General features: G+C 31.3%; 1 protein-coding gene across 4 annotated transcripts; it reads right to left on the bottom strand.

The window, feature by feature from the left end:
* Positions 1 to 5,494: 5,494 nt before the first annotated feature.
* On the bottom strand, positions 5,495 to 55,320 carry LOC143256615 (fragile X messenger ribonucleoprotein 1 homolog A-like). Of its 4 annotated transcripts, none has more exons than XM_076514039.1 (15): positions 55,171 to 55,320; positions 54,101 to 54,265; positions 52,318 to 52,370; positions 48,538 to 48,640; positions 42,430 to 42,584; positions 39,787 to 39,852; positions 35,977 to 36,070; positions 35,135 to 35,251; positions 34,366 to 34,539; positions 30,963 to 31,041; positions 24,728 to 24,837; positions 17,105 to 17,185; positions 14,941 to 15,181; positions 8,322 to 8,459; positions 5,495 to 6,906 (listed from the first exon to the last, which is right to left on the bottom strand). In XM_076514039.1, exons 2-15 carry the CDS (start codon positions 54,149 to 54,151, stop codon positions 6,545 to 6,547), a joined length of 1,824 nt encoding a protein of 607 aa, XP_076370154.1. In that variant the 5' UTR covers positions 54,152 to 54,265; positions 55,171 to 55,320; the 3' UTR covers positions 5,495 to 6,544. The 4 variants fall into 4 exon arrangements, with proteins under 4 accessions (XP_076370154.1, XP_076370155.1, XP_076370156.1 ...); XM_076514040.1 differs by lacking the exon at positions 55,171 to 55,320 and adding an exon at positions 54,383 to 54,518; XM_076514041.1 differs by lacking the exon at positions 55,171 to 55,320 and adding an exon at positions 54,366 to 54,388.
* Between the last annotated feature and the right edge of the window lie 640 nt (positions 55,321 to 55,960).

The following is a 55,960-nucleotide window of genomic DNA, read 5'->3' as shown; positions in this document are numbered from 1 at the left end:
GCTCTGAACTGGGGAAGTGCAGAAAGCCCCAGTGCAAAGCCAAAGTTCTTGATGAATGGGGTCCAGCATCTTTAAGGCCGATGTCCTGGCAGAGACTTAGACCAGTGATCCATAGATGAGTTTCGATCAAATAAGAGCACGACATATCTTTAGATTAGAACATCGATCCACTCCCCAAGTGGTGAAAAAGAGGACATGGAGGATGTTCAGTGCTCTTGTACATTTGACCCATAACTGTTTGATGTGTGGTATAAAGGTAAGCTTATGGTCAAAGATAAGCCCCAAGAACTTTATCTCAGGGACCACAGGCAGCATAACTTCACTGATACGGAGTTCAGGATCAGGGTGAATACCACATTGACAGCAAAAGTGCATGCAAACGGTTTTAGAGAGAGAGAAGTTAAAGCCGTTTGCTGTGGTCCACTTCAGTAAACGATTGAGGACAGTCTGTAGCTGCCACTCAATATACCTTATGTTCGATGACTGACATGAGATGTGAAAGTCATCGACATAGAGCCCCGTTTGCAACAGTAAGAGGGAATTGTTCAGTGATGGTATTAATCTTTATACTGAAAAGTGTGACACTCAAAACACAGCCCTGAGGGACTCCAAGTTCCTGTAGAAAAGAACGGGAAAGTGTCGAACATGAAATCTCCTGTCCATTTAATTTTTTTAATAAAAATGGGCAAATGGCCACGTAACCCATATATATGGAGGTCTTGCAAAATGCCATTCCTCCACATTGTATCATAAGCCTTCTCAATGTCAAAGAATATTGATACAAGATGTCGTTTGAAAATGGCTTCTCTGCTGATGTTTCAAGACAAATCAGGTGGTCCATGGTGGAGTGCTGTCTTCAGAACTCACATTGGGTGGGTGAGAGGAGGTTGTGTGATTCAAGGAACCAAAGAAGGCGAGCATTAACCATCCTCTCCAAGGTCTTATAGAGACAGCTCGTTAAAGCAATTGGACAGTAGTTTGAAGGAATCTTGGGATCCTTTCCAGGCTTAGAGAAAGGTAGGAAGAAACCTGGCACCAGGCATCAGTAAAAACAATCTCCTGCCAGACCTAATTAAAAACAATCAGAAGAATAGCAAGAGAAGCAGGAGATAGATGGTGCAGGATTTCATAGTGTATATGATCAGGCCCAACTGATGTACTGCCAAACCAATGAAGAGCCAGTTTGAGTTCCACCAATGTAAATGGACGATTATAATCAGCTCTAAAGGAAAAATGAGATTGCTCTGCCCTGAGTCTTGATGGCCAAGAAGGTGGAGGAAGAAGCAGAAATGCTAGATACCCGGCAAAAATTTTCACCTAGTGTGTCAACGATGTTCCGTGTATCAGCTACTTCCTGGCCATCAGTGAGCAAGATTAAGAAGGGTCAGAATGATATTGCCCACTGACATTTTGAATCTTGTCCCATAAGACTTTGGAACTGGTTATAAAAGATATGCTGGTTGTGAATTAATCCAAGATTCCTTCTGGCTTTGACGTCTTACCCACCGAGCATGTACTCAGGCCTGCTGAAAAGCAATGCAGTGTGAGAATGTGGGATACCTGCAAAAAGTATTCCAGGCCCGTTTTTGAGCCTTCTGTGCCACGTGGCAGACAGGATTCCACCATAAACAGGGATATCGCGGAAAATGTGTCGAGGTTTCAGGAATACATTGAGTAGCTGCTTGTATAATAGTCAGTTACTGCTGTCACACAGTCGTCTATTGATGACAGGATCGAGTTCTGCAAGAGCAGTGAAAGAGGGCCAGTTTGCTTAATCCAGCTTCCATCAGGGCACGCGGGTCGGATAGCATCGACCACGACCAGTTTCTCTCAAAATTATATGGGAGAATAGTGAAGGGGAGCAAATTGAGAGATCAATAGCAGTAAAAGAGTGACTAGGTTCATGAAAATAAGTAGAAGAACCAGTACTGAAAAGAGAATGGTTGTGATCAGAGAGCATACGCTCTACGGAGCATCCCCTCCTATCAATATCAGCACTTCCCCAGAGAAGACGATGTCCATTAAAGTACCCCAGGATTAAAACTGTTCAATGAGAGCATCAAGGTGTGATTGAACATATGTCTCTCCAGGCGACAGATAGAAATAAAAGTGATGGTATGACCCAAAGAAACACAGATGGCTATACCCTCCAAGGGTGTGTCGAGTGACAAAGACACGGTGGGCATATGCTGATCAACCAACAGTGCCACCCTTCCATCACACAGTCTGTCATTTCTGTACAAAGAAAGCCGCCAAAAGGTGACTATGTTGACAGGTTTCAGAAATGTGTCCTGTAAGGAAAGACATACAGGATTGTATGAAGCAATCAGTGTTTTGATGTCATCCAGATTTGAACGTAATCCTCGACAGTTCCATTGTATCAAGGTATCCATTTTTATTGATGTATAGGCGAATTGAATGGAGAACCATTCTGTTTACGACCACGTTTTTTTCTTTACAGCCTTTATTTGAATGAGGTCTATCTTCTTCCATGGATCCTGCCCTGGATTTGGCAGGTCTTTGTTGCTAGAAAATGATTCCAGCGACTGAGGACGTGAATGAATGATCGTTTTGCATATTCGGGTGGAAGATGAAGGTGTACCTGAGGAAATGCCTGTATTCAGAACCAAAGAAAGTGGATCTTTGGATTTGCTGGAATGTATGTAAGGGACAGAGATGGATATTGAAGTTGATTCATACTTTTTTAACCATGGAGGTCAAAAGACTTTATTTGGTCTGAAAACGATTCTTTTGGAAGCACAGATAGATCCGTCTGCGCCTCCCACTGTAGTAGTGGAACAAAGTGCAGCAACATGTTTGAGATGAAGTGGTAGACAGCAACTTTTAAACCTCAGAGTAAATAATGTTATGAATCGTTTTCAATTGCTGAACCTCATTTACTCTCAACACTTAGGGCAAGAACGAGAAAGTATAATGGGTGAGAACCATTGCAATTGACACAATGAGGGTCTGTTTCACACTCATAGGCATCGTGGTCCTTGCCACCACAACGAGCATACGTTAAGGAACCACGACATGACGTCTTCGAGTAAACGAACCGCTGACACTGGAAACATCTGAGAGAGTTTGGAATGTATAGCCATACCCTGCAATTAAGATAACATGCCTTGATGGTGGCAGATGGACGTGGTGATGTAAATGTCAGAATGAGGGCATTGGTCAGCATCGTAATTCCATTTTTGCGAGTAGAGTTACGCCTCACTGCAGAAACTCCTTGGGTGGAGAAACCAGCGAGAATCTCTCAACAATAACTCCTCGTGATGAATCCAAGGTAGCATGAGGTGTAACCTCAATAGGTATATCCCCAATCTCCTTTGAATGCAAGAGGAGTTCAGTGTGTTGAGATGTGGATGTTTCCACCAATATGTCACCAAATCAAACGTTCTTTACTGACTTTGGAGAGTCAGCCAGTCCCTCTAGTCCCTTGTGAATGAAAAAGGGAGACATTTGCCCTAAAAGTTTGTCTAAAGGAGAATGTAGTATAAGAAAAAGAGGTACAACAGGTGTTACAGATGTTGAAGATTGCTGCTCAGAATCTTCAATATATGGTCGTTTACCTATGAACTGTTTCTTTCACAATTTTATTTAAGTTTTTATTTAGAGGATCCATAATAAAAAAAAGTAATATTTCAGTGCCCACTTACCCCATCCACCATGAAGCCCTACAAGAGTATGCACGACAATGTCAAACAAGGGCACTGCAGCAACACCAGGGTTTCGTGAACACTATACCCAAACAACAGCATCAGATACAATGTCAACAACACTTGTTGATAACATCCAACACTGGTACTTGGTTGACCCTAGTCCAAGTGGATCAGCCGATTGACACAAGGAAGGACACCCCAAGGCCGCCCGTCTACAGAAATTCAAAGCCAAACTGGTTAGGGCTAGACCCCTCAACCATCAGGATCCTCTCCTCTCCTTCACGGGTCACCACGCACGGCAAACACGTGGGTGGGTGTTTAGATCCCAGAGGAGGTAAATTGAAAGAACAGAACCTTTTCTGGGAGATCTCCTCACCACGTACAGGAATCTACACAGAAAGGAAGTGGCACTGATATAATATATTACACAAGATGCAAGTTCGGGCAGTTTTTGTTTACCTTCGAAACTTAACACCTTTTGAGTTTTCAAATAAAACTTAAAATGCGTTATTGTACTGTAAAGAAAGATAAATGAGAGGGTTTTGAGAGCGTTACAGAAGATAACGCAGAGAATCAGTATCGGATCTGATTTTTAAAGCTAAGCTTTAAATTTCTATAGTTTCAATAATTATCTATATTGTGAACAGTATTTGGTATGTTATTCCTAAATAGGGCATTATACTACACAATTTCTAAATGGCCCGATCAGATACTACAAGTAAAGCAACCAGATAGCAATATCCAAAAGCTATACCAACCAAAAAGAGCAATTAATTAACAGATAGTAACGTTAGAAATGGTAACTTAATATAACACACACACACAAATAAGAAACAATATATCGCTTTAGAGTTTATCACATATGAACACAATTTTAATCCGATAATGCAGACGAGGCATTTTCTGCATAATTTACCAATGACTGAATGATCAGTAACTACAAACACATTTACATAATGAAAAACATGGGTCTGGTTCGAGCCTTTCACAACAAACACACCAGCTTTGACGCCGAGCCACGCTGATTACTTGCAAGAAGGGTAGTAATTTTCTTATATGGATACATATTTAATGGTGAGTTTCCACATGTGTGAGCCACTTTCTTCTCCAAAACACCATATAGAGAAAGCACTTTTCAGATTCAGGACATGAAACTGCACTAGCGATATATTATTCTGTGGAATGTGACAGTGGCCTAGGTATACTTGTAGGTAAAGTCAATGCTAAATTAGTTTTAATTAATAGATTTTTTTAGCTTTGGACTTAATTTATTTCTTGTTGCTGAGCAAGTGGTACCTGCTAACCAGACAGTTTATTTGTCTAATAGTGTTCTTTCTTGGTGTAGTTGCATTAATTGTTTAACATCAATTATTATTGGGAATTATTTTTACATAGGTAAGTTCTGCATAAATAGAACATTTTGCCACATAAATTCGAGCTGCTGGTCACAAAATGTTTTGTGCACAAATTTGCAATCTCAGCTATAGAATATATTACAATAGATGTAGCAGTTTATTTCTTTTAAATGCTGGAATGTTTCTTAAACATCTCTGACTCCAAATCTCCTCATTTTTACTGAATCAGAATTCTGACAAAGACGAAAAGAGAAATGATCAAAACCAACCTGTTTGTTCGTTAAAGAAGTATTTTATAAAAAAAAAACAAAATTACTCCTTTACTTGTTACACCATCTGAACCCGAAGAACTGAAATAACTAATTTTTACAATTTTTCAGAGTTCTTTATTATTTAGAAGTAAAATTTAAAAAAAAGTCACCATAAAAGTATTATAACATAGACTAAAACAGCATGTTTGATAAAACAACATCAGAATTATCACAATTTTTATTGCTTCCAAAGATATTACAGACACCAGAACTGAGGATTATTAGGTATGTACTTCCTCCTGTGTCTTATCAGGTTGGCTACATGTCAGAACCCATTTGTAAAGTATAAAAATTTATTAGTTTCAAAGGTTTTCCAATATACTAATAGTAATAATGTGACATTTTATCAATGACATATGAAAGACACTGAAGCTATAGAAAAGTGGTCTTTTAAAATCAACCACAGCTTTTAGCTTTATATCCACCACAGAAAAAAAATCTGCAAAAAAGTAAAACTCACACATAAGCAACATTCATATATCATTTTCTGTTTGTTTTAATATTCTGTTACTATGAAGTCTACCTTCTATTATCACTTTGACACTGAACGTTTTTTCTTCCAACTGCTTTTTTTTTGTGTGTACTCTCACACACTGCCCTTTTAAGTTTAAAATATAAATGAAGTTTCAATCCACAATACAGCCAATCAAGTGACTCCATATCTGTTTTAATGTAAAATGAAACATTAAATAATGAATAATGATTTCAAAAACAGTCATCCATCTATTTAGAATACTGTGTTTTTTAGTGTCAAGATGAAAATAATCAATCTATCAGAATTACATAATATCTATGTTAAAACAAATTTTTGTGAATTACCATATAGAAAGGTGCATCCAGCTTAATTGAGCAATTGTAACTTTCAAAACAAACTTTGCATATTGCTTTGGTCAACATTTTGTTTTGTGTAACAATTTTTGGATTTTTCCTTTGGTTTTGCACATGTTTTGTGGAAAAAATTACAACCGATCTATGACAGAATGGCAAGCACTTGTTGAAACCACGTGATATAATAATAGCTGTATCAACTGTTTATCTTGGGGAAAACAATGATATTTTCATTACACTGATTTCAGCAGCAAAACTAGCTAAATAACTCAATCAGAAACATTTTAAGTTGTTCCACTGACCATTTCTTTAACTGTAGATTTAGACCACTTTGGTCCAATAGAATAACTTAAGCCAGAAACTTCCTAAGTTGTTCCATTGATCATTTTATTATCTGTAGATTTAGACATCTTGTTTCAGTTGATTTTTCTGGTCTGTGATAAGCCTGATGAGACTTTCTTTGCTGTTTCTGTTGGATAGAATATCCATTGACTAATCCTGTTGAAAGCTTGTTATTAACTTCACCATTTGTTTTGCTGTTGTCCTCTCTCCTAGCATTTCGAGGAGCAAAGAGCTTATTTGTGTTTTCTCTTTCCCTGTCTCTTCCAACACCTGAAGGTTCTGAACATCTATATTCTACATGGTAGGGCTGTTCACTGTAAAGTGGGCCACCTTCTGGATATTTGCTAACTCTTCTGCACTGCCTTCTTTGCTGCTGGAACCCTTCAATGGATGATACACTTTCTAAAAAAAAAGTTTCAGAAATACAGCAATTAACTTTAAAAATATATAATACTTTAAAGAAGTTAAAAATGAATCATTGGTACATTTATTCAACTATACAACAAGTTTTCATATAAATTTACTCTTCTTCTGACAATCTTCATACAAAAAAAATGTTAAAATCTTTAATGTACATCTGCAGCAGTATATTTTTCACAAAATTTCAATATTTTATCAAGTGAATAAAATGGGAGAGGAAAAGTTAATTTATTTTTGTTTGATCACGTTTCACTTGCTAAAGTATGAAAATGTATGGATAACATCACATGAAACAGCCCAGTGTCCACAATTATTTTTAGACAGTGTAAAATTGTTAAGCAATGTACATAAAAATAAACAGGTGGATAGAAAGATTACCAGAACTAAGTTTTAAAGTATATAACATACTAATATATTCAATAAATACTGTAATTGTGTCATTGCATCTACAAAGTTCTTTATATTAGCCATTACAATCAAATGCATTTTCAAACACAAATACTTCTACAAACAGAATTTTTTATTACTACCTTTAATATGCAGTAGAGATTACATCTGTCAAGAAGTATTCACATCATTGTTATCATAAAGTTTCCTTTATCTTCAGCATCCACAAATAATAAATGGAATACAAATCATATTTACTCATATTCAGTCACTGATCCAGCTTGGGTACGAAGGACTAACACAGCATGAAACAGTGGTAACAGGCTAATCATGGTACTTGTTATCCAATATATCACCAAGCCAGTGCTAAACACAACTGCAAAGTTGTACAGCATCAAACCCAATTTTATTTTGAAATATACCATTACCAGTGACAAAAGTACAAATTATGCACCCCTGAATAAAAAGTTATTGGAATCCTACATTTATTCCTCTTCTCTGCAATTCTGTCAGTTTGTCACACTCTTTAGTCACCTATTAACCCCTTCCCACACAATTATGAGGGCCATAGGAGCTTACTTATGCCATTGACTCTAGCTCTGAATAAGCAATATAAATGTAGAAAATCCCACCAGTGAAGAAAGCACTATTTGATAATAAAACATCTATTATCAAACAAAATATTTCTTATTCTAAATACTAACCAATTATGGAAGCAAACAGACTTCTGGGAAAAACAATTCAATTTCTGTAATATCAAAAAATTCTCACCTTTAAAAAAGAAGTGCTAAACATAGAATATCAAATTAAAAAACATGAAAAGTCAATGTATAATTTCTGTCTCAGAACTGTTGGTATGGGTGTTAACACATTTGGACCTTCCTAGGTAATGTTGTTCTCCCCTTATCAATAAAAGTGTTAATACCCACACCAGCCATTCAGATATACATTTTTATTTCAAATGGGTTTCTCATCATCAAGAATGCATAAATTGTTTTTTATCTTCTCACCTCTGTCAATGCTTGCAATACTAGATACTTCATGGCTCTCTAATAAAGATTCATCTACATCTGTCACACAACAATGTCCACTTTGGTGTGGAGGAAGGTCCAACACTCTGCCATCATTAAGAGTTTCTTGGCATGACCCTGAATACAATACACCATCACTAAAATTCAACAGTAAAATGTATTACATGGAATAATGAAAACCAACAGTTATGAAAGAGAAAAATAACAGGCAACAAAAACAGAATTAAGATGCAAAGCAAATCATTTTTCAAAGTTTAAAACAATATAAAAACTTAAGAATAAAAACATGGAATCACCTTTCAGACAATAGCCAAAAAAAATCATTTCTAGTAGGCCATTATCTCCTTTACTATCTCGAAAACATTCACAAAGTTGAACTGGTCTAAAGTGAAAAATTATTTGTATTGTGGGGAAGGTGTAATAACATTACTTTTTATTTCACACTCTAATGACATTTCAGGTCTATTACTCCTAACATTGGTTCCCATAATGTTATAATGCAATCCAATATATTTTTCAATTTATGAACTCTTAACAGAGAGAGTACAAACTATATGGAGAAAAAACGTTTTACAAATTAGAGTCTCTTCTAATATATTTGAAATAACAAACATACCTGGGTTCCGAACATATATATAATATGAGGGTTAAGAAAGAGATATCCATTAGATGCAATGATACTAAAAACCACCTCTTCAATTATATTTGAAATTCCCATGCATTGTAACAACTGATTGAAAATCAACCTAAACTCTCAAACAATGTAATTTAATTCTGGAATATACCTATGGAGTGTCATGCTACAATGTCAAAAATGAGTTTACTTTTAACGTACTCAAAAAAATTTGACGAGGTTTGGTTAAAAAGAGCAAGAATATGAATTGATTTACAGCTTTCAAATGCAGTCTGCCTTTGTAAAAAACTCCATCATGATAGTTATTCAATTACAGATACCACAAAGTGAGTAATTTATATGTTCTTGGGTCTGTTTTAGAAAGTAAAAATAATAACCTTACCTTATAGTACTAGATAAAAAAAATTTTGAAGTTGATAATATGTGAACCATCATGTCCGAATAAGATTGTTTCTCAATTTATCTCAGACCACTGTGTCACATAAGAATACTTGTATTATGTAGTTAGAAGTACGAAATACCAGCAAAAAGTTATAAGTTTAAGATAAAATTCTGCATAATTATTAAAAACTATTAAGCTAAGCAAACATTAGTTTGTGGTTACAGTATGCAGTCATACAGTATTTTTACTATTTGTTGCACATAAACACTTCTAAACTAAAGATGTTATATTACTTTTGTAATATTTATTGTATCTTAAATTACCCCATAAGGTTGACTTATGTGGAAATATCCTTAATACTTATTATATAAAAAGAAAATTCCTTTTATTATGAAATTTTTATTGTACATTGAGGGTACCCCACTAAAGTACATTGTTATGTGGAAGTGACATCCTTGGCATTTACTGTTCAAGAATATTTTTTTTACTCTATACCAACCCCATAATTCTGTGTAATTTATGTTTTTCACTTATTATTCATTTCAGACATACACACAAACATAACACTTACTGATGATGATAAGGACTGCTTATAGCTATTAAACCATTAGCATATTCTTTCATTCTGATGAATTACACCAATTTAGCTAATAAGAAATTATATTTTAAGTTTAATTTGTTTTACTTTACAGGATATTTAATCTAGAGAAAAATTTGATTCATAAGCTGATCATGTCAACTATGAGGTATGTCAGCTAAATCTCCCAATACTCGTAAATATGAATCACCCGATGCCCATTAAAATGAGAAAAGTGCAATCACAAGTTAAAAAATTTATGAAACTAAAACCTACAGTACTTTAAAATTTGTTCGTTTTGAATTTTGAGCAGACACACAAGAGCTATCTGCACTAGCCATATCTAAGTTAGCAGTTTAAGACTGGTGGGTAGGCAGCTAATCATCACCACCCGCTATCAACGTTCACCACCAAACAGTTAGATTAACAATCACATTGTAATGCCCCCATGGCTGAAAGAGCAAGCATGTTTGGTGTGCAGGGATTAATACCTACAACCCTCACATTACGAGTTGAGCCTCCTAGCCACAGGACCATGCCAGGCCCTGTTTCATAGTTGTGATGAAAAGTGAATGTAAACCTAAATGTCAAGAAAGTGTCTTAAAAACACTGTTGAATAACTATAAAATTCTTATTGTATACACGACGTGTGCAGTTGTTATATCACAAAAACCATTGTAATTCCAATTTATATAGATATGCAACAAAGTCTAAATTTTAGAGTATTTTAAAAAATACCTTTTTGCTTCTCTTGCAAATTAAATTAGCAAAAATTTTAATTATTAGAATAACAATATTAATTTTTACAAAAAAAGTCACTCATGAAAATGCTTTGCAAAAAAAAGGAAAAAAGTTTCAAACCAAGTAGATCATTAGATTCAAATATAAATTTATGTCCATTCTATGCTTCAGGATAAACACCTTCTAGTTTCTGGTTATTAAATACTTAAATTACTCTCAACAGGATTATTTTTTTTTTGTTGATCACTGACCTTACTTTGCAAATTATTATTTACCATTGAAAGCTATGCAGGCACAACATTCCATATTTTTTGTGCCCAATATATTCTAAAAAATTCTTTAAAGAGGTTCATTTCATTGCAAATTTCTTCCAAAGCTACAAGAGGGTCATCTACACTGAAATCCTTAACTGTCAAGTGATAAGCTAAAGAAAAGGCAGCTAGTCAACTCCCCCTAATGCCAAATCTTGTCACACCAATAATGGGATCTGATAGTCATTATTATAACTCCCAAAGAGTCCTAATGCACATCAGTTTTATATGATAGTGGATGAGAGCCAAGAAATCCCAGATCTTTCGTCCAACACTTCAATCACTAAGTTGTTCTCAGTCCTTCCAGTGAGGAATATAAATAGTTCAATATTGTATATAGTTTTGTAAATCTATTTTCGACATTGAGCCTGAGGAAACTAATGTATCTCTGAACAATTTTGATCCAGTTTCTAGCAATTCTGTGTAATAGACAAGCTTATAATTTTCTCCAGAACCAACTTGCAACACACAGCAGCAATTAAGACGTAAACAGTTTCAGAATCTTGTATATACATAGTTTAGTTTTTTTAGTTCCATTGTTCAGTATCCATACTTTTGATATTGCTGAGTTTACTTTACTATTGTTCACTATATAATACTGGAACCACATTATGAAGAGTTATAGCTTTGTTTTCCATAAATGATTAAAGTTCCTACAAAATGTACAACTGTATGACAAGTTATTTATAAACTAGTTTTTAAAACCTGATCATTTTCTACTTTCATTACTTTAGACACTCCTCATGGTGTATTATATTTGTTGCCTGTTTTAGGTATGTTAAATTGAAATAAGGATTCTACAAATCAATGTGAAAAATCCACACGTGTCAAACAGCATCATCTAGTATTAAAAGCACATTGTTCAAAACATCTGCATTCAGAAAAGTTTAAAATTTTCTACAGTGATAAAAATATATACAAGATTGTTTTGCTGAACTTCACACAAAACTACATTGTCTACCTATTGCTCGTTTAGAAAAGAGATTAGAAAAAAAGACAGTGTACAACCCCAATAAACAACCCTGTCAACAAAAAGTGGAATTATAATGCTCTTAAGGTGAAAAGGCAAACAAGTTCAATGACAGGATTTGATCCTGCAACTCAAGCACCTTATCCAACAGGCCATGCCAGACCTTTGTACAAGTGAATGTAATCTTGTGTAATATTGTTAATAATGAATATTCTTGAAACTTGAATACTTGCAACATGCAACATTCTGCCAATGAATAATATTATAATAATTGTTTTTTTTATACAAATCAAAGTAATAAAATTTCTTACCAGTTATTAACATAAAATTGTACTCTGACATATGCTTGCTTTCCAAACATGATTGAAATTTACAGATCACATTTTCTTAATAATTATAAGAAATACAAATGTAACAAGCTTCGATAAGGCCTGGATATGAACCCTTTCAGGCCCTGTTTCCTTCACACATTTACTTGTGCTATTACCAATAACCATTATAAATACAGTACCCTAAAAATCAGGAATTTATGTTGTTTTGGTTTTTTAAAGTAATAAGGGTGAATGAGAAGCAAGCAGGGTAGAAAGGGTCTACACCAGTAGCAGACATTGTTAAAAAAAACAAGCAAGACTCCAACTGCAGATTTTCCAAACTTGGTAGCTTTATTACAACATGAGGAGCATTGCCTCTCGATACAAAAAATGAACTGCATGTGTCTAAATGAGAAGCCATGGGAGAATGTAAAAATAATCAAAATCTTCAGAATCATAAGATACAATGATGTGGCCCAAACTGGTCACAAGACCCTTTCTTGTCTGCTTGACTCACTCAACCAGGAATAAGCAATGGATTGTTCTCAATCTCCAGAATAACAAGTCATTGCTAAATTAACAAACGTCAAAAATTTCTCATAGAACAAGTACCATCAATTTGATACTACATATTAAGTTAGTCAATTGATTTCATCAATATTGGACATGATAAAGCTTTGTTGGTTGAAATGGCACACAAACCCAACAGCAGGCACATTGATGGTACACAAATACTAGACTTAGAATACGGTTAGTGAGCCACACAGATTGTTCATAGTAATACATTTCAAGATCTTGAAAATTTTAGTTGTTAGTGACAAAAATTTCTCATAAGCCTAATAACTTAGAAAACTTTTTAAGGTTACAAAAACATTACCTTCTGTGCCTTTTAAAACCTTTTACAATACAAGTTTTGGCAAAGCTTTATGTTGAATTCAAGAGTTACTTTTACAGATACACATTTCCAGATACTTTAAGTTACCAGCCTTTATCACAGCACTAAACATTTTATATTGAATAATCAAATAGCCCTTCTTATATTGCAACCTGTTTTTTGTGTGATTTTAAAAACAATTCTCATGCCTACAGTGATGTTTAAGTAAGGTTATATTATCAGTTCCAGTTAACTTTAAATGGAGAATTAATTGTAAATCAAACAATATTAGATTAAATTAGTTTCTCATCAACATGTAAGTTGACTAATACTCCAGAAATTCCTAACACATTTATACACACTGTTCAAAAAAGATTATTCATGCAGAAATCATATCTCATGTAATAAAATAACTTGTGACTGTTTTGTAATAGATAAATTCTGATTTCACATTTTCAAGATATATTAATATGCATAATTCTATTTCATTAAACAGGTAACTCATATTCAATAAACTTCTGTTACATTTAATGTCAAAGAAAATTCTTGACACAGAAACTGGTATTGATAAGCTGTGATCTCAAACTATGCATTTATTGAAAAAAGATGGTATTTGTCACATATGTGACAAGTATATCAAATATCAAGCATAATGATCTTAAGTTTCAGGTAAACTTATCTTCACACATTTGTGTAAGAAATGCAATTTAGTATAGGTTTTACAAACATTTCATGATTTTAAACTTTTCTCTTTAGCAGCAATAATTATGGCTTTGCCCATCCTTTGAAAAGACATCCATTCTTTATATGTTTAGATTTTAAGCCATCTGTCCACACAAAATAGCTGCCTAACAAAGTTCTGTAATCTATACAATCTTAATATTTCTGACTAAAATGACAAAAAACCTTTAGGTCAGGATCTTCAATCACACATTGTCTGTATCAGTACAAAGACTTCTCCAAAAACTAAGTTCTCAGTGAATAACCATTTGCAATGTTTTAAGAGCATGGAACTCTCTGGTTCATTCCAGTGAGATTTTCTTTTTCAGGTCTTGTCTAGACAGTCACTGCATATACTTACGATAAAATACAGAAAATTTAAAAAGATGCAGCTTAGTAAACTAGTTTCTTATCTGTTACCATGACCATCATAAGAACTGTGTGCTGCCCACAAGAGGAAAGTAGCTTAATTAAATAAGATGAATTTCAAATAAAGGGAATTATATATTTGCTAAACCTAAGTTACTCCCTTTTTCTCAGATTTTAAGAATTACTGCACTTCACAACAAGACCACAAGTTAAATATTAATTAAATTGAACCCAATACTTTGTGGGAAAACAAATTCTGGATATAACCATCAATGAATTCAGCCTTTCAATTAAGTTAACTAAGTTAGAGAAGTTCATAAAACCTCAAAATGTACTATTTAATTGTTTTACATACAGTAAAAAATTTGGTATGCAACACCTATTGAACAAGCAGAAGAAACAGGATTAACCAAACAAAAAATTTGTTGGATTTCAATGATCGAGACATAACAGCAGCAATAATCTAAAACTGCTGAATAGTTATAATTTTATTTTCTTTGTTGAAGTTGTCAATGCCAGGTCAAAATTTTAAGTCAATCAAATAGTCACTTTAGGATAACTTATTTTCTATTTGTGTTTCCTCTGTTTCCTCCCCTTGCTTCTCCTCTATAGCCACTTGCAGGTCCCCCCCTTTGGGAACTGTGATTAGTGGTTGGGCCACTTCTCTTGTCATTAGAGATGTTGTCAATGAGAGTTGCAGGATGAATACCAGTGCCATTGTTGTAACGAGAATCTCCTGCCCATTTCCGACCTGGTCCCTGCCCTGGTCCTCCTCCTCTTCCACGACCTCTTAGTGGTGGTCCTCCTCTTCCTCTACCAATGTCCACATCAGAATTATATCCCCTCTCGGGCCCAACTCGTCGTGGTAATGGAAAATTCAAAATGCTGCCCATCTGAGACCTGAGCTGCTGGTCAATTTCTAGTTTTTCTTGCCTCAGTTTTTCAACCTCCTATAAATCAAAAACAATTTGAATGTAATTCTTTTCAAATTTACAATTTTGTTCCAAAATATACATAAAAAAACAAACAAATGCCATCCTGGATGTAATAAATTTCCATTTTTAGAATTTAAATTTAATTGATTCACTAATTATACAGTCAAAAAGAACTTCAATTCATTTCCCTTAATATTAGCAAACTGTTGGTTTAGACATTCATTATCAAATTTATATACCAAGTATGTCACACTAAATGTTTCAGTACTCAGTACACATTTATATACACTTGCTGGGGAGAGTTTTTATTATTCTAATACTTGGCCTGACAGTTTACTCAGGCAAATGTCTCAGCAAAATCATTAAATTTGAAATAGGCCCAAAAAGATAAAAATATACTTGTCTTATTCGAGTATTCAGTACTGAAAATGCAAATAAAAAATATCATTAGAAACTGACCAATATTACCCAATGCTAATGACGTGTGTGTGTAAAGAAGTGTTAAAGCAAGCATTCCTTTTCAAGCCAAGAACAGCCAATTTGTTAGTAATTTTATATGATACACACACACACACACACACACACACACACAGAGAGAGAGAGAGAGAAAAACACCCTAAAAATCTTCAAATTTTGCAGCTAATGAGGTGCAAGAAGTAACACAGTTGAGCTGGCCAAAAGTCTTTGTAATGTTTTCTCTTGTTTTCAAATGTATAGTTTTATCACTTGTCTCAACAAATAATAACAATTACGAAATACCTGAATGGTTGGCATATCTTCCTCCCTTTGATACAAGTTAAGTGTCATAAATTAGTATATTTGTTACCTGCTATTTTTATTACTTTTGTTTATATTTTCCTTAAATATATTATACTTCAACCACTTTTGAATGATGAACGATTGGTTTGTTTTGAATTTCCCTCAAAGCTACTCGAGGGCTATCTGCACTAGCTGTCCCTAATTTAGCAGTGTAAGACTAGAGGGAAGGCAGCTAGTCATCACTACCCACTGCCAATTCTTGAGCTACTCTTTTACTAATGAATAGTGGGATTGACCATTACATTATAATGCCCCCATGACTGAAAGGGCGAACATGTTTGGTGTGATGCAGGTTCGAATCTGCAACCCTTGGAGTATGACTCGAATACCTTAACAACCTGGCCATGCTGGGCTGTATTATAAAGAAATTCACAAAGACATCCTCATGTATTAATGTGTTAATTAGGTTTGACAAAAATTCAAATATAATAACATTCTTAACTATAAAAAAGCAACATAAATGCAAGAAAAATTTGGGAAGTGATGGTTAAGATATGGATCCAAACTTCATATTCACAGGCCAATTTCTTACATATTCATATATTACATATAGAACATATTCTGATGGCCAAAACTATATGACTAGGTAAAGTACATTCAGTATATTTGCTTAATTTAAATTTGAATTCCTACTGTCTACAGTAGACCTTCAGTTAATTATATGTTGAATAAATAACCAAGTTAATGTTTTAAGAACATTATCAGAACCATCACAGCTCTAGTTTGCTTAGCTGCAGTTTCACTTTGTTTTCATTTTACCAGTTTGGGAAAAATTAAGTATGATTAACAAAAGCAAAAACAGCATGATAAAAACAGATACAGTGCACCAGTTTATCATTTGCAGTCTACAGTTTCAAACTCGCCAATACAGAGAAACTACACGTTTATGCTACGGACCATTCTTTCAGAACAATAATTTTTAGTTTTTTTTTGTTTCCTAGTTGTCTTTTTAGCAAATTTATAGATAAAAACAATCTTTCTATACAGCATGATGTAATCTAGTGCTGGGTTTTACAAAATAAGTACTTTCATATAAAAAATTATAATTGAGGTTAACGATAAAAGAAGTACTCCACACAGGTACACACATACTTGCACACAAAGCAAGACAGAACTTACCCTCAAATGGGCTAAGTGATATTCTAGAAGAAGTTTAGCATTTGTGATGCTCTCAACAGTTCCTACAAAGACAAACGGAACCTGAAAAAAAGTAAAACAAAAAGTGCAGTTTGAACTTTCATGCTAAATAAATTTTATTTCGAAATTTAATATACAAAGAAAGTGTTGCATCTTCCTTTCAAACCAGCACCACCAACCGTTACGTCTTAATATTATGACATTTAAATCACAATTTGTACATTAAACATGTAGATTACACTTAAAGCGCTGTTTGAAAATAAAAATGTCAATACTAGTTAATCTCGGAGCTACATTAAATCAATGATGACAGATGTAATTAAGAAAATAACCAAAAATTAAAGAGAAAATGGAACATTTAGTAAAATATATTAGATCCCATGTTTTTTTTGTAAGTAGCAATATTTCTATCTCAGAAAGTTCTGTACGAGTTAATACATATTTACAAATTTGTTACAATAGCAACTTCATGTTCAGTAATTCTCATCAATAAAATAAAAAAGGTAATCAGTAAATTAATTCAATGCTGAATGCTTTTCATAAGAGTCAAATATTTATATTGAAAACACAAAAGCCAGAGATCCAACTTCAATTAAATCCATCAGTTTATCTATTTCTAATTACTTGTATTAAAATGGGCTTTCTTGTAGTGTGATTTACAAAAATGTATAAAAGCCATAATCCCCCCCCTCAAATTTTTTGATAGTTTTAAAACTATACTTTTTGGGGTACTGTCAATATCTGATCATTGTTCTTAAAGCACCTGATCTTTAATACAGTAAAGTTTCAGTATTATATATCTTAAGTTAAATGCATGTTTAAAAAATCATTTTTAACTGTTAACAAACTTAAGCTAATTCATGAGCTCTTAAAGATGTGAGAAACATTTTATATTAAACACAACAATATAGAATATTTTCACAAGATTGATATGTATATTGATATAATTACATAATATAATGAACCATTTGTTGCAAACTGTTTTGTTTATTATACAGTGAAGTGCTCACCACAGGTTATGTATTATTATACATTGTTGGGTTCAATAGACCATTTCTATTCAAATTCTCTCTTGCCTAACATGGGATTTGAAGTTTGTTTACAATAAATGAACTGTGGAGTTTACCTCAAAGTTCATTTTGTAAATTAAAAAAAGGAAAAACTGATTATTTTGTACTGAAACTATTTGGTAAGAGACTACACCTATAGGCCCATAAGAATCATTCATTATCATAAAATAGTTAAAAACCAGTAATTTCACAGAAATCAGACATTTAGATCTTCTGCACACTTTGTAAAACATTTGATTATATTTTCCATCGACAAGATACTTCTTTCATATTCTATTATACTTTGTATCCATTTTCAGTAGTTGCAAAAAAGGCTGTTTCACTCAACAATAATAAGCTTATCTTCATGTTTCAATTTAATATCAAACCAACCTGATAATCCTGAATGCAGAGGAATAGTTTAGCGACTTCATGGTTTTTCTTTCAAAAGATTAAATGAGTTTATCTAACTGAAACAGAACCTCCACAATAAGTCTAATTTCTATTGTGTAAAGAGATATTCTCAATCTCAGGTGATTTAATTCAGGTCCCAAATCCAAAGATATTGCTCTAGGATTTCCAAGCCAGGATTTGTTACAAACGTTATTGTAATGGGACATTTCAATACGGTAGCTACAGACAATAGTCTATAGCATAAGAAGCTAAGACAGGCTTTGACGAGCATATCAAGAACCACCACCTTGTAGAATGAATGAAATCGTCAAACAATGTTAACAAAACTGTCCCTGTTCATAATGGGACATTTCAATACGGTAGCTACAGACAATAGTCTATAGCATAAGAAGCTAAGACAGGCTTTGACAAGCATATCAACAACCACCACCTTGTAGAATGGATGAAATCGTCAAACAATGTTAACAAAACTGTCCCTGTTCATATAATTTTCAGTAATTAATGTAAGAGAAAATTATTGCTTAGAATGAAGAAAAATAGATAGTAGAGACATAATTTTTAAATAATATGGCCCATCACAATGAAACCAAATTAGCATCCAGAGTTCTTCTCAAAGTTAAGATTATTGCTCACTGAAATCCAGATAAAGTTTAACATCTATAGAAAGGTCTGTAAATTATGAATTTCAAAGTCACTTTATCTAGATTATCCAAAATTGACGTTTTAGTTAAAAAAGAAAAGCATATTATATATGGAAACCCAACTTTGAATAATAACATAACTTCACTACAATTACTTCTGCCTGAATACTTGTATTCTTGTGTTACCCTATCCTTTGTTTATTTGGCTGTTTTAAATTTCTTTTTTTTTTCTTTACTGTAATTAATTTTTATAAAATGTTCAGAGATTATAAATATTTATCTAATAAACTACCCTGTTCGATCTAACTTGCTGTAGAGGGAATATGTCAATTACAAAATGTTCAAAAATAGTCACATCTCTAATGTCCATTGTTACTGCCATCATTAAATTGTGATTTACTATCAAATTAATCTGTTGCATAATTGAATTTTGAAAAACAACTTGTTAGACATTAAAGTCCTTATAAAAATTAAGTTTAAGTATTTTTTGGTTGATTTGTTCTTACAACTTTCAGTGCAAAACCTTTGGAACATATGTTTCGATAAAAGTACTAAATTTCTTTACATAAATGCCTACTGACGTAAAAGTAACTAAAATGTAAAGTTAGAAACTTATTACGTTATATAGGAAAACTGTAAATAAATTGTGATAGAACATCAACTTTGCCATGTGTGATTTTGTAATATGACAATTTGTTTAGACAAAGCTGTCCCATATAAATAAAAAAAAACTTTTAACTATAAATTTTGGCTATAAGAGTAAAGAATATACAATTGTTAGTTCCAATGTGTAGTCATTTTAGAAAAAAATAAGAGGAAATCCTCATTGGTTATGGCATTTGAAATTCTTTTAGGCAGGATTAGAACAAATTCATATACAAAACCCTACCCATTTACTTTTAGTTATACCTTTATGCACCAGCAATACTAATCAGAATCTATACCAACCCACCTTGAAATTAAAATTCTTTTAGAAAGGATTAGAGTAAATTAATCTGCGAGACTTTGGGTCTGGGTCAAATACATCAACTGAAAAGGTTCAATATCCCAAATTTAATAATGTATATAATTTAAGGGTTCACTTCAATTTATTTCATACAAATTGGCGCACTTTTACTTTACTTGGGCCAGTAATGTAAAAACACCAGGTGGATGCTATGATAAGTAAAACAAATATCCTAACTTTCACATTATTTAACATATTACAATATTCACTATTACTTACCAAAAGTGTTGTTTATTTTTTAAAGCTTTAACAACTCACTATGTATATACTTGAAACATGGTATACATTGTGCAATGTAGAGTAACTTTGAAGGAGGAGGTAACAGCCAAGTTAGTGGTAGTTGGTGTGCTTTCTGTGACACACTTCCAACACTCAAATATTGTTTTTCACAGTGTTACATGTGATTATTTAATTGATTACTGGCCACAAAAGTGCATTACAGGCCTAATTTGAATGGTCATGGGTCAAAACAATGAGTATAATTAAAAAAAAAGAAAGAAAAAGCTCTTCCTATCATCCTTATGGTGGCTGTAGGAGTAGAAAGTTTAGCTAAGTTTATATATTACTGCAACAGCAAAAGTCATTTGTTTTCATTGCATTCCTCAAAGTGCTAGTGAACTGAAATATACATGTTCATGTGCTCACCCCCACACTGTATGTAAATGTTGTGTAATACATTTTTTGTTTCGTTTTAGTATAAAGATACGGCACCATCTAGGAATGAACTTAATTTACACCAATGTGCTCATTAACAGCAATAATGCTGGTGGGGGACTTGTTAACCCCAATTAACATGTCTCTTATTCCAAACTGTCCTCCCACAAAGTTTAGTTGAAATTGGCTCAGCAACATGGGGCTAGTTCGATAACAGGCAAACAAATATATGCACTTTGCACAAACACACACATATGGGGGTGGGATAAAACATAAAAGAGGGAATTCCTAAAGAAAATGTGTCACATTCCTCACTATAGAGAAAATATAAGATTATTTTTAATACTTCCTTATATAATTCAAAATTAGAAACTTCTTTATAATTAAAATATGGATTATTAGGATTTTATGCTATGGTTATTGATATAACAAATAAAAAGCAGTTTCACTAAATTATTAATTTAAGTCTTTAAAATCCTTGTGACATGCTCAGCAAAGGATGCTCATGCAAAAAGAGTTTAGCTAATATACCATGATGCTAAACTATCTTTAATGGGAATAACTTACAAAATTTAGTCAATACATGCTGAAATATGGACATTGAATAATTAATTATAACTGTCCACCCCTATGATTCTTTTGAAAACTTGAGTTAGAAAAGTCCTTATCTTGATTGCTTTGCCAAATCAATACTTATGCATCTGCATAACCTTTCACCTTATGGTTTTGCTGCTCCAAATCAGCCATTTTTAATCCAAATGATAAAAAATGTCCACTTTTACTCTTAAGTGAAGCTGTAATAAAAGATAGTAGACTCAGTTCAGGTGACTTTTTGTGAAGGCTTGTACAAAATGTTTCATTAAATTTCAGTGATGTTTGCTGAATACCTTTGCACATAATATACAACATGTATTTTTATACATCGTTGTGTTCAATAGACTATTTCTATTCAGTTTCTCTCTTGCCTAACAGATTCCAAGCTTGTATTCAAAAATACACTGTGGAGTTGACCTTTATTTTGTAAATTACTAAAAGGAAAATCTGATGATTTTTGTATTGACAAACTGTTTGCCAAGTTTTTACTCTTGTAGGCCCATAAGAATCATTCATTATTGTAAAAATCTACTATTCAGTCTGACAAGGTTAGTTGACAATGGATATTGTCAATTAGTTACCTTCTTTCTCTTGCTTCAAAACTATGGATGGCTAGCACAGATAGCTCTCAAGTAGTTTTGCTTGAAATTCAATATATAAACATAATAAATATGTTTGTGAAAGTCATTTTCTCTTGGCATCACTTAAGAACAAAATGACTTATATTTACACCAAATGAGGTTACGAACTGTATGTTGCAAAGATCTATCAGTGCAGAAAATTTGAAAAAGTCCTTAAATGTTTGTATTTTTTTTCATCAAATAATGTTTCTATACTTTCAGTACAAAGAAAACAAAGGGGAAGAAGAAAAATCATAGTTTGGATTACCACAGTCCAAACTACAGAAGGTAGAAAAATACTAAACTATCATTCCTGTTCATATGCATGGTGTGTCTTGCAGATTGTTTTTATGGTTGCAAGAAACACTACCTTATGACTTAATAAACATTTTCCATTCACTTTTGATATTTTACCTGTTATTTTCTGTACCCTAATTTAATATGGACTACATCACTTTGACTGATATCAAAAATATAAAATAAATCAAACTTACCTTTTTTTTTTTCACTGAATTACTGTAAACTAAAACCAAAACCTACAACTGTTTAAACAACTTATTTCTACTTAATTTTATCGTCTTATTGCCCTTTGAATAATGATGTCTAACCTTTCACCCTGGGTATCACCGATGCCATTTTTAAACCCCTTATGCACGTTACTGAGTTACATTCAAAATTTAATAAAACCATTTTAATATAAATGTATTTCACTGAAATTACTCTTACCAAGTACATTAACACTAAGTTTCATATTATCTAACTTTTATTTCTTTATATAAAAAAAAAAATTTAAAACAGTAATTCTGTTGTCACATTATTCACTCATGGTTACAAATCTAAACTTTACGAGCTATCATACACGATACTGTGAAAATAGACTGTTGACATTGGTGGTTAAATTAAAGTACCACCTATCTTTCAGCAGGTCTGGAAAATTTCTAAAATTAAAGTTCAAATTAAAGTCAACCACACCCACTAGCAAAGTCAAAGCTGTGGTACAAGGTGACAGTTTGAAGCTAAGTGACATGCTCACAACCAATAAAAAGTAGAAACTTCTACTATTCAGTAATGGCCCAAAGAAACCTCTACCAGTGTATGTATTTGTAGCACATGACCAAAAAGAAGCTTAGTCCATTGTTCTTTTGAGATGTACCTAGTGCTTGGCAAGTGTTTATTGCCTTCTGTGTATTAGTTTGCTAAACAATTAGATTGCATTTAGGCTTTATGTTTATATTTTAATTAATTGTGTATTATGTGTGTTAATAAATTTTTATTTGAAAATTTTAGAATTATATGCATTCAACGTGATGTGGTTTGACTTTTAGAAATGCCTAAACAAGATGGTGTCATTTGTACATGCAAGCATTAGTAACAGTATTTACTGACCAGAACCAGGTTGACATGCTTGCACAGCATGTTTATGATATCTATATTAATGATATAAAAGAGAAAGTGGAAAATATAAACATTTACTTTAAGAACATCCAATTATCATTTAGGAGGTTCTCAAAATTATGCAAATGAAATGTGAAAACTACAAGATAATAAATAGGATTTTGATACTCAAAATGAAAATCACATTGCATACAAACTATTCAAAGTGCAAATAACATGAAGAAATGTTGTATTATAAATAGTAGACAAAAAATTAAAAGTCTTATTTTTTAAAAACTACATGATCATGAGATCATTCAAGACAAATTTAAAACTATTTCACCAAATAATTTCATTTTGATAAAGAACTTTCACTGCAAGTAGGACGAAACAAAAGGGCTAAGTAATAATACTGCCAAAAATGGTGTAAACCACTCAAACATGCAATTCATGTTATTGTATTGAATGACATAAACACTCAAGCTGATCATGAGTATAACTCATGAAAAATATTTTAGTTTTCATCACATCTAAATCTACCAAATTTTACATTTTAATTACTTCTGTAAAAATAAATAAAAATTTAAGAAAAAAAATAATTACTCTTAAGCTCTTCCTTTTTCTGTTAGCTTCCAGTAAAAATTTTGTTTTAAATGATACATGTACACTAAATAGTTTTAGTTTACTTAGTTACTTGCAAAAGAGATGTGAAAGTAGGGTGTAGCAACCAGGTCAGAATTTCTAGTTTACATCTCTAATAAAAGAAGGTTAAAGGCTACAAAAAATAGATTTTATTTTAGTAATATTTACATTACAGCAAGTAATTTACGTTAAATTCTGTACTTTGGAGAAGTGGTAAGTAAATTAAGAAAGAGAGGAAGATCTAGAGAACACGTCACAGTTTTTGTCCTAGAAAAAACAGGATTTATTTAAATATTTGCTTATAAAAATTAAGTATATCTTGTATAACATTAAAATTTGATATATTAGCTACACATTATTGTCAAGTTGATTTGTATATATTTATAATAAAGCAGTTCAATTTACATAATTCTGTAAAAGGTCATAACATGCACACTGATTTAATTATAATTTCAATTAACTAATTACTACATATAACCCTTAGTGACTTAATTGCTTATAGATGATAAATCATAAAAACTATAAATTAGGCACACATTTCGAGAGATGATGAAAATCTACTGGAAAAGTTTTTAATTACACATCAAACTGTACAATAAGCAATACTTTACCTGTTCCTGAGGAGCCTGGTTTTCATTGTCTCCCTCTATCTTCACTCTTACTATTCCCGACTTATCAACTATTTCTTGAATTATACGCCCATTTTTTCCTATCACTTTCCCTAAGAAATTAAATATTATCTTAATATTATACACAAAGAATTTATTTAATGTAACTAAAAGATAAACAATTTATAATATAACTATAGTCAAGCATTTAATTCAAGCATACATCTGTACGATTGTTCACTGAAAGTTTGGTAAAATTAAACGAAGGCAACCTACTCTACTGTCCCTAATTTAATACTATGGGGGATGTAGCTACTGAACACAACACACTGCCATCTTTTAACAAAAATAGTGAGAACTGAATGTTAGTGTAACAATGCAACTATGGACTTAAATGTAGAACTTTTTTTTTCTTTTTTGTAGCAGCAATGAGAGGCAAACAAAGGAAAATTGATTCAGTCTGGCAAGCTAAACACTCAGTTCTACTATCCCCAGAGATGTAAATCTTTAGCCAAATATGCAAAACCTATTAATAATTCACTAAAAAAAACTTTCAGAGCAGGATGTCAAGTTTGAGAAAAGATAAACAAAGAACCAACAAAAAAAAAAAAAAATCGAAAAATTATGTTATGCAAATTAAGAACAAATCTATGTCCAAGGAATACATCTGATAAACCAATTCCAAGTCCAAAGGATACATCTGACTTACAAACTTTAAGACTCTTAAATTTACAACAAAGCTTAATTAGATAAAAGCATTTGAAAATGCTTTTTTGTCCATTAGAAAATGTTAAAAATAGTTACTTTTAACGAATTTGATACACGTAACTGTAATCTCACAAAACAAAAGCTAGAAGTGGCTGAGTTTCACCATTTTTGTTTTGAAAAGCAATGAAATTAAATGCTACATTTTCATCCAAAAACTGCTTTAAAAGTACCCAAAAAGAGTTCCATAGCAGATAAATAAGTGACTTATAGCATTATGACATCATTACAATGTAAATGCATAAATGGAAGATGCCAAATTGAAGGCTGTGTTCAGGATGTTAAATCAATTCCAAAGTAGATTAACTGTAAAAGGTGTGGACAAATTGGTACATTGAAAAACAACAATAAAGAAAAATAGTATGAAAGAAGTCAATTACAATGAAACAACTCGCGTTACTGGAAGAAAAGAATTTCAGGATCAAACGAGAAGCAAAATCTCAAAAGCCCTCAGGCTCATATTTGGCCTACAGAATAAATTCAAATCAAGTTTTCCAAACAAACAATATATGAAAATTTCAGGAATTGGAGAGAGAGAGAGAAAAAAAAAAAAAAAACAAACAAACAAAAACTAAATTACAATGAAGTGGTTCAATTTGTTACAGCAGTAAAGGATTATGCAAGTTCCCTCAAGTTTTCCTGCAAAGCTGATGAACTAAAAGAAGTGGTACTTCACAATCAAAGAAATTTGGGATACTTATAGAAACACCCTGCATGTCATCACACAAAAACATATGTCCTGTTCACAACAGCCTACTACAAATGTCATTACAGGCTGACACAGTAATGACAATACTATGTACTTATTTGTTTAGTAGCAAGTACAATTGCTTTTCACTGAATTGAGTTTGGAAACAAATGATTAAATTAGCATATCTAAGAGGAAGTTATCTTCATGTTATAGCCCAGTAATAATTGGTCAGGGTCAAGCAACTGATAGCAAATTACGAATCCAAGACACTAAAGAAAAATGTTAGTTTATGAGTGATTTGAATTGTCAGTTAACATCTTGGGGTGAAAAGAAAGTTGAACTTATTGGCAAAGAAATTATCCTTCAGAAGATTATTTGTAAACAGATTTCAAAACTGATGCTTAATTATCCTTCAGAAATATATCAATATGTCAAGCAACCACGTAGATCAACGTTTTTCAAATTGGTTAATGTCCTGACAGTGAATGATACTAAATCTATGACTGTAGTAGAATATGCAATTTATATTTACGTTAATGATACTTTTGGCTGTTTCTCAGAAGTTATGGGTACCTTACAGTCTGATATTCAATACAAGCTCAAGAAACAGATGAATATTATTTCTGTTCTATTGAAATGTCATTTGGATACAGCAGTGGAAAATGGTGATGGAACCAACACTATCACGTATAAGCCCAAATGTATATGATATAGTCTGTATAAATGTTATGTTGAAGGACATTAAGAATAGAGTGAATTGCAGACTGAAATGTATCGTGACTGTCAAATACCCATCACTTTCATCAATGAACTGAAATGCCATGTCAAAAAAAGCCAGAGTATTTTTGAAGATGCAAGGATAAAGATTAAATTATCAGGCAGGCATTAGTACTGCTTATGTAGAAATGACTTGGATTATTCAATGAAATAGTATTTTCAATGTTTCCTTAATTCGTCAGATCTTTACTATGCAGTGTCTTTTATAATAATATCTGTGTCATTACTAAGTCACCAGTGTTGGGAATGTCTGTAAATATAATAACAAAAAGTATGAATTTGTTATTCTTTCCAATGTTTTGTTTTTATTATTACCTAACTCAAAAACCAAAATAAAGGTGTCAACCAATTTCACATGGCATTTTCATATAGAGTATTGCTTTAATAGACACTATAGTAACTACTACTATAGAAAATCATACTTCTAGTATGAATGATGTCCTCATTCCCTCTTGAAGTTAGCTTTCTTATAGAAATTTAGTATTCTTTTAACAAGTTTAAGGGTGAAACACCAATTACAAGCCAATAACAGATAAAGTATTACATTTGGAACCTTACTGTATTTAGAACTTGGTTATAAGTACAACATCGTATGTACATTAAAACACTGCATTGAAAAAATAAGAAGAAAACTTTTGAAAAAAGGAAGAAAATCTAGAGATAGCTAATATTAATCCTTCAACAACAACACAGTCACAATAGTGAGGATGGCACTTGCATCATTCACTACAAACTGTGTTAATTGTATTGTTTTTGAAGAACTGATGAAAGTCATATTTAGATTTACTTCCTTTTTTGAAAAGTTTCTTTTTACTTGTTCACGAAGCACCAAATACAGATGTTTAACTAATGGATTGCAGTAAGTAATATAAAGCAAAATATTATTACAAACCATAAGACCAACTAGGGATTTGTAACACTGGATTATAAAATAAAGTCAACTCAATTGTATTACCAAGAAAAATGTGTAAAACATTTTGACCAACAAGGTATTAGTTGGCATAAAGCAACAGAATAGTTGGTACCAACTGATACACCAGAGCCTGATCCCAAGAGCAACAAAGCACTACAGGATTTCCTTATTGTACATGATGATCATACATCATCTGGCAATGCCAAATAGAACAAGGCTCCAAACTAGTCCATCTTAGAAGTCTTTTCACATCACATTCATATTGATTTTTTTTACATGTCAAGTGTATTACAATCCAAAGTGACAATACCAGAGCTTACTAACCAGCATGTTTAACAGCAGTAATATTAAAATTGAACAAAATGAATCTTGTTGAAATCAAGCAATTCATTCACATCAACACAAGATGGTAAAGGAAGTACTAACGTTCATCATTTTGCCATGATAGTAGCCCATGTGATGTGCTGTGTTAATATGATAAATAACATTTAATCACTAGGCTCCTTGTTCCTACCAGAGCTAATGGATGTCTATCAAATGAAATTTCAGTTTTGTACACTCTAGACAGAGTCAGACACACAGCAATCGAAGCAGCCTATGAAATGCCAATCAAAAAGTTCATTCTGAAAGCAGCTTGACCAAATGTTATAATTTTCAGAGATAATACAACTATGGGATTTGAATATTTTGACTTTTCTACCAATTACCAAATTAAAGTTGACTTATCAAAATTATTCATCTTGTCCTGTTGATGAAATGTGTCTCCAGTGATGATGACTGGCATTTCAGAAGTGAACCAACTCTCTGATTTTGATGACAACAAGGATGGTGGCATTCAAGATGACATATGTTGATAATTCTCAAAATGAAGTATACAATAATGAGGATGAGAATGGGTAAGATTGCTTGAATGACGACACACAAGTTGGTACCACAAGCATCAATGTAAGTCCAGCAAGAAATATTCAGAAATATCTGTGACAATGAATTATTACAATGTATGCAGATGACACTGTTCATATATTTCTAGATGGTGATGCTGATTCCTCAAAAAAATGAGTCTCTCCCAAATGAGAGAAATGTTGCATACAAACTACTTTTATGCTCTTGGTCTTCCATCAGACACAAAAATTAAGACAAGCCACATCTTCATTACTTTCTTCACAGAAGGGGTTTTGCATCCCCTCATGATCAATTCAGTCAAAGAAGCACTTTATATAAAACAGTGCTAGATAGCATGTCTTCAATATTGGAGTCTAATCCTACTATAGAGTAATTAAAATGCTTGGATGAAGTGAAACAAAAGTACCAACATATGCAAGAAGAGACTACATCAGAAAATTTAATCACTGATCACAAATAAAGTCTAAGATATCCAGTATAAAGCAAACATTAATAAAATCAGATACCAGTGCATCATGAACATGTCACAATACTGATGCAAGAAATATTCATGACCAATTTTACAATATATTTAACCATTTTGTGTCATTTGGAACATCCTGAGAAGGTACATTACCTTCATCACATTTTAACCATCCATAACTGAGTAAAAATCCAATATCAAATCTGAAGGTTTCTCTGGAAGTCTTACAAACAGATGCATTGATTTAGCCCATCTTTTAGAGAAATGACTAACAAAAAATGTACCCCTGAAACACAATGTGCATTAAAAATAATAAAAATCAAAACCCTCCTTCATTATACTTCATGGTTGTGAATGTTTTAATTATTAAAAGTGGCCTAATGCAACACAGGAGATTACTCCAATGTAATTGATAATTGAATACATTAATGAAAATAAACAGATGAACAACTTCCATTTTCTATTAAATTTGTGTTAACATTTATTAAAGGTTTGCCATTTGAACAATAACTTAAAAAATCCTCTCTCTAAAATTGATATTAATGGGCTTAGCTTAACAATTCTTGATTGACGAGAATTTATTTTGATGCCATTCTCTCAGTTAATATAGTAAAATAAATACAAGGTAAGTGGCTATGTAATTTCTAAATATCTTGCTGTATGAATTATTTTAATATAAAAACTAAACACAAAGATACCCATACATGATATGTAAAATAATTAATAGAAAAAAATATTTGAACAAAACAGTGTCCATTTGAATAATGATAACTATATAATTATAATGTTTTCTTTCCACAGTCATAATCCGAAAACCTTAAAAAACTTCTATACAATATAAACAATACACAAACCTCTTGTCTGCAAACTGTACTTTCACTATAGAGACTTTACAACAATTTGTCTAACGAGTGTTAAAATAACGTTCACTTATACCTTCTTTGTCATGATAAAGTATGTACAGCCAAATTAAAACAAAACAATTCTGCAAGATAAACCATCTATTTCTTAGTTCTGAATTATATCTAAGAAAAAAAAAAAAACAACTGATAGCTGTATGATATAAACATATACAGGAAATTATTAGCATGGAAAAAATTCTGGAACCCACATTTGATCACTAAAATATCAGTATCCTTATTTTGAAAGAATTTCCCTCTCTTCAGTACATAATTAATTTAACATTTTATCTGTCTGACAATGCTTGGGAAATACTTTACGAAACTTCCTGTATAAATCACTAGATGTCTGTTCTGTTCTATCAAGTCTGAATGTTTTCTACCCATTTCTTTATTTTCAAAACTTCAAACATGCTTTTTTTTTCAACAGAACTTTCTAATGCTCTATAACCCTTTTTCAACATAATAGAAAAATATAATGAGGTTACAACTTCATGCCAGTAAAGTTAACAGGAAAACAGACTATTTTTATTAAAATACTTAATTAAACTGAAGTTCCACAACAAATATGTTCAACAGTGTTCTACTTTACTGAGTTTGTATAATTTTTTTATAGATATTTATGCCAATATAATATAGTTTTGAGAAGTAGGATGGAAGTTAAGAAAAAAAAAATGTTTCTCATAGTTAACCTTACATACAATCACAACAAACGACAGGTTTCATTGAGTAGATGTAAGAAAACTGCTACTGAATATGTAATATAAACATAATTAGTAGAAAAATCAAAAATAGGGTAGAAAATAGCATAGATTACATTAACTTACCAACTAAGATTCTGGACACTAAAACTGACTCTTCTGAATACTCCAGGATACTTCTAGCTCTTTTCACTGCTTTTTCTGTCTAGTATGTGAAAGAAAAACGTATTTAATGTAAATCAAATAGACAACGTACAAACATTTCCTATATTATATTTATGTGCTTTTTTTAATAATATACTATTGCAACCAAGATGTAACCAAAGAAACTACACAACTTTTAATATAGTAAAAAGTTAATCTTCAAGAAATTCAGGAACATTTCTATTGTAGATTATATGCAAATAATTATATGAAGAAACCAGAAAAGCTGCAAAAGAAAACAATGAAAAAGTATATTATAGTATTTTATAAATAGTAATATTTTAAAGCAAAAAAGTCTGAATCTTATACTTAAAACAATTGGGAATATTCCATCAGACAATCAAAATAAGATGCAAAATTAGACAGAAATTTAATAAAGGGTTAGGATATGGGTGCTACAATGTGCAACATTCTAGATCCAACTAACAATCACCATCAACAGCCAACTGTAAGAATGATAATTACCCCTAAAAGAACAGACTAGATATCATCAGTTACCCTTGGTTTCTATGATTATTTCATACCAAAGCTCCACACACACACATTTTTTTAATTATTTGAATAAGTTCCAAAATATGAAGAGTTTTAATTTTACTTTAAAAAGTATAAAAACTAAAACAACTTATTTAATAGTATATCTAGAGGTTTGGTAACAGTATGTAATAAAGTAGTAACAAATGTGAACTTAATTAGAATTTTAAGTAATTTCAAAATGGCATATGAGAAAGGTAAATCTAAATATTGGGGTAATGTGAGTTGCACCTACATCAACTTGAAATTATCAGGGGTTCATAATGAGCAAGTTAACAACAAGGAAGTTTCAAACCAGAAAGAAGACTAAACTGTTTTTAGGTTTGTAAAACTCTTGTACATGAATCATTATTTGTAGTGAGTGTTGTTTATACATTAAAATATATTTGTATTAAAAAGAAAAAAAAATGTGTGTATCAATCTTATTAGCAAGTACCATAAATTGAATACATATTTATTCAACTTAAGTCTAAACTACAGCTAAACTCAATTTCAGAGTATTTGAAATTGTAATATAAACACACACACACACACACACACATTAAATTACTAACAACTTCATTATTCACTTTCTAGACCTATTAACCCTTTCCATGTGGGTTTGATCATTATGACAAACTTGCAACCTGAAACTCTGTATTTATGACATTTAATATAGTCAGTATATCTTCAAACTTTTTCAAGCTTATAGTACACATTAGTAGAAATCTTGTAAAATTTGTCTATTAATGTATGGAGTGACTCAAGGCAATTATTATCAGTGCAAAGACTTTTTCTTGAGATTAAAAATACTTTTCACAAGTTTCTTTTGCATCACCTCTAGAAATTTCTCTATTCTTACACCATCCTAGCTTGGTCACTCAGCCAATCTTGTAACCACCATAGAAAAAGAAAAGGCAAATTTAGTTTTATTTTGCACTATCATAAAATTACTGCAGATTCTAATAGAATATTACAATAATTTATCCTGATAGTCTATGGAATGTAAGAGTGTACACATTTTTATCTAGTCTGTTTTATTGCTCTTCAACCTGTAACTATTAAACCTATGTAAGAAACTAGATGGTGGTGATTTGAATTAAGCACAAAGCTACACAATAGGCTGTGTGTGTTCTGTCCACCACGGGTGTCGAAACCCAGTTTTTAGCATTGCAAGTCTGCAGACATGCTGCTAAACCACTGGGGGACAAGAAACCAGATATCAGCCAACAGATGCAAAGCTAAAGTTATGGTATTAACATGTCACCTTCTTGTATGCATATCCTGCAAAAAAATTAAATTTTTTCACTTAGATTATCTCATATAACCTAACTTTATAATATCTACATTTTAATTTTATCAGAAGAATTATACAAAAAACTAAGAAATTTGGTACTTCTGAGTGCATCTTGTACTTTCTGCTAGAGTTGTTATTTAGTACATTACTGTATCTTTATTTATTTCAAATATTCATTTTTTGAACATAAAATAGTAGCATGCACAAAGCATACAACTTATAACTACTGTAACTTAACTGGCTTTCTAACTAAGCTGCAAATACAGTAAAGTAATTCCTTTATCTTGTGGAGTTGAACTTGGAGACAGTGACTTGAATCTACATGTTCAGTAATGTTAGTGGTCAAGAGAATGAACCAGCATTATATTTAAGTCAGTAAATTAAAAATATTCTCTTCTGTTCCTCATAATTAATGTAATAGCAAACATGAGACATTTCTAAGAGACAATATGTGAAAAGAGGGTGTGGCATGCATTTTGGATTTTAAGGTTTATACTTTTGTAAAAAAAAAAAAAAAAAGGTCTTAAAGTTAAGAGTATCACACTAATATTTGTAACTTTTTGCTTTTTTGCACTAAATATCAAAAGCATAAACAGGGTGAAATGCTTACCTAAAAAAAATGTGCAAATCAGAAGAAAGAAGTGTTAGGATGCAGAAGAAGCAATCCTCAAAAGCCACAGCCATAGAAATTCTTTTAGGCAAGACTACAGTAAATTTATCTGTGAAACCTTTTTCTCTTCTTCATTAGCCATACACATTTGTGCTTCAACAATACCAAGCATGGGGCATGTGTATACCTGCTTCGACTTTGTTGCTTATTGGAATCTCTACCAGCCTACTCTCAAATTAATTAGATCTCAAAGCAGTCAAGAAATGACAACTCTTGGCTAAAAGTTTGTACTTGAAAAGCAAAAAAACTTGGCCATTCTTGAAACCACTATGCCAAGAATAAAAATTAAGTTTGAGAATTAATTTAAATAATTCATTTTACAGTCCTGATAAAGGAGTTAACACAAAGGATCACACACAAAAGGTGCAATATATTTAAAAAAAAGTTGTGTAAAATGTCACACAAGTGCAACTTTCCACTAAGTTTCTAGATCTCCATTTAATACTTCACCTTTCCAATATATTATGCTTATTTCCAATTGGATAATTTTTACTGAAACAAATGACAACAGAAGAAACTGTCAAATGATTTCACCCCTTCTCTGTCCACATATCACGAAGATAGGGTAGTAAATAAATATAAACAAAGCTATTACCAAGAAATAAGGTTTGAGGGGATGAAACAAAATATTTCTATTTAAGAACCTAAAATTTAATTGAAGTGTTTACAAACAACTCTATCAAATACAAAATTTCTTTCAAAATTATTAAAATGCCAGTGTCAAAAAAACAAACAAAAACATTTCATGCAAGTCAAATTGCATGTTCTAAATCAAAACAAGAACTTCATACTACTTAATTATGTAAAATTCAAATACTCAACCCAAAAAACTGCAAGCACTGATATACCTCTCCATATATTTTAAAGGTACAAGTAGATTCTTCCAGATCAATGCCCGTGATGCCATCCAGTTTACGTGCATTCTGTATGTTGGCCCCGTGAGCTCCAATAGCCAAACCCATTAAATCATCTCTGACAGTAAACTCTTCCATATACCCTGAGGTAGAATGTAGTTTTGTATTCTGTAAGAAAAAACATTTTTAATTTATCAGTAAAGTTTGGTATTTACCAATCTGTGCAAGATGGACTACATAAACAAAATACCATTTACCTCTACATAAATATGAAAAACCCACTTAAGTAAAAATGTATCTTAGGATGGCTGGTATGGGTATTAACATTTTTAACACTCTCCATTTCTGCTTTATTAGTAAAATTAACACACATACCAACCATTCTGAGATGTCCTTTACCTCTAGCAAGTTTAACATTAAACTAATCATATTCAAAATGAAAATGTAGTGTTTACCATGTGACCAAATCAATATATAGCAAGATGTACCAGTACACATCTTTCTGAATACCAACTTGAATTTCCATCAAGAAAAATAAGAATATTGCTAAGTCATAACCCATTTCATAGAATTTGTCAGTTTAAATCTTCATTCTTAAAAATAAAGTTCACTACAGCTTCTTTTATGTAGCTGGACTTTAGTTCAATGTTCATCATACTGCATTAATTTTTTATTTTGCTAAAATTTACAACTGTAACTATTTATTACTGAGATTAATTTTGAAAATAAAAGTGAGTAAAGGGTTAGTTTTTCTCTATCATACCTCTAACTGTTTAGCAGCTTCTTCAGTTCTGTGCACTAAAAGTACTTTCTGTCTTAAGTTCCGAAAATGCATTTCTATCAACAAACTTGCTCTTTTTCTAGATTCCTCTGATCTTCCCTAATCAAATACACGTAAAACCTGTTATCCTATTTAAGTTTGAACATCACTGGAAAAATGAAAAAAGCAACATTAAATCTGAAAGTTATGTACAATCATGTTTCATTTGAGACAAAATGTTATATACAAATAAATTTATACTACCAATTAGTTTTACCAAATTTTTATACTTGTTAGATAATTAAGTAAATATCCTTTAAAAAGTTATAAGTTACAATTATGGTTTGCAGTACTTATTACAATTTTTGGAACAGTTCCTGTTTTATAAATTTATTCTTCATACTATTTCTTACTCAACATTTAAATACTATTTAAAAGGCTTAATGATTATTGGTATTTTTCAATCTAAATTTAACACAACAATAAAATACTGAAAGATCATTTATTAGTGTAATAATTCATGTAGAACAGTGAGACTAGCAAATCCAATTGACTAAACAAACTTTAAATTCCTGGAAGATAAGAATTTTGATGTAAACTTTTAAACCTAAAACATGACAGTTGTTACACTTCAGTTGTTCATGTATCTATACACACATTATAGTTTCTTATTTCTAAATAAATCATAAATCATCTGGTATATGCAACAATGGCTTCCAAGATTTTACAAATTTGATGCATCTAATATTATTAGTGAGGAAACAAAAGCTTCAACTATTAGAAATATTGCACATGACACTGAAAACTTAAAATGTAATTTATACATATAAATAATATTTACTTACAATAATTATTAAAACATTTTTTTCTGGATTAAACCTAACAATGTCAGCACCAATAGCTTTCTTATATTCCTTATGAGCATCTTCTAATTTGCAGCTAAAACCAAAAAGTACCATATTAGAAGCAAATAGTCAAGTTAACAAATTTATCTCTGAAATAATGAAACCTAACCAACTTCAAAGAACTACACTAACTGATTTTTATATCTTCCTATACTATCATAAAACTTCCCCTCAAAGTGGTTTTTTTAATGTAAAAAAACTCTTAAATTTTATATATTTAGATACAAAAATACTATATGTAATTTCAGTGTTTATGATCACTGACAAAATTTTTTTTCACCATACCAAAATTTTCTTTGCCCATTCAGTAATCACTTAGCCCAATAAGATAATACAAAACACATTTGTCTCATTTTTGCTGATTAAATACAACTTGATATTCAATTACAAAAATAACTAACCCTACCTATCTCATCTTGTTCCATAAAATGTCTTCCTATCATACTGCAAGACCATAATTGAAATAAAGGGTAACATACAGTAAGACATTCACTAGTTTAAAAACTAATCAGAACTCTAAGTATTGTGGAAGTTTTTACAATTTTTTTTAAATTTCAGTCGTACGTTGCTAGTCTAGGCTCTTATCACCTTGTTTCAACATCTATGTGAACTTCCACTTAACTGAGAGCTATAGTAGCTTTTACTTGTTTGCAAAGCTACTCGAGGGCTAGCTGCATTACAAATCCCTAATTTTGAAATGAGAAACTAAAGGAAAGGTTGCTAATCAAAACCCATAACTGTAAACTCATGGGTTACTCCAACTGAACAGCAGTATTTGACTATCACTCTGATGATACACCCAGAGTCACAAATGAGTTGCCCCTGGTTCAGGTTTAGCAGTGTAAAAAAATTTCATTACATGTTTAGATCACTAGTATATAACTTCTCAAAGTATGTGTTTAGATCACTAGTATATAACTTCCCAAAGTATGTGTTTAGATCACTAGTATATAACTTCTCAAAGTATGTGTTTAGATCACTAGTATATAACTTCTCAAAGTATGTGTTTAGATCACTAGTATATAACTTCTCAAAGTATGTGTTTAGATCACTAGTATATAACTTCTCAAAGTATGTGTTTAGATCACTAGTATATAACTTCTCAAAGTATGTGTTTAGATCACTAGTATATAACTTCTCAAAGTATGTGTTTAGATCACTAGTATATAACTTCTCAAAGTATGTGTTTAGATCACTAGTATATAACTTCTCAAAGTATGTGTTTAGATCACTAGTATATAACTTCTCAAAGTATGTGTTTAGATCACTAGTATATAACTTCTCAAAGTATGTGTTTAGATCACTAGTATATAACTTCTCAAAGTATGTGTTTAGATCACTAGTATATAACTTCTCAAAGTATGTGTTTAGATCACTAGTATATAACTTCTCAAAGTATGTGTTTAGATCACTAGTATATAACTTCTCAAAGTATGTGTTTAGATCACTAGTATATAACTTCTCAAAGATAAAATATAAGAATTACATCACACCATGAGAACCATGATCGAGAAACAGTGATTGACCAAGATCACTAAAACTATATCTATATTGAATTTACAAGTTCAGACCAGCAATACTTGGTTCAAATTCATTTTCAGTTAGGGATGAGGTGAGGAAGGGAACCATAAATACCATATCATGATAAAATGAAGGAAATTCATAAATCTTATGTGTTCATTCAGAGCAGGCTAAAATCAACCCAAAATAAATACTTACAATTTTTAAAAGCTTTTATTTATAGTATTAAACAAATAATTTTATTTAATAAACTTCAACTCCAAAGTTGCTGTTATTAAAACACAAGGAAGAATGACTAGAAGTTTATTTTTTATCATTTTTTTAGAATTCACTGGCTTATTTTTCCTTTAAAGAGGTGGAATTTATCCATCTGGTTATAAGAGAATTATCCCTATATGTTTGCAAATATGATCCATACTAAATTTCATAAATGTTTAAAGTTTTTTCTAAACATTTCATGAACCACATTACCATAACTTTGTTGATTTAGAGTTCATAATGAAATGTGTACCTCACAAATACTTTCACAAAAGTTGTGTTTCATGTTGCAGTTAAATCCACTAATTACTATGAGGGTTTCATATGCATTTTTTTAACATAAGTGATTTGACTAGACTTTCTAGGTTAGTTCTTCACAATGAATGTAACAGGCACAATATAATATTATTCCATATGATGCAATATGTGGACCACACTGATAGTAACCTGAGGCTTAATACTCAAACACACATTTAAAACAAAGTTATAAAAGAAATCCTGCAAAAATGCTCCTTTACAGAAATAAAATTTACTTCTAAATTTAAAATGAAAAATTTAAAGCTGGTCAGAAACTATTTATACAAAGTTCAAAACGGTCTTCCTGGCTATTGGCCTCATCTCTCAGAAGTCTCACCTCAAAAAAGCAGCACTTTTTCTACCCATCACACCAAAGTGTAGATTTATATTTACTAAGAAATTAGTATCCATGGAAAATATAACGATCCACTTTTTGTTTTCCCAATTGATTTTCCTTTTTTTTTTTGGTGTGTGTGTGTGTGTGTGTGTGTGTGTGTGTGTGTGTGTGTGTGTGTGTGTGTGTGTGTGTGTGTGTGTTTTATCTTTACTTCCACTCCTTTTATGATGTCATAGCATGCAGTCTATATAGAAACATTTGAATACAATTGGACAGAGCAAATTAAGATTTATTTCAGTGTAAAAAGTGGTGTGAGCAGCAAGTTTTTGTTTCATGGGACAATGTTAACTCAGACCTAATATAAACTAACAAAGGAATTTAACTGGGAGTTTAGTAGTCTTTTAAAAACAAAAACAATAATTTTTTTGCAGTCTAAAAGCTAAGAAAATGTTTTATTTGTCAACAAGTAGTCTTGGTTAGGTTTACTGAGTATGAAAGGCAATGAAAAAAAATATTAAAATAGATCAAATCATTATTTATTGAATATCATTTCCAAATTTATATTAAGACACTGCACATAAATAAACCAACATACTATTTATTCAAAACATGCATTTAATACATATAAATTGAACAAAACTAAAAATGTTACCAGTTACCTAGTCTGAGAAGAATAACTGAAATGTCTGTTTGAAGTAATGTATTGAATAAATGATAGTGTTCCAGTTTGTTTGTTTTTAATGAATCTGTAGTCTAAAGTGGTTATCAAGAAATATATTGAACTTTTACACGAGAAAACAAATATGAGAAAAAAATACTAGGATGGGTATTTAAACATAGTTACTCTGACTAACAAAGCTAGTTATCTATCACTAAAATATCCAAAGAATAAACATTGTTTGTACCACTATTAACTTGTAAGGTTCCTTTCTATTGAATATGGTCACCAAATTTTATTACAATCAAGCAATTAGTGAATAGGTTTATCCACAACAACCTCACTATACAAAGTCTATCAAAAACGTTTATTTTCCTATTTGGTTATAGAACAATGAATGTACAATTTCTAACAAACTTTCACACAGTTAATTAAGATGATAAATAATGATGGAAATGACTTTCACTATTTGTTAGCTTCACAAATCAAAGGTCCTGGATTAACATCCCAATCTCAAATAGTTTCTTATTTAACTTAGTACAAACTTTCACAGTATATTTATTTCATTATTTGAAAAATAACTGTCTTTAAAAATGTAAGCATTTTCACACTGCATCTTTGATACAAAGAAATAGTAAAAGGATTTTATGTAGGCATAGAGAGTGTGAAATGTACTTACTATTCTTGTATGTCTTCAGGTACATTAATTTCTAACTTATGAAATAAGCCCTTTGTGAATGGTGGACTGAAACAAAGAACATAAAAATGTTATCCCAATTCTTCATTTTGTACACCAATAAATAAAAATGTAAGAAAAGTATATTTAATTAGCCACAGTAATCACTGATACTCTATAATAGGTAAGTTTCTCAGTCAACATTAACATAATGATTTTAATTTCTTTTACCTGAAGAACACATTCTCCTTTCAAGTGACTTGTACAATATTTTTAATAGGTTGAAACTAATGGAAACTCAAAAGCTTCAGACACACAGTTACGAACCACAGATAAAGCCTCTGAACTAAGGATTCCGATACTGAAAGCATGACAATGACACAACCATGTATTTGTGTATAACGACATGAGTACATGATAATTCTGATTAATCCATTCCAGCCTGATATCCCTCTCCTAAAATCATACAAAAAATAAAACTGAAATGTTCAAACTTGTAATTTCATTAATATGTCAGTTTTAAATAATTCAAACATCCAAACCAATTTAAATTATTTCCCTACCACTGTAATTTTTATCTGAAAAAATACAAATGTGCACCCAAAACTTGTCAACACACATTCAATATAATGCTACAAACTGTGGTAATTATAGATGTTTATTAAATAAAGGTCTTCTGAAAATGAAATTAGGTGCACGAGTAGATTCTTTACAAAACAACTGATGTGTAGTTTGTAAAATATTTAATTACCAAGGTGTAGTTTGTTATTTAAATCCTAATTAGGATCTTCATCAATAGTCCAAAGGACCTCAGAACTGGTGGCTTCTGAATTCCTTACATTACTCAATAATATTTTGTCCACAAGAAAACAAACTCTCTGAAAAACAAGCTATTTCAAGAAAAATACAAAAGAACGTATCAACATTTCACTTAATAGAGTGTAGTTTTCTCCCAGATAACCTGTAAAGTCTTTCTTGGATTTCTTTTAAATTTCTAAGAAAATCAGTAAACTAAATTTGTAAGCAAGGTTCATGCAACACATTGAGTAAACACATTACTAACTTGGTGTTTCTTTCGTAGCCTGTTGGTAGGTACCGTTTCTGTGTAGGTGGTTTACCCACTTGGTGTTTTTGTTTCGTAGCCTATCACTAGGAACAGTTTCTGTGTAGGTGGTTTACCCACTTGGTGTTTTTGTTTCGTAGCCTATCACCAGGAACAGTTTCTGTGTAGGTGGTTTACCCACTTGGTGTTTTTGTTTTGTAGCCTATCACTAGGAACAGTTTCTGTGCAGGTGGTTTACCCACTTGGTGTTTTTGTTTCGTAGCCTATCACTAGGAACAGTTTCTGTGCAGGTGGTTTACCCACTTGGTGTTTTTGTTTCGTAGCCTATCACTAGGAACAGTTTCTGTGCAGGTGGTTTACCCACTTGGTGTTTTGTTTGAGCCTATCACTAGGAACAGTTTCTGTGCAGGTTGGTTTACCCACTTGGTGTTTTTGTTTCGTAGCCTATCACTAGGAACAATTTCTGTGCAGGTGGTTTACCCACTTGGTGTTTTTTTTTCGTAGCCTATCACTAGGAACAATTTCTGTGCAGGTGGTTTACCCACTTGGTGTTTTTGTTTCGTAGCCTATCACTAGGAACAATTTCTGTGCAGGTGGTTTACCCACTTGGTGTTTTGTTTAAGTAGCCTATCACTAGGAACAATTTCTGTGCAGGTGGTTTACCCACTTTGTGTTTTTGTTTCAGTAGCCTATCACTAGGAACAATTTCTGTGCAGGTGGTTTACCCACTTGGTGTTTTTGTTTCGTAGCCTATCACTAGGAACAATTTCTGTGCAGGTGGTTTACCCACTTGATGTTTTTGTTTCGTAGCCTATCACTAGGAACAGTTTCTGTGTAGGTGGTTTACCCACTTGGTGTTTTTGTTTCATAGCCTATCACTAGGAACAGTTTTTGTGTAGGTGGTTTACCCACTTGGTGTTTTTGTTTCGTAGCCTATCACTAGGAACAGGCTCTGTGTAGGTGGTTTACCCACTTGGTGTTTTTGTTTCGTAGCCTATCACTAGGAACAATTTCTGTGCAGGTGGTTTACCCACTTGGTGTTTTTGTTTCGTAGCCTATCACTAGGAACAGTTTCTGTGCAGGTGGTTTACCCACTTTGTGTTTTTGTTTCGTAGCCTATCACTAGGAACAATTTCTGTGCAGGTGGTTTACCCACTTGGTGTTTTTGTTTCGTAGCCTATCACTAGGAACAGTTTCTGTGCAGGTGGTTTACCCACTTGGTGTTTTTGTTTCGTAGCCTATCACTAGGAACAATTTCTGTGCAGGTGGTTTACCCACTTGGTGTTTTTGTTTCGTAGCCTATCACTAGGAACAATTTCTGTGCAGGTGGTTTACCCACTTGGTGTTTTTGTTTCGTAGCCTATCACTAGGAACAGGCTCTGTGTAGGTGGTTTACCCACTTGGTGTTTTTGTTTCGTAGCCTATCACTAGGAACAATTTCTGTGTAGGTGGTTTATTCACTTGGTGTTTCTGTTTCATAGCCTATCACTAGGAACAGTTTCTGTGTAAGTGGTTTACCCACTTGGTGTTTTTGTTTCGTAGCCTATCACTAAGAACAATTTCTGTGTAGGTGGTTTACCCACTTGGTGTTTTTGTTTCGTAGCCTATCACTAGGAACAATTTCTGTGTAGGTGGTTTCCCATCCTAGGTACTCCACTACATGAAAGTCTCCTTTTGTCATTTTCACTACAGCTCTCCACCAACCACAAGCTTCTTGCTCATTGGCCCTAGAGTAGACCTACAAACAACAAATCATAATACAAAGTTAGAATACTTTATCTTAAGGGTAAACTGTTTATCAAAAGCTGTGATTAGAGAGAGAAAATGTTCCTAATGAAATCTAACTAACACACACAAGTGTCTACGAGCAATCACATTAATTAGTGTCACACAACTAAATAACTGCCATTAAGATTAACAGATTAATGTACAATAATGTTCTGAATTATTACATTTTCAATTAATGCATCTACTAAGACTACAATTAAAATGAATGTTACAGAAATAAATCAACTAACTGAACTCAGTGTTTCAGATTATTACTGTTTTAGGTTATTCCAATCATCCAGTAACCTAAATATTTCCATTATGATTTTGACTCATTTATGATTCAGTTTTTTTAGCTTAATCAAGTAGTATCATAACTCAGAATATAATAAAGTAACTGAAATAATGTTGTTTTTTTTTATTATTCCAATTGTTAAAGTAACTGAAACATTGTCATTAGGCTTATTTGTTACACAAGGCAACACACAGGGGTGTTTAGGCTATAATCAGTACCAAAACTCAATTTTTAGTATCATAAAGTCTGTTAATTTGACTGATACTATATCAGTCTGTCAGCAAATTCCACTAACTACCCAGACTAAATGCTAGATTCAGTTTTTGCCCTTCATCAGAAACCAATTTCTCTAATTAGTGTTTGGTGATAAAACCAGTTACCAACAGCCACTGCTTAATGTCACATGAAGGAATTTATCAATCAAAATGATGAGTAAATTGATATTAATGTTCCAAAAATAATCAGTTAATGTTAGCATTTTCTACTGTTCCAACTATCATTTTTAGTTATGATTTTAATTATTATTTATTGATTCAAGTTTGTTAAGCTTAATCATGTTATATCAGACTCACAAAACAATCAAGTGTTCAAACCACTGCTATAATGTTTTCTTTGTTATAATACAACACGAGTTATCTGAGCTTTGGGTATTGAAACCCAATTTTTAGCATTTTATACTCTTTAAAACCAAATAATGAGAACAATAAGTTGAATGTAAATGATTAATTATATACATACAAACTCATTTAATTTCAATGTATTATGTATAATTAAATATTTTCTTAAATGATTTTAATGATGCATTTTAAAATATAATAAATAATGAATTAAAACCTAAATGTGAGATATGAATACAAGTTAAACTGTAGCTCTAACAAATTTGGGTAATAAACAATGAAGTGTTACAGTTGTCCAAGCAACCAAAACTATTACAATCAATTACATATACTCTGTGACAACAACTTGATACCAATTTCAAAATAACTGTTGCTAGATAGTATAAAATGACTTCTTTCTATTGAGTAAACATAACAGCATATAAAGCTCACACAAATCTGTTGACAGTGGACATGACAAATGCCAGGAGTTGAAGAAAAAAAAAATGTAACTATTTAAACTGTATTAATTCAGAGAAATTTGAATGAACAAATCAAATGATTATGTGAACATCTCACTATCTAGACGTAACTCTACTCAACTACCATTGATGTAATGAATAAACAGTGAGCTAAAGAAAAGACTCTTCACAGCTTGTTGGTCAAGTGACAATACATCTTAGGTTTTAAATAGGTCAAGTTTATTTTGAAATAAAGGACTAAAAACTTTGAACCATAATATACATTATAATATCACTATCATTCACATACACTAATACTAGAGGTATTTAAATTTTGTATGTAACAATTAATTACACAGAAAAGGATTTGAAGGGGTTTCCATTGAAAAAGAGTTAATTTTGTACTATTAGCTTCATGTAATTTAAACCTTCTTCTGAATGAAAAGCAATAACTCACACAGAGATCTTAGGGTTAAAAAACCATTAAGTTACAGAAAACGACATACATATAAATGTCATCTGCTTTCACATCAGCTGATCTTATGAAATTATTTTTTTCTATTTCAGTTTTGTTACCTAAAAGAGTTTTTAGCTTTTACAATTTATTATTTCTGTTAAAAACTAATTGTTTTTAATAATTAAAAACAAATTAATTTCAAAGAATCCAGTAATATAAATAAGTGGTGAAGGGAAAAAAAAACTAAAAACTTTCACTTGAAAATTGAAATGAACATCCAAGAGATCATTAAAAACAAAATAAATTCAGGTTTTGAAATTTTCAGACTAAGGTCAAAGGGTCTTGGGGAAACCACAAGAGCTGAATTATGAATCATTCAAAAGAACTTACATACACATGCCTATAAAATGTTTATATTAAAATCTCAAAGGGTTTATGGTGCTCTCATTATTAGCTCATGGATGCAAGTGAAAATGAGCAACAAGGTAATTCAAAACATGAATTTTTTTGTTTTCATGTAGATTTTCTGAAGTAATTTACTTTACTCTGAGGAACTACTCTGGTTTAAACAAAAAACAACCTTCATAACCTGAGAGTAAACTGGAAACCAACCTATTATCAATTATTTATGTTTTGTTTGAACTGGTTTAACTTATTTCATTTTCTTCAAAGTACATTTGAACTACTACTGAGAAACAAAACTTCAGCACCTGAGTTGAAACAGTCTACATTTTAAACACCCCGGTTGCAAAAACAAAAATTCCAAATTTTGGAACAAAATGCCAAAGCCGAAAAATGGATTGGACCCACAAAACCTTGTGACAATAATCCAAAAATAATATAAAAAAGTTTCTTCTTGTGATTAAAAAAATGTATTCATAAGTGAAATCTGTAAAATGCCTTTCCAGGAACACAATCACAGAAAGAAAGGAGACTATTTAACTTGTAGCATTTGTAGATGCTGCTTACCTTTGGATTTGTGCTTGAATAAAGCAAATCATATTAATTGGAAGTGAAGAAATGAAGCTGTAAGTGGAGAAAGAAAATTACTAAGAAGGTCAAGTGTCCTTAGAGGTCAAAATCAAAATAGATTAGAAGGAAGCAAGGAATATGATACTGATTCTGGCAAAGAAGGAAACCTCTAACACCATTACTGTTATATACAGCTGTATCTTTTTTCTTTTTAAATTAATATACTTTATTGATTTCAAATCTGAAAAAATTCTGAATAATAATATAGTCAAGGAGTTTATTTCAACCAATCAGTGCATTCTGGGACATATTTCAAAATTTGGTGCAATGCCTTTTTTATGACTTAAAATAACTTATTTTGGTATCATGTCACAGTCATGGTCACCCAAGTTTCCAACTTCAATAATTTATGTCACCCTGCAGTATATGAAGTCTCATTCTACGATCATAAAATGTCAGGAACAGTTTCACTAACTAAGCAGTATACAACAGGTCAACAAAAAACTAAATTTATAAATTGTACAGAGAAGTTTAATTTACACTTTCCTATAACAATGTGAAAACAGGGAATACAAAGTAAAAATAACTGGATTAAATAAATGAACAATTTCTTCTGTTGTATTTGGTACAAGTTACTCAGCTGAGCTTTGAAAAGTCATAAGGTCTAAACATGGATTGATAACAGCTTCCCATGTGTAGTAATAACCAAACTCAAAGGGGCATAATTATGACATTTAACACATTTGCATCAAGTCATAGGTCAAAGTTCATGTAATTGTATTTCTCAACTTGCATTTCAAATTTTACTGAACTTCTGTTTTATGAATTTATGTGTATGTGTTGAAACATTTGGAATCAAATTGTAGATTATAATTCAAATTTTAATATTATGTATAATTTAATTTATTAAATTAAGAGTAAATATTAAAAGAACAAATCTAAATATTGATTTAAGCAAGTCACATGGTATGCTAAATGCAGTAATGTTTAAAATTAGATGACTGTGATGTCATAACACCAAGTATAACTTTGTACAAATTAAGAACTCAAATTTCTTATATTATCAAGCTAGAATATAAAATTAAACCTCATATTTTTATTTTCCTGAGGCATGGCTTATGTACTGAATCATAAATGGTGGCCCCCTCCAACCCTTTCCACTTTCTAAAATAATCCCTTACATGCACACCTGCCTTAAAAGATGACATGTGAATAACCAGTCAACAACTTAAAATGTCCACAGAGTGGTTTCCCCACCATTTTAATCCTTGAAAATGCTACCACATTCTTTCAAACAAATATTTCAATGTCAAAGTTTCACATTTTTAAAAATATATAGATCTTAGTTACTAAGGTAAAGAAATTATAGTGGAATTCTACAGTACCAGTATTTATGATTCTTTGGTTATTCACCTGTATATATAAAATCTGAAAAAAAAAAATGTGTTTGATATCTGCCATGTGTGAAATTCTAAAAGGCTTAGCAACCTCTGTCCAGCAGCAACTGAATACAAAAGTCATACTGAGGAGAGGAAACTGTTGGCTTCACTTCTTGATTTATTTTTCTATATTTTAAAAAACATATGCTTAATGTATTTCTATATATACATTGTACAATAATTGAAATGTGATTGTATATTACAAATTACTAGTCCACTGAAACACAGCCAAGACAGAAATGGCTAAAGATCAGTTTTATAATACCAGATATGTGGCATGAGTGCACATGCTCCATATCAATGCAAGTTATGTAATGTTAGTTAGGCATGATTGAAAGGTCAATATAATGAAAAATAAAACATTTATATAAAAATACGGCATTATGAGACTTAAGCTACTTGGACTAAACATTTGTATTTTTGTGTTATATGTAGTCATTACAACACAAAATGGCATAATTTATATTTCCTAAACTTATGATGTTTACAAGGTTAGTAAAGTGACAGATCCCACAGAGTACAGAAAACAAAATATAAAGTCTTACTAAAGCTAATGTTTCAAATGTATTCAGTTTTAGAGAGTACCCAAGTAATTTGAAATTTTTGGGATGAAGAACAGTTCTTTTTAAATCATTACAAAATCACTTTGCACTCAGACTAGTAGTGAAAGACTACTTTCACAAACAAATCTTTAGTAAAATATTTTACTAGAAAATTAGATATTTGTTATATAAAATACTTATAATCTTTAATAAAAGTCCACCAAATTGTATGGAGATACATGTGCTGTATCAAACGTTATAGTGAAAATACTTAATATGTACAAATGTGAAAACGAACTAACGTATATGATAATAAACCCGTTACAAAAGGGTTAATGGCTAAAATGTTCCAATTAGTTTCTAATGTGGTATCTTTTGTTAAGTATTCCTTAACTTTAATTCCTTTATTTGTTCAGCTGACACAATATGTAAGTAAACAGATAGGTTGTCATCAAGTATACAATCTCAAAATATTACTTGGTAGAGCTCAAAACAGCTCCTGACTAAGTATGATACAAGTGGTTTAAATTCCTTGCACCATATGGAAACTGGCATTATACTTTTGTATCATCCACTTTTGTTTTACTATCCCACAAGTTTATTCATTGTTAAAATTTTGTCCAAAGAATTCAAAACATATTAATGTCTAAGCATAATGCCTGTTCACAAAAAGTTTTATCATTTAGAACTGCATAAGATAATTTATTGAAACCAATCAAAGTGATGGCATAGTTTATAACCAACAAGTTCACACTAAAAATAAATTTTAATTTATTTTTTTTAACTGCTCTCTTTTAGCTGTATCATGTGAAGTTTCTTTTCCAACTAGTCAAACAATGAGCTTATCACAGTCTGGTAAGTGTTTTTATATGAATCAGATATTGAAATTTGTTCATGAGTTAAGTCTCTTTTGCATATTTTATACATGTACAGCTTGCCTAGTCTGATTTTAAATGAAAAATCTTCTATGGGTTACAATTTTCCATATTTGTCAAAGAAAGATAACGTAGTTATAAATTTCTGCAATTTTTTTATGAAGGAGAAAAAACAGCATAAAACCTACATATTACACACAGCAAAATGATAAATACATAAAAAATATAGATTATGATACATGAGATTTAAGCAATACAAATTGAAATAACAATCAATGCATCCTTACTTCAACTTCTTGTCCTTCAGTTAATTCCAATTTTTCTCCTTCTTTTAAGGGGGGTGGGAGAAATCTGACCCTTCTGAACGGAAATTTGCTTTCAGGCTGCCAACTGTTTAACATAATTTGGGAAAATACATTAAGAACACTGCTATAAAAACAAAGATTTAAACTACTATGAGATCAAAACCTAATATCAATACACTACATAAAAATTCAATAATCTTTAGCGAAAACCTTTAATGTGACTCAGTTTATAACCAAAAACTCTTAAATGCACTAAATGAACATTTTACTTCATGTTTTACATTAAAAACTACAAGTTGGGCCACCACAAAGCATATCAAATATGAAGTAAAAAAAAAACAACAACTTAAGACTACAACTTGGCTGAACATAGATAATTCATTATTTAGATTTGTGCTTAACAACAAACAAATATTTGTTTATTTGGTTTATTTAAATAATTCAAAGTAGTAATAATAAGAAATCCTGTACCAAAATAATCACAACCCTAAAATGGGTTGGTTAATCTTCTGTAACACTCAGTATAATTGGACTTTCAATTAACCAATTCCTTCATATGACATTGATGAATAACAATCACCCAGATCCGATTCAAATGTTTAAGAAACACTTGACTCCATTCGTTTGAGATTTGCAAGAGACTTCTATTAAATTTACAATTACCACTAAATGTTGAGTTCAATTATTCTGATGTATTAACCCTTTGTACACAGCTCAACCCATTTGTCCAAGCCATAAGAAGCTATACATATTAGAGCACTGAATTTAACTTTAGTATATCTTCATAAAATGTGGTAAAACTTTAGTAAACATTACAAGCCTATTTTATGCAAAAAGTCTCAATCTTTAATACTGTAATTATATTAAAAGATTTCTCTTGGAATTTCCCAAGTCTTTATTAAGGCAATACAAATAGATAATGATTTTCAAATTCAATTTGCATAACCTCTAGAGCCTCTTAAATTAATACTTATTTTGTCAAAAATGTATATTTTATCCATTACTTAATGTCAAGTATTACATTATGATCCAGTTTTCTTATAATAAATGTCTGTGGACTGTTAGAAATAAGTTTCAATAACTGTCCACTTGTTTTAAAATATATTAAAACAAGTCAAACATATATACAAATGCTTACTTCACTGTTGTTCACAACCATTGTGTCAAGAACTTTAAACACTTTCTTGTAAAAGTCCACATAGGCTGGTTGAGTTGCCATAGAGTAGAACTGACAAGATAAATCATTCTTCTCTGCTCCATTATTACAATACAGGTGGTGATAATTTCACTTTAGAAATCACCATTATACATTCTTCTAACTAAACTTACAAATCAGTCTTGATCTAGCTACCTAACTTACTGTCAATTTACATAACTCAACCTACATTTTATAAGTATTTACATCTTGACCAAGAACTAGAACATTACACATGCAGATATTATGATACAGTATCTCAAAACAATGAGAAAACTTGCAACATGATACAATAATACAAAATCTCCAATTCACAACTGAATCATGCATGATTCATACATAGTCATGTGAGCATAGATGCTAAAAACTATCACTTCTAAAGATAACTAAATGTAACTCACACTATACTTAAACAGAAACAGTGTGTATGTCTAACAGTTTGCCTTCCCTAGCTCTGGCTATAGAAAAACCAATGTAGTTACAAACAATTACATTAAAACTGAAAATTATAAAATCATGTGAATATTTTTTTTTTAAATTCTTTGAAAAATTTGTTGTCACATCTTCAATAAATGATTTTCACAATTTCAGCTATAAACCTCTTCACATCTATTTTATGATTTTATCCAGCTTATACTATACAAGTCATTCATCTTTGAAAACAGCAGGAACACATTATTAGTAGATTCTCATACAACATACTGCATGGTATGAAATATTTGAACTCGTGTGCAGAACTAAATAGTCAGACATTTTTTTTCTAAGTTTTTTGTTCAAAACAATTTTATGTACCTTTTAGGATTGATCAGCCATTAGAAAAAAATTTCCTAAAAATACTATCATTTAACTATTTCTAACTGAACTATGATAAACTTTAGTGACACGAGCAACAACTTCACTTATACATAAACATCAATTACTTCATTTTAGACTAAAGCTACTGGTGTCAAATTCAAAAGGATTACTTGAAGCTTCAAATAGAGAGAAAGATTGTTTTACTGGTTATAAATATGTATATTAAATTAGAACATGTGCTTTGAAAGTAAAGGATAGATGGACAGAACTTCACTTATGGTTTTGGAGAACTCAAATATTAAATCCCAACAAATGGAAGAGTTAAGATGCTGAAATCCTACACCTAACCTTGTCATCACTTACAGCTTCTGACTGTATTAGCTAGACACTATAAAAGCTATACTAATGAAGTAATACAAATTAATTGAAGAGCTGAGTGCTTACACATTGTGACAACCCCAGAGGACTAATTTTATCAAAATTAGTTAATATAAAAATCTGAACTGCAAACTATACTCTGATGTCAACTTTACTAATGTACATTGATAAAGTTTAGTCAGATTTCAAATATAACTAAAATTTCATGGCATGCACAACTGATTAATATTATTAAGAGTCAAATTGTATCAGTATTATCTGACTAATTCTGTTTTGATAGCTTAGCTCATAATGTTTTCTTAGAAAACAAAAAACCAGAGTAAACTCTCAACAGTTGTGCCACTAGAAATTATTTAAGGCAGGATTTAAGTAAATTATTCTATTGGACCTGTTCCCCCCTTTTTTTTTTTTTTTTTTTTTTTTTATTATTATTATTATTATTATTATTTATTAGCTACATTTTTGTGCACCAGTAATACAAATCACAGGACATGTGTACAGCCAATTTGATTTTGTTACTTGTCAGAATATTTACTAGCCTACCCTCATGTCAACATTTTGTTTGGCAGGATAGGAGTAAAATAATGTACAGGACCTTGGATATCATCAAATGCACCAATTGAAAGAGTTTGACATCCCAAGTCTCAAATTATTCAAGAGATGGAATTAACATACAAATCTTGCACTTGAAAAACTCAACCATTCTATGAGCTACTATGTCACAAATAAAAAATGGTATAATCACTCAATATAAATTTCACATAATAGAAAATTAAAATGCTTGAAAGTTTGAACAAAAATACAAATAATTTGCAAAATGTTTAACTACATCTGAAAAAAATCAGTAAAGCATCAAAACCCATATTACATAAAGGTAATGAAGCTAACCAAACATAAAATTTGACTGTCAAACTTGAGGCTAAGCAAAATCATGTGTGGTCTAGTAAAACTGATATTAGGCATGTTTTCAAGCTGATTTTCACTTTACATACTCATGTCATGTTCATATTTATTAAAACATTTCCACTTCAAAGTGCTCAACTGACGAGTTGAAAGTAATATATTCCTCACCACGTATTCACATGTCACACACTCATCTGCATAAGATAAGCATTTACCACACTAACAACAATTATGCAGCAGACTTGTAAAAGTTTCAACAGTCACCATATCAATCTTAAGAAAAAATTCTTTAAGGCTTTGACTTTTTCATTGAACATAAAAACAATTTGAAAAGGAAGTTAAATTTGACGAATTTTGAAAATTCACAACAAAAGCTGATGCTTAATACATAGAAATTTATCATTCTTGGCAAGTACTGGTGGACTGTAATTGCTTATTTCATGTCCATTAAATATTCACATAAGTTAAAAAGTTAATAAAATCAGACTTACTCATTTTCAAAAGCTACAGTCACCTCATCATCATGAATGTTGGTCAAGTAAGCCTAAAAACAATAATTTGACATTAGAAATATAACAAATAATTATGTTCAACGATTCAAATAACTTCCTGAAAATAACGAGCTATAAAAAAAAAAATAAAGTAAATATCTGTATACAAATTATTCACAAAGATATTTCCTTGGCTGAAATGGTGTTCTTTCTCACAACCTTTTCTTTAAACCATTTCTCCAATTTTCAGATATTAACAACTATTGATGTCCTTTTATAAGTATCAATTCTAAGTATCTCAATATATATTTTATTAGTTTGTACTTAATATATTTATGCAAGAGGCAAAAAAAAACAACATTAAAAATAAAACTAAATTACACAAAAACAAAACATCTAGCTCCCATCAAATTCAGGTCTTTATATTATGTTCCTCAAAACCAGTAAAGTGTGTGAAACATCCATAAACATAAAAATTACTTCAAGAAAAAATCTTAAGGCAAATGTTTACATATCTTAAGTTCTATAGTGGACCCAATTCACCCAATCAATGCAGAAAAACAATAAGCTTGGATTTTCCACTTGCAGCAAGATTGATCAACATACAATCGCTAATTCAATAGCAATAAATTGTAGATATATATCAGAAAGTTAACCTTGCAAATATTAGCAGAAATGAAGCAATTAGAAAAGATATATATAGAAATATATTGTAAGAATAATATTTTCATAAATTCACTCCCAATCTTAGTTAACTAGAAATCATGAACAGTATAACAAATAAAAGGAATGGCAATAACTGGTGCTAACACTAATGCTAATAATAATAATAGTATGAAGACAGATTTACTTTCCACTTGTATTTTACTTCCATCTGCGATGCCTTTCACTAATATAAGCATTCATTACAGTTTTATTTACGAACTGAAACTTGTAAAGTTCTTAATGATATTACTAATTAAAATATTAAGATAAACCATCATAAATTATTATTATTATTCACGGAGTTCTTAATGCAAAATTTCATACCACTATTATCCAATACTTTGATTAGAAACTCGTAATATGCTTATAAAAGTAAGATTTTAAATGCTTTATAACATCAAAAACTTAAATTGTTGGTTCAAAACTTAACAATAACACAGAGATCCACTGTATGCAGTTTATGCCTACAGACAACAGATTTATCTTTATAAATATAAAACAAGAATGGTACAGGCCACTGATAGCTGTTAATAATAACATTGTTATGCTATATCAATAATAACGACGGTAAGATCTACTCCACGTTAGGCCTACAGCAAGTTTCATTGGCAGTATTAATATTCCTGCACTGCATTAAATTAACAAAACAATTTGTAGTTACATTGATATTTACGGTTTTTGTACTTATTCAAGTTATTGTTTGAAAACTTACAAGGGGATAAAGGACAAAAATACAGTGTAAAAACATGATATATAATAATGCTTACAAATCTTTGTTAATTTACCATTGCATCACTTCAAATTTATTTCTCTATATCAATATTACAATTTGTATTAAACTTTGAAATACGCATGGTAAATGACTAATGAATAAATAAAATAAAAACACTTTCATGTGTTATTATCAAATTATTCTACACTGAAAATAAAATGGAAAATATATTATGTACTGAGGCTACTTTTGAGTAAATTTTAGTGAAAATTCACTGTTAGCTACTACAAGTTCTAATTCTAAAACTGATATATGTTGCTGTTATAAAACCTAATATTAGCGTCAAGTATGACAAACGACGTTTACCTTGTAATAAGCACCATTTTCTCCACACACTTCCACCGCTAAGTCCTCCATCTTGCATGTGTAACAGAAATCATGGGTAATTATAGTAAGGTATTAGGTTGATTACCAAACGCAATCCATGCTACCTGGTGTTGTTTTTCTCTTCTTATTTACAGTTTTAAGGAACTATTATTTTGAAAATAGATCAGTACAACCATTAATACTCTATAACAATAAATATTTTGTACGAAAATGAAACCTAACAGACACTAACATATAACGTTACCTTCAAGTTCAACAAACCTGGTAGGAGTGCTCTCTTATTCATCTGACGTCATAAAGGCCGTGAAAGGACAGAAAATTGTCGTTATATACTGCGTTGCAGGTATTGAAAAAGAAAGCAATGAGCTTGCGTTGTTAACAGTATATTTTGGGTTTGGTAAACGCAGTAAAACTTAAATTTTTACACAAATATTTTACCTCTCGTAAATTATCGCGATTTCTATCAAAAAGACCGTAAATAAGCTAGTTAAGTTGTGTTAAAAGATTACACTTAAAAAATTGTATAGTACTTCTTTATTAACTGGTCAAGATATTAAAAGAGCACAGACTTACTGAGAAGAAAACGAGTACTTATCAAGCAGCAGTCTGTCTTTTAATAGTTGTGAACAATATTTTATGACTTAGAGAAAAGGCACTTTGGAGATATAAGAGTAGGAAGCCAAAAGACTTAAACCCAACCAATCACCCCTCTCTGGACGTAAAAGAAATAACCTATTGCTGACTTCTGGAAAGAAATATGATTAAATATTTCCAACCAAACTTTGTTTATAAAAGGCAGATATAAAATACAAGAACTCCTCAAATGGGCTAGATTACAACTGTATTATTTTCGAGTAAGATTATTTATGGATAAATACCAGATGGGTAAACCCCACAAATAACGGCAGATTCAGTCAAAAAATAGAAAAGTGCTCTAAAATTGATAATTTTACTAGATTTCTTTAAGTGCAAAATAAGACTGTGAACAAATGTAAATAAATTATCAAAACTTATATTAGAACAAGTGTACGAAAATACAGTATACGTACCTACGTAGAGGAAATGACAGTCACTTTTACTCGGCTGTTAGCTCACTTTTGTGTTCACTAGGATTGGTTTCCGGCGAACTAAACACTATGTTCTTGGCGATCTCCTGGTAAAAACTAACTGAAACAAAACCGTGCACGGATTCAACAGATAAACGCGTTTTCTTTGTCCATTTGACAGTGTCATCTCGTGGCGTTTCTTCTCTCACAAAAATGGTCAGCTGTCAAGTTCACTCAACATCAAAATCGGCCAGCAAATGATATCTCAACTCCAATCCTTTTAAGATTGATGCTATATATTACGACAATATCCTTTTGAGCAGAAGAAGCATTTTCTACTATGGATAACAAAGAAATGAAGCAACTAGAACAAGATAATCTTAAGAAGTTTCTGATCCACGTATTGCCACCGTTACAACACTACAACTAAGTATTAAACATTAAATAAATATATATATATATCACTAAAGAATTTATAAAACATATGACATGCCTAAATATCATACTTCTTCGTATTACTTTTTGAAGCTTGCACCAAAGTTACAGTTAAATCTGACCTTAAAACCAATCATTTTTAAACTCACTTCTCAGTCAAGGTTTGTTTGTTTTCAATTAAGCACGAAGCTACACAATTGGCTCTTTGTACTATGCCCAACATCAATATCAAAAACCGTATTTTAACGTTATAAAGTTTCAGACTTGCCGCTGCGCCACTGGAAAGCTTTAACAAATACAGGTACACACTCACATAAACAAGTAAAGATAAGAAAGGAAAATAAAATTATGAAAGTGC

This window comes from Tachypleus tridentatus, chromosome 7 (genome assembly GCF_004210375.1).
Source record: "Tachypleus tridentatus isolate NWPU-2018 chromosome 7, ASM421037v1, whole genome shotgun sequence".
Lineage (NCBI taxonomy): Eukaryota > Metazoa > Arthropoda > Merostomata > Xiphosura > Limulidae > Tachypleus > Tachypleus tridentatus.
The sequence above is the reverse complement of the archived record's forward strand: the minus strand, read 5'-3'. Positions and strand labels throughout refer to the sequence as shown.

What these genes read in the sequence shown, in the direction of transcription:
- LOC143256615 (XM_076514039.1), bottom strand. Translation starts at nt 54,151, where the DNA reads ATGGAGGACTTAGCGGTGGAAGTGTGTGGAGAAAATGGTGCTTATTAC. An exon ending in ACTGTAGCTTTTGAAAATGA is followed by an intron (nt 48,641 to 52,317) that starts GTAAGTCTGATT and finishes TATGTTAAACAG; the next exon opens with TTGGCAGCCTGAAAGCAAAT. An exon ending in TCGTTACAACAATGGCACTG is followed by an intron (nt 8,460 to 14,940) that starts GTATTCATCCTG and finishes TATTGTATTCAG; the next exon opens with GGTCATGCCAAGAAACTCTT.